At 51.5% G+C, this 71,541-nt stretch overlaps 1 protein-coding gene and 2 long non-coding RNA genes across 4 annotated transcripts; 2 read left to right on the top strand and 1 right to left on the bottom strand.

Annotated features, from left to right (window-relative positions):
- Positions 1–26,809: 26,809 nt before the first annotated feature.
- LOC103651469 (cytochrome P450 72A13) lies at positions 26,810–29,899 on the top strand. The gene is made up of 5 exons (XM_008677098.4): positions 26,810–27,388; positions 28,076–28,296; positions 28,382–28,632; positions 28,729–29,104; positions 29,217–29,899. The coding sequence occupies exons 1-5, from the start codon at positions 27,046–27,048 to the stop codon at positions 29,643–29,645; spliced, it is 1,620 nt and encodes a 539-aa protein (XP_008675320.1). The 5' UTR covers positions 26,810–27,045; the 3' UTR covers positions 29,646–29,899.
- Positions 29,900–32,596: 2,697 nt separating this feature from the next.
- On the top strand, positions 32,597–37,046 carry LOC100276925 (uncharacterized). Its single transcript, XR_564763.4, has 2 exons — positions 32,597–33,406; positions 36,614–37,046. It is a non-coding gene; the product is annotated as an uncharacterized lncRNA (long non-coding RNA).
- Positions 33,741–36,842, bottom strand: LOC103651468 (uncharacterized). 2 transcript variants are annotated; one of them, XR_004857388.1, is made up of 3 exons: positions 36,553–36,832; positions 35,843–36,220; positions 33,741–34,561 (listed from the first exon to the last, which is right to left on the bottom strand). It is a non-coding gene; the product is annotated as an uncharacterized lncRNA (long non-coding RNA). The 2 variants fall into 2 exon arrangements; XR_564762.2 differs by having other exon boundaries at positions 33,741–36,220; positions 36,553–36,842.
- Positions 37,047–71,541: the final 34,495 nt, after the last annotated feature.

Below are 71,541 nucleotides of genomic sequence, written 5' to 3'. Positions count from 1 at the left end.
GAAGGTTCTTCATCCCCACATGTGCTAAGCGGCGATGCCACAGCCAGCCCATGCTAGTCTTAGCTATTAAGCATGCATCTAGACCGGCCTCTTCTTTTGCAAAATCAACTAAATAAAGTTTGCCGTCTAATACACCCTTAAAAGCTAGTGAACCATCACTTCTTCTAAAGACAGACACATCTACATTTGTAAACAAACAGTTATATCCCATATTGCATAATTGACTAACAGATAGCAAATTATATCCAAGCGACTCTACTAAAAATACATTAGAAATAGAATGCTCATTGGAGATTGCAATTTTACCTAACCCCTTTACCTTGCCTTGATTCCCATCACCGAATATAATTGAATCTTGGGAATCCTTATTCTTGACGTAGGAGGTGAACATCTTCTTCTCCCCCGTCATATGGTTTGTGCATCCGCTGTCGATAATCCAGCTTGAACCTCCGGATGCATAAACCTGCAAGGCAAATTTAGGCTTGGGACTTAGGTACCCAACTCTTGTTGGGTCCTACAAGGTTAGTCACAATTTCCTTAGGGATCCAAATGCAAGTTTTATCACCCTTGCATTTTGCCCCTAACTTCCTAGCAATCACCTTTCTATCCTTTCTACAAATTGCAAAGGAAGCATTCAAAGCATGATATATTGTAGAAGGCTCATTAACTTTCCTAGGAACATTAACAACATTTTTCCTAGGCATATTATGAACAACATTTCTCCTACCAACATTTCTATCATGCACATAAGAAGAACTAGACGCAAACATGGCATGAGAGTCAAAATCATCATAAGCATTATAATTCCTATAAGCATTTCTAGTTTGTCTCCTATCATGATACATAAAAGCATGGTTCCTTTTAGTACTTCTAGCCATAGGAGCCTTCCCTTTCTCCTTGGCGGAGATAGGAGCCTTATGGCTTGTTAAGTTCTTGGCTTCCCTCTTGAAGCCAAGTCCATCCTTAATTGAGGGGTGTCTACCAATCGTGTAGGCATCCCTTGCAAATTTTAGCTTATCGAAATCATTCTTGCTAGTCTTAAGTTGAGCATTAAGACTAGCCAACTCATCATTAAGCTTGGAAATTGAAACTAGGTGTTCACTGCAAGCATCAATGTCAAAATCTTTACACCTAGTACAAATTACAACATGTTCTACACAAGAATTAGATTTATTTGCTACTTCTAATTTAGCATTTAAATCATTGTTGACACTTTTTAAAGTAGAAATGGTTTCATGACAAGTAGATAGTTCAAAAGAAAGCATTTCATTTCTCTTAATCTCTAATGCAAGTGATTTTTGTGCTTCTACAAATTTGTCATGTTCTTCATACAACAAATCCTCTTGCTTTTCTAAAAGCCTATTCTTATCATTCAAGGCATCAATCAATTCATTAATTTTATCTATCTTAGATCTATCTAAGCCCTTGAACAAGCATGAATAATCTATGTCATCATCATCACTAGACTCATTATCACTAGAAGAAGCATAAGTGGAGTCTCGAGTACTCACCTTCTTCTCCCTTGCCATAAGGCATGTGTGACGCTCGTTGGGGAAGAGGGATGACTTGTTGAAGGCGGTGGCGGCGAGTCCTTCATTGTCGGAGTCGGAAGAGGAGCAGTCCGAGTCCCACTCCTTGCCTACATGCGCCTCGCCCTTTGCCTTCTTATAGTTCTTCTTCTTCTCCCTCTTGTTCCCTTGATCCTGATCACTATCATTGTCGGGACAGTTAGCAATAAAATGACCAAGCTTACCACATTTGAAGCATGAGCGCTTCCCCTTGGCTTTGGTCTTGCTTGGCTGTCCCTTGCGACCTTTAAGCACCGTCTTGAATCTTTTGATGATGAGAGCCATCTCTTCATCATTAAGTCCGGCCGCCTCAAACTGTGCCACCTTGCTAGGTAGCGCCTCCTTGCTTCGTGTTGCTTTGAGAGCAAGGGGTTGTGGCTCGTTGATCGGACCATTCAAGGCGTCGTCCACGTACCTTGCCTCCTTGATCATCATTCGCCCACTAACGAATTTCCCAAGAACTTCTTCGGGTGACATCTTGGTGTACCTGGGATTTTCACGTATATTGTTCACCAAATGAGGATCAAGAACGGTAAATGACCTTAGCATTAGGCGGACGACGTCGTGGTCCGTCCATCGCGTGCTCCCGTAGCTCCTTATTTTGTTGATAAGGGTCTTGAGCCGGTTGTATGTTTGCGTTGGCTCCTCCCCCCTTATCATCGCGAACCGTCCAAGTTCGCCGTCCACCAACTCCATTTTGGTGAGCAAGGTGACGTCGTTTCCCTCATGAGAGATTTTGAGGGTGTCCCATATCTGCTTGGCGTTGTCCAAGCCGCTCACCTTATTGTACTCTTCCCTGCACAAAGATGCTAATAGAACAGTAGTAGCTTGTGCATTTCTATGGATTTGTTCATTTATAAGCATAGGGCTATCCGAGCTATCAAATTTCATTCCATTCTCTACAATCTCCCATATGCTTGGATGGAGAGAGAATAAGTGACTACGCATTTTGTGACTCCAAAATCCGTAGTCTTCCCCATCGAAGTGTGGAGGTTTGCCAAGAGGAATGGAAAGCAAATGCGAATTCGAACTATGTGGAATACGAGAATAATCAAATGAAAAGTTCGAATTGACCGTCTTCCTGTAGTCGTTGTCGTCGTCCTTTTGGGAAGAGGTAGACTCTATCGTCGTAGTAGACGATCTCCTTGATGCGCCTTGTCTTCTTCTTCTTCCCGTCTTTGCGCTTGTGGCCCGAGCCCGAGTCAGTAGGCTTGTCATCCTTCGGCTCGTTGACGAAGGACTCCTTCTCCTTGTCGTTGATCACGATTCCCTTCCCCTTAGGATCCATCTCTTCGGGCGATTAGTCCCTTCTTGAAGAGAACGGCTCTGATACCAATTGAGAGCACCTAGAGGGGGGGCGAATAGGTGATCCTGTGAAACTTAAACTTATAGCCACAAAAACTTGTTAAGTGTTAGCACAATAAATTGCCAAGTGGCTAGAGATGAGTCTCAACAAATCACAATACCACAAAAGATCAACACAGAGAAGACACAGTGGTTTATCCCGTGGTTCGGCCAAGTACAAAACTTGCCTACTCCACGTTGTGGCGTCCCAACGGACGAGAGTTGCACTCAACTCCTCTCAAGTGATCCAATGATCAACTTGAATACCACAGTGTTATGCTTTTCCTTTCAAATTCCGTTTGCGAGGAATCTCCACAACTTGGAGTCTCTCGCCCTTACACTTGAGATTCACAAAGAAATACGTAGTAAGGGAGGGAAGCAACACACACAAATCCACAGCAAAATGCGCACACACACGGCCAAGAATCGAGCTCAAAAGACTATCTCAAAGTTCTCACTAGAACGGAGCTCGAATCACTGAGAATGACAAACGAATGCGCAAAGACTGAGTGTGGATGATCAAGGATGCTCTAAGGTTGCTTGGTATACTCCTCCATGCGCCTAGGGGTCCCTTTTATAGCCCCAAGGCAGCTAGGAGCCGTTGAGAGCAATTCTGGAAGGCTGATCTTGCCTTCTGTCATCGGGCGCACCGGACAGTCCGGTGCACACCGGACACTGTCCGGTGCCCGATCTCCTTCCTAAAATGGCGCAGCCGACCGTTGCAGATCTAGGAGCCGTTGGCACACCGGACAGTCCGGTGCACACCGGACAGTCCGGTGCCCCCTTCCGACCGTTGGCTCGGCCACGTGTCGCGCACGGATTCCGCGGCCGACCGTTGGCCCGACCGACCGTTGGCTCACCGGACAGTCCGGTGCACACCGGACAGTCCGGTGAATTTTAGCCGTACGCCGTCGGCGAATTCCCGAGAGCGGCCACTTTGCTCGAGGCAGCCTGGCGCACCGGACACTGTCCGATGCACCACCGGACAGTCCGGTGCTCCAGACCGAATAGCCTTTTGGCTGTACATAGCCAACTTTTCTCTGACTTGATTTCTCCTGTTTCAAGCACTTAGACACAATACATTAGTCTTCAAAACAATGTACTAAGGCTTAGAAACATACCTTTACTCTTGATTTGCACTATGTCCATCCATGGGTATAGATTCACATTTAAGCACTTGTGTTGGCACTCAATCACCAAAATACTTAGAAATGGCCCAAGGGCACATTTCCCTTTCAGGTACCCAAGGTGCTTGTTTCTAATGTCAAAGGACCCAAGACCGTTTGGGTACCAAAGAACAAGGCCTAAAATTGTTTTGTAGGTTTATGCATCCGGGGGGCAAGTTGGAGATAGCGGGTGCACAAACCACATGACTGGGGAGAAAAGGATGTTCTCCTCATATGAGAAAAACCAAGATCCCCAGCGAGCTATCACATTCGGGGATGGAAATCAAGGTTTGGTCAAAGGATTGGGTAAACTTGCTATATCACCTGACCATTCTATTTCCAATGTTTTTCTTGTAGATTCATTAGATTACAATTTGCTCTCTGTTTCTCAATTATGCAAAATGGGCTGCAATTGTCTTTTTACGGATGTAGGTGTTACTGTCTTTAGAAGAAGTGATGATTCAGTAGCTTTTAAAGGAGTGTTAGAGGGTCAGTTATACTTAGTTGATTTCAAAAGAGCTGAACTCGACACTTGTTTAATTGCTAAGACTAACATGGGTTGGCTCCGGCATCGCCGACTAGCCCACGTTGGAATGAAGAATCTTCACAAGCTTCTAAAGGGAGAACACATTTTGGGACTAACCAATGTTCATTTTGAGAAAGACAGGGTTTGTAGCGCATGTCAAGCAGGGAAGCAAGTTGGTGTTCATCATCCACACAAGAACATCATGATGACCGACAGGCCGCTTGAGTTACTCCACATGGATCTATTCGGCCTGATCGCTTACATAAGCATCGGCGGGAGTAAGTATTGTCTTGTAATTGTGGATGATTATTCTCGCTTCACTTGGGTGTTCTTTTTGCAGGAAAAATCACAAACCCAAGAGACATTGAAGGGATTCTTGAGACGGGCTCAAAATGAGTTCGACTTAAGGATCAAAAAGATTAGAAGCGACAACGGGACGGAGTTCAAGAACTCACAAATAGAAGGCTTCCTTGAGGAGGAGGGCATCAAGCATGAGTTCTCTTCTCCCTACACGCCACAACAAAATGGTGTAGTGGAGAGGAAGAATAGAACTCTATTGGACATGGCGAGGACCATGCTTGATGAGTACTAGACTTCAGATCGGTTTTGGGCCGAGGCGGTCAACACCGCTTGCTACGCCATCAACCGGTTATATCTACACCGAATCCTCAAGAAAACATCATATGAACTCCTCACTGATAAAAAGCCCAATGTTTCATATTTTAGAGTCTTTGGTAGCAAATGCTTTATTCTTGTTAAAAGAGGTATAAAATCTAAATTTGCTCCTAAGGCTGTAGAAGGCTTTTTACTTGGTTATGATACAAACACAAGGGCATATAGAGTCTTTAACAAGTCCATTGGACTAGTTGAAGTTTCTTGTGACATTGTGTTTGATGAGACTAACGGCTCTCAAGTAGAGCAAGTTGATCTTGATGAGCTAGATGATGAAGAGGCTCCATGCGTCACGCTAAGGAACATGTCCATTGGGGATGTGTGTCCTAAGGAACCCGAAGATCCTCTACAAGCACAAGATCAACCATCTTCCTCAATGCAAGCATCTCCACCAACTCAAGATGAGGATCAAGCTCAAGATGATGATGATGAAGATCAAGAGGAGCCACCTCAAGAGGAGGACAATGATCAAGGGGGAGATGCTAATGATCAAGACAAGGAAGATGATGAGGGTCCAAGGCCGCCACACCCAAGAGTCCACCAAGCAATCCAACAAGATCACCCCGTGAACACCATCCTCGGCGACATTCATAAGAGGGTAACCACTCGATCTCGTGTTGCTCATTTTTGTGAACATTACTCTTTTGTTTCCTCTATTGAGCCACACAGGGTAGAGGAAGCACTTCAAGATTCGGATTGGGTGCTGGCAATGCAAGAGGAACTCAACAACTTCACGAGGAATGAGGTATGGCATTTAGTTCCACGTCCTAACCAAAATGTTGTAGGAACCAAGTGGGTCTTCCACAACAAGCAAGATGAGCATGGTGTGGTGACAAGGAACAAAGCCCGACTTGTGGCCAAGGGATATTCACAAGTCGAAGGTTTGGATTTCGGTGAAACCTATGCACCAGTAGCTAGGCTTGAGTCAATTCGCATTTTACATGCCTATGCTACTTACCATGGCTTCAAGCTTTATCAAATGGACGTGAAGAGTGCCTTCCTCAATGGACCAATCAAGGAGGAGGTCTATGTTGAGCAACCCCCCGGCTTTGAAGATAGTGAGTATCCTAACCATGTCTATAAACTCTCTAAGGCGCTTTATGGGTTCAAGCAAGCCCCAAGAGCATGATATAAATGCCTAAGAGATTTCCTTATCACTAATGGCTTCAAAGTCGGAAAAGTCGATCCTACTCTTTTCACTAAAACAATTGCAAATGATTTGTTTGTATGCCAAATTTATGTTGATGATATCATATTTGGGTCTACTAACAAATCTACTTGTGAAGAGTTTAGTAGGATTATGGTTCAAAAATTCGAGATGTCAATGATGGGGGAGTTGAAGTATTTCTTAGGATTCCAAGTCAAGCAACTCCAAGAAGGCACCTTCATTAGCCAAACGAAGTACATTCAAGACATTCTTGCAAAGTTTGGGATGAAGGATGCCAATCCCATCAAGACACACATGGGAACAAATAGGCATCTCGACCTCGACACGGGAGGTAAATCCGTAGATCAAAAGGTATACCGGTCGATTATAGGTTCTTTACTCTATTTATGTGCTTCACGACCGGATATAATGCTTTCCGTATGCATGTGTGCAAGATTCCAAGCCGATCCTAAGGAAGTTCACCTTAGGGTCGTGAAACGAATCTTGAGATATTTAGTTTATACTACTAAGTTTGGCCTTTGGTACCCCAGGGGATCCACTTTTCATTTAATTGGTTATTCTGATGCTGATTGGGCAGGGTGTAAGATTGATAGAAAGAGCACACCAGGGACTTGCCAGTTCTTGGGAAGATCCCTGGTGTCTTGGGCTTCAAAGAAGCAAAATTCTGTAGCTCTTTCTACCGCCGAAGCCGAGTACATTGCCGCAGGCCATTGTTGCGCGCAATTACTTTGGATGAGGCAAACCCTTAGGGACTATGGTTATAAATTAACCAAAGTTCCTCTCCTATGTGATAATGAGAGTGCAATCCGCATGGCGGATAATCCCGTTGAGCACAGCCGCACTAAGCACATAGCCATTCGGTATCACTTTTTGAGGGATCACCAACAAATGGGGGATATCGAGATTGCATATATCAATACCAAAGAACAATTGGCCGATATCTTTACCAAGCCACTAGATGAGAAAACATTTACCAAACTTAGGCATGAGCTAAATATTCTTGATTCTAGGAATTTTGATTGATATTTTGCACACATAGCCCATTTATATATCTTTGATCACATCTCTTTCATGTGCTATGACTAATGTGTTTTCAAGTGCATATTATGCTAAGTCATAGATTGAAAGGGAAATGGAGTCCTCAGCGAAGACAAAAGGCTTCCACTCCACTCCATCAAATTATTCATCCTTCGCCGTCGCTCCGCAACGCTCTCCAAATTGGTATACTCTTCACTCCTATATTATTTACCAAAGGTGGAGAAAGTAAAAGGTCTTATATTTCACTCACAAGTATTCGTTTTTGGCGATTCATGCCAAACGGGGAGAAAGTATTAGCCCAAAGCAAAAGGATCGCACCACCACCAATTTCAAAAATTATAGTCTTTCAAATTTGAGTTAAGAAAAGATTTTTTTAATTGGTATCTTATTTTTGATATAATTTCAAATTGGTATACCCTCTTCAAAATTAATATCTAAAACCCTCTTGAACACTAAGAGGAGGATTTCATTAAGGGGGAGTTTTGTTTAGTCAAAGAAAAAAGCATTTGAAACAGAGGGAGAAAATTTCGTATCTTGAAAATGCTTCTCAAAATCTTATTCATATACCTTTGACTATTTGCAAAAGACTTTGAAAAGAATTTCCAAAAAAAACATTTGCAAAACAAAACAAGTGGTGCAAGCGTGGTCCAAAATTTTAAATTAGAAGAAAGTCATCCATGCATATCTAGTAGAAATAATTATTGGTTTTATTCCAAGCAACCTTTGCACTTACATTATGCAAACTAGTTCAATTCTGCACTTATATATTTACTTTGGTTTGTGTTGGCATCAATCACCAAAAAGGGGGAGATTGAAAGGGAAATAGGCTTACACCTTTTCCTAATTGATTTTGGTGGTTGAATTGCCCAACACAAATAATTGGACTAACTAGTTTTCTCTAGATTATAAGTTTTACAGGTGCCAAAGGTTCACAACAAACCAATAAAAAGACTAAGAAAGGGTTCAAACAAAGAGAGCAAAAGACAACCGAAGTGTGCCCTGGTCTGGCGCACTGGACTGTCCGGTGTGCCACCGAACAGTGTCCGGTGTGCCACTGGACAGTGTCCGGTGCACCACGGAACCCGACTCAGAACTTGCCACCTTCGGGAAATCTGGGAGCCGCTTCGCTATAATTCACCGGACTGTCCGGTGTAGCACCGGACTGTCCGGTGTGCCAGCGGAGTAACGGCTACACAGCGCCAACGGTCGTCTGCAACGAACAATAAATGCGCTACAGTGCGTGCCTGCGCGCGCAGAAGTCAGAGCAGCGCCAGAAGGCGCATCGGACAGTGAATAGTAACTGTTCGGTGCACCACCGGACTGTCCGGTGGCCCAGAAGATAGAAGCTCCAACGGTCAGAACCTAACGGCTGGGTGACGTGGCTGGCGCACCGGACAGTGTCCGGTGGCGCAGCGGACTGTCCGGTGTGCCATGCGACACCAGCCTCCACCAACGGCTCCTTTGGTGGTTAGGGCTATAAATAACCCCAACCACCCACCATTCATTGCATCCAATTTTTCAGCCTTCACACCTCATACAAGAGCTATAGCATTCAATACAAGACACAAACAAAGAGATCAAATCCTCTCCCAAGTCCGGAATCACTCCAACCAAATTAGTGACTAGAGAGAGACATTTGTGTTCGTTTGAGCTCTGCGCTTGGATTGCTTTTCTTCTTCCTTCATTCTTTTGTTCAACTCACTTGTAATCAAAACAAGAGACACCAAGTTGTGGTGGTCCTTGTAGTGGACTAAGTGTCCCATTTGATTGAAGAGAAAGGCTCACTCGGTCTAGGTGACCGTTTGAGAGAGGGAAAGGGTTGAAAGAGACCCGGTCTTTGTAACCACCTCAACGGGGAGTAGGTTTCCAAGAACCGAACCTCGGTAAAACAAATCGCCGTGTCATCCACCTTATTTGCTTGTGATTTATTTTCGCCCTCTCTTTCGGACTCGAATTTAATTCTAACGCTAACCCCGACTTGTAGTTGTGATTAAAGTTTATAAATTTCAGATTCGCCCTATTCACCCCCCTCTAGGCGACTTTTAGAGGCCCAAACCACCAAACCTGCCGCGAGCACCGCACCACCTGCGTGTCCTCCATGACTAGACACGTGTCCCGCCAGTCCTCGTCCACGCCAACAACACAGTCCACTCCACCACGTCCTCGCGCGAGTGTGTGTCCCAAGTGTCAGCCACCGTGGCTGGTCACCCGGCTGCTCTGGTCCGTCAGTTAAGACCCAACACTCGCACTTCACCGCTCCCAGTCCATCAGCACGAGCTCGCATGACCTTCGCCTCAGCCATCGACCACCATCCTTGTGCTCCACACTTGCACATCACAAGCCGACCGATATGGTTGCACAAGCATAATCTCACACTCTGATTAGTCCACTGACTACCCTAGAGTGCTACCCGTTGACAATCATTCATCATTAATCCGAACCATAAGGGACAAGTCATCCTTGTGTGTGCAATCTATGTTCGCAGAGTATATTAAAGTCGACTACCATTTAGGGTGTGTTTGGTTGAGAAGTGGAGCAGAATGGAGTAGTTTCATTCCTTTTTTGGATGTTTGGTTTCTAACAAAAGAGGAGTAGAGCAGCTCCTGTAGTATCCATATAAAAACTTACCATAAATAGTTGGAACACTCCCGCTCCACAAAAACGACCGGATGCGAGCGCTCTCGCTCTCCCCCCTCTACACTCACATGAGTCTCCAACCAAACAAAGAACGGAACGACTCCACTCTATTCTATTCTTGAACCAAACAAAAAAAATGGAGCGACTCTGTGATATTTGCTAAACGCAGAATAGAACAGCTCGATTGTCAAAAACTGGAATAGAACTGTAGGACCGGTAAGGCGACCAGAGGAGGGTGAATGGGAGCCAATCGGATTTTTGTCTCCAAACACTGTTAATTAACACTTTACTTCAATTGAGATGAAGTAAGTGCACAAACCATAAACACATCAACGAACGACTGATCTCATGATTACAAAATGTTCCTAATACTCACATGAGACCAGCAAAACAAACGGATCATAAATCGGACACCAAAAAGTCCAAAACGGTCCAATACAGTATCGTCAACAAGTGTTGTTTTCAGCAGTATGAAAATTTGTTCTTGATTTCAAAACTGAACCAAACGAACTCCGATTGATATGAAATTTTACACACACCTGAGCAAATATCTTTGCAAGATCTCCCCAAATTTTGAGCTCAATCCGACTTGTGAATCACCCGCAGATTTAAAAATACAACAAAAATTGGGGTTTTGTTGGAGTTTTCTAGAAACGAGTTCAACCTGAGTTTTTCTCAAATCGTGACCAAAATCTGCAACAACTAGGTGTATACAGTGGTCCGAAGAGTGCAACTGACCACCAAACAATCCCCAAACTAAATCCTCTTAAAGGAATCAAAGTTTTTCACCAACAACACAAGATCGGGAAAAGGAGAAACCAAGACTATAAAACTTCAGAAATTTCAGCAAGGATACAAACTAAGATTTGAAGCCAAAGAGCCCTGTGGGCCGGACCGACGACCCTTCTTCTGATTAAACTTGAAAATCAAGAACACAGTCAAAGTACAAAATCACTGCGGAAACCTCGGCTCAACTGGTGTCTACCTAGAGAGAAAACTAGGAGCTCTAGAATGATTGCTCAAAACAAATGGCAGCCCAGGGATGCTGAACCAACCAGCCCTCCCCTCTATTTATAGAGGGTTATTCTCACTTCCTAAACTATCCCTATTTACATAGAGCCTATCCACTCCACCGGGGCGCGAAATGGACCAACTCCCAGGTTTTCGATCCAACGGCCACGTCCTTCACACGGAGTTGCATCGCCTTGATGCACCCTCCGCGATCATGCCGCGTGCCGCCACTGGTTCCCTCCGGAACCGCCACCGCCGAGTTTTGAGGCCCAAACTCAGCAAAACCTGCCATCCGTAGCGCTGGGTGGTTTTGAGACCCAAACCACCAAACCTGCCGTGAGCATCGCACCTCGTGCACGTCCTTCACGATCAGACGCGTGTCCCGCCAGTCCTCGACCATGCCGGCAACACCGTCCACTCCACCACGTCCTCGCACAAGTGTGTGTCCCATGTGTCAGCCACCACGATTGGTCTCCTGGCTGCTCTGATCCGTCAGTCAAGACCCAGCACTCGCCCTTCACCGCTCCCGGTCCATTAGCACGAGCCCGTATAACCTTCACCTCAGCCATCAACCATTGTTCCTGTGCTCCTCACCTGCACACCACAAGTTGACCGACATGGTTGCACAAGCATAATCTCACACTCTGGTCAGTCCACTGACTACCCCAGAGTGCTACACATTGACAATCACTCATTATCAACCCGAACCACAAGAGACAAGTCAACCTTGTGTTCGGAAGAACCGCTTCATTGTAGTTGACTCTTGTCGGGGACCATAATTAGGGGTACCCTCAAGACGCCTAATTCTCAGCTGGTAACCCCCATCAGCATAAAGCTGCAAAGGCTTGATGGGTACGATTAAGTCAGGGATCAGTCCACACGAGTGACTCGATCACGCTTCACCCGAGCCTAGCCTCGGCCAAGGGCAGCCGACCTCGAGAGACTCCCGTCTCGCCCGAGGCCCCCTTTTTATGGCGTACACATCACCGGCTCGCCCGAGGCCTTGGCTTCGCTCAGAAGCAACCTTGACTAAATCGCCGCACCAACTGACCAAATTGCAGGGGCATTTAACGCAAAGGTGGCCTGACACCTTTATCCTGACACACGCCCCCGGCAGAGCCGAAGTGACCGCCGTCACTCCACCGCTCCACTGGCCAGTCTGACAGAAGGACAGCGCCGCCTGCGCCACTCCGACTGCAGTGCCACTCGACAGAGTGAGTCTGACAGGCAGTCAGGCCTTGCCAAAGGCGCCACGGTGAACTCCGCCCCGCCCGACCCCAGGGCTCGGACTCGGGCTAAGACCCGGAAGACGGCGAACTCCGCTCCGCCCGACCCCAGGGCTCGGACTCGGGCTAAGACCCGGAAGACGGCGAACTCCGCTCCGCCCGACCCCAGGGCTCGGACTCGGGCTAAGACCCGAAAGACGGTGAACTCCGCTCCGCCCGACCCCAGGGCTCGGACTCGGGCTAAGACCCGGAAGACGGCGAACTCCGCTCCGCCCGACCCCAGGGCTCAGACTCGGGCTAAGACCCGGAAGACGGCGAACTCCGCTCCGCCCGACCCCAGGGCTCGGACTCGGGCTAAGACCCGGAAGACGGCGAACTCCGCTCCGCCCGACCCCAGGGCTCGGACTCGGGCTAAGACCCGGAAGACGGCGAACTCCGCTCCGCCCGACCCCAGGGCTCGGACTCGGGCTAAGACCCGGAAGACGGCGAACTCCGCTCCGCCCGACCTCAGGGCTCGGACTCGGGCTAAGACCCGGAAGACGACGAAACTCCGCCTCGCCCGACCCCAGGGCTCGGACTCCGCCCTGGCCTCGGCCGAACGACTTCCGCCTCGCCCGACCCCATGGCTCGGGCTCGGCCACGGCAACGGAAGGCAGACTCAACCTCGGCTTCGGAGGAACCCCCACGTCGCCCCGCCTAGAGCACAGACCGCCACGTCAACAGGAAGCGCCATCATCATCCTACCCCGAATCGACTCGGGTCACGGAGAACAAGACCGGCGTCCCATCCGGCCAGCTCCGCCGGAGGGGCAATGATGGCGCTCCACAAGCTCTATGACGACGGCGGCCCCCCAGCTCTCTTACGGAAGCAGGACGACGTCAGCAGGGACTCGACCGCTCCAACAGCTGTCCCTCCGCCAGGCTCCGCCGCACCTCCGACAGCCACGACATCACGCCAGCAGGGTGCCCAAATCTCTCCGGCTGCCACATTGGCATGTACCTAGGGCGCTAGCTCTCCCTCCGCTAGACACGTAGCACTCTGCTACACCCCCCATTGTACACCTGGATCCTCTCCTTACGACTATAAAAGGGAGGACCAGGGCCTTCTTAGAGAAGGTTGGCCGCGCGGGACCGAGGACGGGACAGGCGCTCTCTTGGGGCCGCTCGCTTCCCTCACCCGCGTGGACGCTTGTAACCCCCCTACTGCAAGCGCACCTGACCTGGGCGCGGGACGAACACGAAGGCCGCGGGACTTCCACCTCTCTCACGCTCGACTCTGGCCACCTCGCCTCTCCCCCCTTCGCGCTCGCCCACGCGCTCGACCCATCTGGGCTGGGGCACGCAGCACACTCACTCGTCGGCTTAGGGACCCCCCTGTCTCGAAACACCGACAGTTGGCGCGCCAGGTAGGGGCCTGCTGCGTGCTGACGAACAGCTCCCCGTCAAGCTCCAGATGGGCAGTCTCCAGCAACCTCTCCGGCCCGGGACGGTGCTTCGTTTCGGGGCTCTTGAGTTCATGTCCTTCGACGGCAGCTACAACATGATACTTCTTCCACCGCCGCGCGACTACGACAATGGCGGCCGACAACCCGCCCGCCGGCGGCGGAATCAACGACGTCTTCCCCGCGTGGTGGAAGGGCAACGTTCGGGCTCGCTCCGTTCTCTCCCCCGCCAACGGAGGAGGAGGCGGGGCCGTCAAGGCCAGGTGGGAGGCCGCGCTTCGTCGGCCGTCGAGCGAATCGACGCCCCCGATGCCCCGATGGAAGGCACGCCGGACGTTGACCTCGCGTTCAAGACGGAGGCAAGCGCCGTCCCCCCGCGGCACGCTGACCCCGAGCAAGAAGACGACGCCGGCGCGCTCGCGGAAGGCCTGCAGGACGTCGCCCTCGAACGAGAGTTGACGGTGCAACCAGTCCCCGATGTGACTACGTCGCTCCTCGTCGACAAAAAGGTACCGACTAACTCCCATCTTAGGTCATTTCGACTCGGCCTCAACCCGCCAAACGACCTCGTTTTGGCGGGCGCTCTCATTGAGGCGAGTGCAACCCCACTGAGGTTCCGTATGCGGTCGCCTTGGGACCGACTGACGGACGTCTCGACCTACAGGCCCTCTAGGTCCGAGGAAGATGACGATCCCAGCATCGCTTGGGATTTCTCCGGACTTGGCAACCCCAGTGCCGTGCGGGACTTCATGACCGCATGTGACTACTGCCTATCCGACTGTTCCGATGGAAGCCGCAGCCTTGGCGACGAGAGCTGCGGCCCAAGCCGCGAATGTTTCCACATCAAGCTAGGGAATCCCTCCGAAGGCAACCATCTTCGCATGCCGGAGGACGGTGATCTCCCTAGGCCGGTGCCTCGCGCCGACATCCCACGGGAGCTAGCTGTGGTCCCCGCTCCGGCGGGGGGTTACGACCCACAACTCGAGCAAGTCCGCGAGGTGCAGGCCAGGCTCAACGAGGGAACAGGAGCGCTTGAGCCGATCCGTCGGGACGTCGGACAGGCATGGGTGGGCCAACCCCTGGCCGGAGAAATACGTCACCTGCCCCAAGGTCTCCAGCACCGCGTCGCCAACGATGTCAGGATCAGGCCGCCGCCCGCATCCAGCGGGGTTGGTCAGAACCTGGCAACCGCAGCAATGCTCATTCGCGCGATGCCGGAGCCGTCAACCACCGAGGGTCGGCGAATCCAGGGAGAACTCAAGAATCTCCTGGAAGGCGCTGCGGCCCGGCGGGCCGAGAGCACTGCCTCCCGAAGGCAAGGTTATCCCTCGGAACCTCATGCCGCGACTTCCCGATTCATGCGGGAAGCCTCGGTCTACACCGGGCGCACGCGCAACACCGCGCCTGCGGCCCCGGGCCACCTCGGCAACGAGCACCATCGACGCGACCGTCGGGCTCACCTCGACGAAAGGGTGCGCCGAGGCTACCACCCCAGGCGTGGGGGGCGCTACAACAGCGGGGAGGATCGGAGTCCCTCGCCCGAACCACCCGGTCCGCAGGCCTTCAGTCGGGCCATCCGACGGGCGCCATTCCCGACCCGGTTCCGACCCCTGACTACTATCACGAAGTACTCGGGGGAAACGAGACCGGAACTGTGGCTCGTGGACTACCGCCTTGCCTGCCAACTGGGTGGAACGGACGACGACAACCTCATCATCCGTAACCTCCCCCTGTTCCTCTCCGACACTGCTCGCGCCTGGTTGGAGCACCTGCCTCCGGGGCAGATCTCCAACTGGGACGACTTGGTCCAAGCCTTCGCTGACAATTTCCAGGGCACATACGTGCGCCCCGGGAATTCTTGGGACCTTCGAAGCTGCCGGCAACAGCCGGGGGAGCCGCTTCGGGACTACATCCGGCGATTCTCGAAGCAGCGCACCGAGCTGCCCAACATCACCGACTCGGATGTCATCGGCGCGTTCCTCGCCGGCACCACTTGCCGCGACCTGGTGAGCAAGCTGGGTCGCAAAACCCCCACCAGGGCGAGCGAGCTGATGGACATCGCCACCAAGTTCGCCTCTGGCCAGGAGGCGGTCGAGGCTATCTTCCGAAAGGACAAGTAGCCCCAGGGCCACCCATCGGAAGAAGCTCCCGAGGCGTCTGCTCCGCGCGGCGCCAAGAAGAAAGGCAAGAAGAAGTCGCAATCGAAACGCGACGCCGCTGACGCGGACCTTGTCGCCGCCGCCGAGTATAAGAACCCTCGGAAGCCCCCCGGAGGTGCAAACCTCTTCGACAAGATGCTCAAGGAGCCGTGCCCCTACCATCAGGGGCCCGTCAAGCACACCCTCGAGGAGTGCGTTATGCTTCAGCGTCACTTCCACAGGGCCGGGCCACCCGCCGAGGGTGGCAGGGCCCGCGACGATGACAAGAACGAAGATCACCTAGCAGGAGAGTTCCCCGAGGTCCGCGACTGCTTCATGATCTATGGAGGGCATGCGGCGAATACCTCGGCTCGGCACCGCAAGCAAGAGCGCCGGGAGGTCTGCTCGGTGAAGGTGGCGGCGCCAGTCTACCTAGACTGGTCCGACAAGCCCATCACTTTCGACCAGGCCGACCACCCCGATCATGTGCCGAGCCCGAGGAAATACCCGCTCGTCGTCGACCCCGTTGTCGGCGATGTCAGGCTCACCAAGGTCCTAATGGATGGGGGCAGCTGCCTCAACATCATCTACGCCGAGACCCTCAAGCTCCTGCGCGTCGATCTGTCCTCCGTCCGAGCAGGCGCTGCGCCCTTCCACGGGATCATCCCTGGGAAGCGCGTCCAGCCCCTCGGGCGACTCGACCTCCCCGTCTGCTTCGGGACACCCTCCAACTTCCGAAGGGAGACCCTGACGTTCGAGGTGGTCGGGTTCCGAGGAACCTACCACGCCGTGCTAGGGAGGCCATGCTACGCGAAGTTCATGGCCATCCCCAATTACACCTACTTGAAGCTCAAGATGCCGGGCCCCAACGGGGTCATCACCGTCGGCCCCACGTACAAACACGCGTTCGAATGCGACGTGGAGTGCGTGGAGTACGCCGAGGCCCTCGCCGAGTCCGAGGCCCTCATCGCCGACCTGGAAAACCTCTCCAAGGAGGTGCCAGACGTGAAGCGCCACGCCGGCAACTTCGAGCCAGCGGAGACGGTCAAGGCCGTCCCTCTCGACCCCAGTGGCGACACCACCAAGCAGGTCCGGATCGGTTCCGGGCTCGACCCCAAATAGGAAGCAGTGCTCGTCGACTTTCTCCGCGCGAACGCCGACGTCTTTGCGTGGAGTCCCTCGGACATGCCCGGCATACCGAGGGATGTCGCCGAGCACTCGCTGGATATTCGGGCCGGAGCCCGACCCGTCAGGCAGCCTCTGCGCCGATTCGACGAGGAGAAGCGCAGAGTGATTGGCGAAGAGATCCACAAGCTAATGGCAGCAGGGTTCATCAAAGAGGTATTCCATCCCGAATGGCTTGCCAACCCTGTGCTTGTGAGGAAGAAAGGGGGGAAATGGCGGATGTGTGTAGACTACACTGGTCTCAACAAAGCATGTCCGAAGGTTCCCTACCCTCTGCCTCGCATCGACCAAATCGTGGATTCCACCGCTGGGTGCGAAACCCTGTCCTTCCTCGATGCCTACTCAGGGTATCACCAGATCCGGATGAAAGAGTCCGACCAGCTCGCGACTTCTTTCATCACGTCGTTCGGCATGTACTGCTATGTCACCATGCCGTTCGGTTTGAGGAATGCGGGCGCAATGTACCAGCGGTGCATGAACCATGTGTTCGGCGAACACATCGGTCGCACAGTCGAGGCCTATGTCGATGACATCGTAGTCAAGACAAGGAAGGCTTCCGACCTCCTCTCCGACCTTGAAGTGGCATTCCGGTGTCTCAAGGCGAAAGGAGTCAGGCTTAATCCTGAGAAGTGTGTCTTCGGGGTGCCCCGAGGCATGCTCCTAGGGTTCATCGTCTCCGAGCGAGGCATCGAAGCCAACCCGGAGAAGATCGGGGCCATCACCAGCATGGGACCCATCAAGGACTTAAAAGGGGTACAGACGGTCATGGGATGCCTCGCGGCCCTGAGCCGCTTCATCTCACGCCTCGGCGAAAGAGGTCTGCCTCTGTACCGCCTCTTAAAGAAGGCCGAGTGTTTCGCTTGGACCCCCGAGGCCGAGGAAGCCCTCGGCAACCTGAAGGCGCTCCTTACAAAGGCGCCTGTCTTGGTGCCCCCGGCGGACGGAGAAGCCCTCTTGGGCTACGTCGCCGCGACCACTCAGGTGGTTAGCGCCGCGATTGTGGTCGAAAGGCAAGAGGAAGGGCATGCGTTGCCCGTTCAGAGGCCGGTCTACTTCATCAGCGAAGTGCTGTCCGAGACTAAGATCCGCTACCCGCAAGTTCAAAAGCTGCTGTATGCTGTGATCCTGACAAGGCGGAAGCTGCGACACTACTTCGAGTCTCATCCGGTAACTGTGGTGTCATCCTTCCCCCTGGGGGAGATCATCCAGTGCCGAGAGGCCTCGGGCAGGATCGCAAAGTGGGCGGTGGAAATCATGGGCGAAACGATCTCGTTCGCCCCTCGGAAGGCCATCAAGTCCCAGGTGTTGGCGGATTTCGTGGCCGAATGGGTCGACACCCAGCTGCCAACGACTCCGATCCAACCGGAGCTCTGGACCATGTTTTTCGACGGGTCGCTGATGAAGACGGGGGCCGGCGCAGGCCTGCTCTTCATCTCGCCCCTCGGAAAGCACTTGCGCTACGTGCTGCGCCTCCATTTCCCGGCGTCCAACAATGTGGCCGAGTACGAAGCTCTGGTCAACGGATTGCGGATCGCCATCGAGCTAGGGGTCAGATGCCTCGACGCCCGCGGTGATTCGCAGCTCGTCATCGACCAAGTCATGAAGAACTCCCACTGCCGCGACCCAAAGATGGAGGCCTACTGCGACGAGGTTCGGCGCCTGGAAGACAAGTTCTTCGGGCTCGAGCTCAACCACATCGCTCGGCGCTACAACGAAACCGCAGACGAGCTGGCTAAGATAGCCTCGGGGCGAACGACAGTCCCCCCGGACGTCTTCTCCCGGGATCTGCATCAACCCTCCGTCAAGCTCGACGACGCGCCCGAGCCCGAGGTACCCTCGGCTCAGCCCGAGGTACCCTCGGCACAGCACGAGGTACCCTCGGCACAACCCAAGGTACCCTCGGCCTCCGAGGGTGAGGCACTGAACGTCGAGGAAGGGCAGAGCGGGGCCACGCCAGATCAAGATTGGCAGGCCCCGTACCTGCAATATCTCCGTCGAGGAGAGCTACCCCTCGACCAAGTCGAGGCTCGGCGGGTAGCGCGACGCGCCAAGTCATTCGTCTTGCTGGGCGACGAAGAGGAGCTCTACCATCGCAGCCCCTCGGGCATCCTCCAGCGATGCATCTCCATCGCCGAAGGTCGGGAACTGCTGCAAGAAATACACTCGGGGGCTTGCGGCCACCACGCTGCGCCCCGAGCCCTTGTCGGAAATGCTTTCCGGCAAGGCTTCTACTGGCCAACGGCGGTGGCTGACGCCACTAGAATTGTCCGCACCTGCGAAGGGTGCCAATTCTATGCGAAGCGGACGCACCTGCCCGCTCAGGCTCTGCAGACAATACCCGTCACTTGGCCCTTCGCTGTATGGGGTCTGGACCTCGTCGGTCCCTTGCAGAAGGCGCCCGGGGGCTACACGCACCTGCTGGTCGCCATCGACAAATTCTCCAAGTGGATCGAGGTCCGACCTCTGAACAGCATCAGGTCCGAGCAGGCGGTGGCGTTCTTCACCAACATCATCCATCGCTTCGGGGTCCCGAACTCCATCATCACCGACAACGGCACCCAGTTCACCGGCAAAAAATTCTTGGATTTTTGCGAGGATCACCATATCCGGGTGGACTGGGCCGCCGTGGCTCATCCCATGTCGAATGGGCAAGTAGAGCGTGCCAACGACATGATTCTACAAGGGCTCAAGCCTCGGATCTACAACGACCTCAACAAATTCGGCAAGCGATGGATGAAGGAACTCCCCTCGGTGGTCTGGAGCCTAAGGACGACGCCGAGTCGTGCCACGGGCTTCACGCCGTTTTTCCTGGTCTACGGGGCTGAAGCTATCTTGCCCACTGACCTGGAATACGGCTCCCCGAGGGCGAGGGCCTACACCGAACAAAGCAACCAAGCTAGCCGAGAGGAATCGCTGGACCAGCTGGAGGAAGCTCGGGACAGGGCCTTACTACACTCGGCGCGGTACCAACAGTCCCTGCGACGCTACCACGCCCGAGGGGTCCGGTCCCGAGAACTCCAGGTGGGCGATCTGGTGCTTCGGCTGCGGCAAGACGCCCGAGGGAGGCACAAGCTCACGCCCCCCTGGGAAGGGCCATTCGTCATCGCCAAAGTTCTGAAGCCCGGAACATACAAGCTGGCCAACCATCAAGGCGAGATCTACGGCAACGCTTGGAACATCAAACAGCTATGTCGCTTCTACCCTTAAGATGTTTTCAAGTTGTTCATATACCTCGCGCCTACGCAAAGTTTAGTCGTCAAGGAAGGGTCGGCCTAGCCTCGGCAAAGCCCGACCCTCCCTCGGGGGCTAAAAGGGGGGAGACCCCCTCTGCGTCGAATTTTTCCTCAAAAAAGGATCTCTTTTTAGCAAGATTTCTTTCGTGCTTCTTGACTACTTCGGAAAGCGGATCCTGGAAACGACGGAGTACACGTAAGCAGCCAAGGCTGACCGAGCCGAGGGACTCCTACGCCTCCGGGATACGGATACCTCACTCATCACCTTCTGCGATAAGTAACTTGCGCTCGGATAAAGCGACTCCGTGGACCGAACAAGTCTTCACGTTCGGAAGCTCTCCTGCCGAAGCAGTCCTTCAAGCTTTCTCGACTAAGTCGGGGACAGGGCCTCATGGACGGGTGAAAGTACGCGTAAGCGGCAAGGCCGACCGAGCCGAGGGATTCCCACGCCTCTGGGATACGGATACCTCACTCGTCCCTTCCGCGAAAAGCAACTCTCGCTCACACAAACATCCCTGTTACCGACAGAGTCCAGATGCTCGAAACAAGAGGAAAAAAGGCGCAGCTTCGCAAGCGTGGCGACGGTGTGTTTTTTCTGGCCTCGGCGGCCGCAGAAAGCACACGCTACAAGATGATCTGATCCTGCAGGCTCGAGTCTTCACGCTGAAGGGAGCCGTAGCACCCTCGGCATCGACGACGTCTTCAGCAAAGCCCGACCCAGCCTCGGGCGGCGACGCGGCCCAGGGACTCCTCCGGGAACCCGGCCCGAGCAGGCGGCTCGACCGGTTACCCCTGGGGCCTCGGTCAACCGGCTTCCAAGGGCGCCAGCCCGACCCGAGGTCTCGACTGATCGACTTCAGCGTCGGCTCCGCTGACGGACAACACGGCTAGGCTCCGGCCAACCAGGTTCCCATTCTCGAGCCAACTCCGCCTCTGTTCATACTGATATCGCTACCCCTGGCCTCGGTCCACCGAAGGGCAGCCGAGGGGTCTCTTTAACTAAGCTAGAGGAACCCCAGACAACAAGGCCGAACGGGCCGGGGGATTCCTACGCCTCCGGGATACGGATACCTCACCCGTCACCTTGACACGGGGCGACTCATGCTTGGTAAAGCGGTTCAGATAATCAACAGGCGAGACTTAGTGCTCGAAAATGAGGAAAAAACACGGCTCCGTGCCGAAATTACATACATGTTCAGGCCCCGACAGCCACAATGAACAAAAAACACTGGCATTCGAGATGCCACTACCAACGGAACTCCGGTTCCCACCTCCGCAGGTACGGACAACCCCCCTCCGAGGGGGAAGGCCTGCGGAGTAACTGAAGAACGATGAGCGGCTCGCTGCCGCCCGTTCCAACCGCGACGACAACCACCCCTGCCCTAGACAGCGAAGCGGCTTAGGCAGCAGCTTTGGGGCAGGTGTCACGGCAGGAGGACTCCCCCCCGCTGAGGACGAGAACCAGCCATTCAGGCAGGGAGACGGAGATCCAGGGCCACTAGCGCCCTACATATCCCGGCATGGCTGGAGGAAGTCTCCGTGGGGCTCAAGGACGCCCTTCACCCCCGGGCGCGGGGGGAAGAAAAGGGCAGTCGACCCACGCGGGGGCGGCCCCCCGACTCGCCTCATCTTCCATCTTGGCCTGGATGACGAAAATCCTTGAGGCCGAGGGAGGAGTAGAGGCCGCGGCCTGGCCCGCTTCCCCCACCGTCGAACTAGAGGTCACCATCTTGGGTGGCCACCGGTGGCGGAGCGTGGCCAGGCTGCGTGATGAAAATCCTTGAAGCCGAACGATGGCTGAGAGGTACCAACTCCCAGGGAGTTGCGTTCCTCCAACGAGGAGGCGGAAAGGCGGCGGATACCCCCCATCCGGGGGCTTGGAAGATGGGAAGACACGACGCTTAAGGGAGAAAGAAGACATGGTTGCCTTCCGAAAGGAGTCTCCCTCCTTTTAAAGGCAACTCTCCCTACGTGCGCCCCCAGGCGCCACGGGCTGAGTCTTCTCCAACACGCTCCAAGGCCCTCCCCTGCAACTCGGGGGCTGGGTCCCGCATGTCATGCAAGCCGGCTCAGGGCAGAAGAAGCCGAACCGCCGCGCGTGGTGCGCACGACCGTCCAGCGGTTACAAGCGACCCCCCATTTCCGCCCAGACCAACGGGCAGAAGGGGCGGGCAGCCATGCAGGTGGCATGCAACCGCGCCAGATGGACGCGCTTCTCCAACTTCCGACACGCCAGCTTGGGAACCCAGGCCCACGCGTCGAGCAACCGGCGCGCCAGTTGCTGCATGCAAGCAACCGCACCGCCACTTGTGCCACCATCGCGCCTCTTCGGTTGCGGAGCCAATGCCGCGACTCGAGGCGACCCAACAGCGCCAGCCTGGCGCGTCGGTCAAAGCGACCGAAAGAGGGCCGGCAGTAATAGCGGTGGCAGGCGGGCGGGCGCAGCAGTCACGTCGTCAGCCAGGCTCACGTCCCATCCTGGGACAGCAAGAGAGCCTCCTCTCACGGCGTGGAGACGGTGCACCCGTGACCCGTTCCTCGAACGGATCGCACGCGCGCAACAGCCGCCCCGCCAACCACTCGCCCCATCGCATTAACTCCGCGGCGGGACACGCGGCGCCTCTGACGGGAGGAGCGCGCGACGCTTCACCTTCGCCGTAATAACCGCGTCAGAAAAGGTACGCCACGTCGTCCGATTTCGTATCCTTTTCCGTTTTCCTCTTTCTCTATCTCTTGCAACAGGGACCGGGGAAGGGGGATACCCCGAAAGGGATCCTTCTCCGCGAAGGAACCGGGCTCCGAGCCCCCCACTACTGATCAGGGGTTCGAAGGCTGGCCCTCCGAAGGGTTCAACAGCCGCCTCAGATCGCGTGGGCCCGACACCCACTACTGGTCAGGGGTTCGAAGGCCAGCTCCCCGAAGGGTTCCATGGCCGCCTCAGGCTACTCGGGCTCCGCGCCCATTACTGATCAGGGGTTCGAAGGCTGGCCCCCGAAGGGTTCACAGTCGCCTCAGACACCGAGCGAGGGATGACCAGGGGTACGTTCGATACATAACCAAGGCTCGGGCTGCGCTCCCGAGGTACCCTAGGACATTTCCGAGACCAGCGGGAACGATCTTGTAACGGAATCCCATCGGAGGGAGGCATCGAGCCCTCGGACCCCGTCGCCAGGGGACCGGGTCCGGCAAATCACCCGCAGGTACTTTTGGGCGTGCCTCTGGGCCCCTAGCCGACCCCCAACGAACGGGGCACGGACGTCCACTCGGATTACCCGCTTGCAGCTCACCGGAGACACCATGTTCGGTGCCCATCGAGGGTAGCATGGCGCACTCCCCCCTCCTCCTTGCGGAAAGGCGACGTAGGGGCGTATGTAAAAAGTCGAGTCTGTCCCTGATCGCCCTCTCGCCCTGTGCAGAGGCTCGGGGGCTGCTCTCGCAAAAACCGGCTCCGGCCAAATCGTTGACAACGTCAACATACCAGCCCGAGAGCTTGGACCCCGACCGTGCACCCGGGCTACGGCCAGTTCGCATGAGGGAACGACCAGACAAGCCGAAGCATTGCGCGAGGTATTAAGACCTCGAAGGAGTGTAACCACTCCTCCGAGGCCTCGGGGGCTACACCCGGCGGGTGCGCTCGCGCGCACCCACCGGAACGAAATGCAACCGAGAAAGGCTGGTCCCCTTGCAAAAAAGTGCGACGAAAGCCTCCAAGCGAGTGCTAACACTCCCTTCGAGGCTCGGGGGCTACTGTCGGGGACCATAATTAGGGGTACCCTCAAGACGCCTAATTCTCAGCTGGTAACCCCCATCAGCATAAAGCTGCAAAGGCCTGATGGGTACGATTAAGTCAGGGATCAGTCCACACGAGTGACTCGATCACGCTTCACCCGAGCCTAGCCTCGGCCAAGGGCAGCCGACCTCGAGAGACTCCCGTCTCGCCCGAGGCCCCCTTTTTATGGCGGACACATCACCGGCTCGCCCGAGGCCTTGGCTTCGCTCAGAAGCAACCTTGACTAAATCGCCGCACCAACTGACCAAATTGCAGGGGCATTTAACGCAAAGGTGGTCTGACACCTTTATCCTGACACACGCCCCCGGCAGAGCCGAAGTGACCGCCGTCACTCCACCGCTCCACTGGCCAGTCTGACAGAAGGACAGCGCCGCCTGCGCCACTCCGACTGCAGTGCCACTCGACAGAGTGAGTCTGACAGGCAGTCAGGCCTTGCCAAAGCCGCCACGGCGAACTCCGCCCCGCCCGACCCCAGGGCTCGGACTCGGGCTAAGACCCGGAAGACGGCGAACTCCGCTCCGCCCGACCCCAGGGCTCGGACTCGGGCTAAGACCCGGAAGACGGCGAACTCCGCTCCGCCCGACCCCAGGGCTCGGACTCGGGCTAAGACCCGGAAGACGGCGAACTCCGCTCCGCCCGACCCCAGGGCTCGGACTCGGGCTAAGACCCGGAAGACGGCGAACTCCGCTCCGCCCGACCCCAGGGCTCGGACTCGGGCTAAGACCCGGAAGACGGCGAACTCCGCTCCGCCCGACCCTAGGGCTCGGACTCGGGCTAAGACCCGGAAGACGGCGAACTCCGCTCCGCCCGACCCCAGGGCTCGGACTCGGGCTAAGACCCGGAAGACGGCGAACTCCGCTCCGCCCGACCTCAGGGCTCGGACTCGGGCTAAGACCCGAAAGACGACGAAACTCCGCCTCGCCCGACCCCAGGGCTCGGACTCCGCCCTGGCCTCGGCCGAACGACTTCTGCCTCGCCCGACCCCATGGCTCGGGCTCGACCACGGCAACGGAAGGCAGACTCAACCTCGGCTTCGGAGGAACCCCCACGTCGCCCCGCCTAGAGCACAGACCGCCACGTCAACAGGAAGCGCCATCATCATCCTACCCCGAATCGACTCGGGTCACGGAGAACAAGACCGGCGTCCCATCCGGCCAGCTCCGCCGGAGGGGCAATGATGGCGCTCCACAAGCTCTATGACGACGGCGGCCCCCCAGCTCTCTTACGGAAGCAGGACGACGTCAGCAGGGACTCGACCGCTCCAACAGCTGTCCCTCCGCCAGGCTCCGCCGCACCTCCGACAGCCACGACATCACGCCAGCAGGGTGCCCAGATCTCTCCGGCTGCCACATTGGCATGTACCTAGGGCGCTAGCTCTCCCTCCGCTAGACACGTAGCACTCTGCTACACCCCCCATTGTACACCTGGATCCTCTCCTTACGACTATAAAAGGGAGGACCAGGGCCTTCTTAGAGAAGGTTGGCCGCGCGGGACCGAGGACGGGACAGGCGCTCTCTTGGGGCCGCTCGCTTCCCTCACCCGCGTGGACGCTTGTAACCCCCCTACTGCAAGCGCACCTGACCTGGGCGCGGGACGAACACGAAGGCCGCGGGACTTCCACCTCTCTCACGCTCGACTCCGGCCACCTCGCCTCTCCCCCCTTCGCGCTCGCCCACGCGCTCGACCCATCTGGGCTGGGGCACGCAGCACACTCACTCGTCGGCTTAGGGACCCCCTGTCTCGAAACGCCGACAACTCTCCAACCAAACGCTCCATTGGTTAGAGAACGAGTTAGAAGAAAACTTTTAGAAAAATAGACTTGTATATCTTCGAGAGGTCAAGTTACGGATGGTTTTACAAAGACGTTATCGTCATCTAGACTCCTGGAGAAGTCAAGAGAACAATATAAACCTAACACAGTTACGATTGATATGATGATCGAGGGAGAACGTTACATATGCGTGCGTGTAATTTCTTGTCACGTTGAGTAACAACTATAGATGGATAAGGGCATAAGGCCCGGCTCCAAAGGTCTATCGTATCGTAAATATAGGGTAATTCTAGCTAGTAGATGTCCCGTCGTTGGAAACAATGTATGACATATAACAAATCTTGCATTGGCCCATCCTTGTCTAGGCATGGCCTGCAGCATGCAGGCCGGATTCTTCTTCTGGCTAATCAATCAACACACGTACCAGCTACCGCGCTCTCGTATATTTTCACATATCTTCGTCGAACTGTCCTCCATCTAGATATGATTACGTACTTGCAAACGTAAGTGACTAGTGTCTTTCAGTGCAACCCGTTTATTTATTATAGTACAGTATTATATTCACTTTCCACAGTTTCTAGAGAAGCTATATATAGCAAACTATACATACTATAGGGACTTACCATATATATATATATATATATATATATATATATATATATATATATATATATATATATATATATATATATATATATATATATATATATATATATATATATATATATATATATATATATATATATATATATCGTCAAATTAATTAAAATGAAACCTTATCGGCTTTGCTGGCGAGTGTGCGCCACAGGACACTTTTGGCTGTCTTTCTTTTGCGTGGTTGCATCTTATTCCACAAGCCAAAGCGTACGTACGTGCCCGCCAAGAAAGCATAGACACCAACTGCAGATAGAAACGAAGTAGCCAAAACATGTGATGCCAACGGATCGCACCAATCAGTGGCCGTGCCGCTGTGCGGAGGCCTACCACCACCACTACTACAAATACCGTCGCTCTCGTCTCTCTCGGTAAAAGCGCACACACACACAAGACACAACAACGCTGTGGGCTTGTACGTGGCTGTCGATCGCAGCACACGTACGTAAACTCGAAAGCAGCTAGGCCGGAAGCAAAATGGACGACGACGTCGTCGTAGCAGCTGCAGCTGCAGCTGCAGCCGCGGCGGCTTCGTCTTCGCCATCGCCGCCGTGGAGCCTGCTCCAGGGGCTCCTTGCGCTGCTCGTCGCGTGGGGGGCCTACCGGGCGGCGCAGACGTTCTGGCTGCGGCCGCGGCGGCTCGGCCGGGCGCTCCGCGCGCAGGGGCTCACCGGCACGGCGTACCGCTTCCCGGCGGGCGACCTCAAGGAGAACGCCCGCCTCAACGACGAGGCGCGGTCCAGGCCCATGCAGCCGCCGTGTAGCCATGACGTCGTTCCCCGCGTCATGCCGCATCTCTTCAACACCGTCAAGGACCACGGTACGTCGTCGTCCAAACTCCCAAGTAGTCTCCCGTAATTAAGCTAGCTATATATGTAGCTTTGTCGTTTATCTCCACACGTGTCCATCAACAGCTTGCTTAGCACAGACTGTACTAGTATACTCGCCGCGCGCCTAAGATCTTCCGGACGACGGATGGTATGGTCCAACCGAGAATTCATTCGTTGGATGCTTCCTTCTTATATATATATGGTCCGACTCCGACGTGAACGCTGAGGTTGACGTTCGCTTGACTAGTGTGTTGTGGATTACTATTGGCCGCCCGACAGCCATGCATGTATGTTCACGTGGCAAGTTTGAATTCTTCCCAGAAGCTGTATCATATCCATTTGACACCGGCCAGTAGGCGGCCACTCCGGTCACCGGACCTATGATACACATCCATTGTGTTGTCCCATTTGCAAAAGAATTTTTCACGATAGTAATAGTTTCAGTTACCTATTTTTTTTCCTGGAAAAACCTATGATACTTTTTGTTTCATTTGCGAAAGCTCATTTCCCCACTTATACAAACTCGGTTATAATATCTGCCCATTCCTTTTACTAATTACTCCCTATGTTTCTTTTTATTTGTCGCTGAATAGTGCAATTTTACAAAAGTTCCCTAAATTTCAAAGATGGAGTTGGATTTGTCGTTTGGACTTAACGGCGCAGACGCTGAACTGCAGGCAACATCTGTATTACCTGGTTCGGACCGATTCCCAGGGTGGTGATCACGGAGGCAGAGTTAGTCAGAGACATCCTATCGAACAAGTTTGGCCACTTCGAGAAGTTCACGAACAAGAGTCTCGGGAAGATGATCGCCCTCGGGGTGGCGAGCTACGACGGCGAGAAATGGGCCAAACACAGGAGGATCCTGAACCCCGCGTTCCATCTCGAGAAGCTCAAGGTTGGTTGGTTTCGTTGTCCAACTTCCTTCAGTTCAAGGCGTATAGAGATGTGTGCGTGCTTACTACTAGAGTGGGTTTTTGCAGCGCATGCAGCCGGCGTTCTTGACGTGCTGCACCGAGCTCATTGATCGCTGGGACAAGGAGGTCGCTGGTGGTTCCGACGGGTCATTCGAGCTGGACGTCTGGCCGGAGTTCCAGAGCCTCACCGGCGACGTGATCTCCCGCACGGCGTTCGGCAGCAGCTTCATGGAAGGGCGGAGGATCTTCCAGCTCCAGGCCGAGCAAGCGGAGCGAGTGATCAAGGCTTTCCAGTACATATACATCCCAGGCTTCGTGTAAGCACTTTCTCATCTGATCTGTAACATATAGTACAGTGATTCCAGCGGGCAGCGGCATCATGCACACTCATATGCGCGTGCTCGATCGTGCAGGTTCTTCCCGACACCCAACAACCGGAGGATGAAGGAGATCAACAGGGAGATCGAAGGGACTCTGAGAGGCATGATCGAGAAGAGGGAGCGCGCGATCGAGAACGGCGAAGCGAGCGGCGACGACCTGCTCGGCCTGCTGCTGCAGTCCAACATGGAGAGCGGGAAAGGCGGCCTGAGGATGAGCACGGAGGACGTGGTCGAGGAGTGCAAGCTCTTCTACTTCGCCGGCATGGAGACCACGTCGGTGCTGCTCACCTGGACGCTCGTCATCCTAGGCATGCACCCCGAGTGGCAGGACCGCGCCAGGGAGGAGGTCTTCAGCGTCTTCGGCAGGGACAAGCGCCCCGATTTCGACGGCATCAGTCGGCTCAAAACGGCAAGTGTTGTTCTGCAATACTACTGCTTTAAAATATTAAGCCCGGCCATTCCTCGTCACTGACTGCTAACGTTGGCTGCTACATGCTGCCTGTGTTGCTGCTGCTATTCAGGTTACGATGATACTGTACGAGGTGCTCAGGCTGTACCCGCCGGCGGTGACGCTGAACCGAAGAACGTTCAAAGACATGCAGATCGGAGGCATCACGTACCCTGCGGGGGTGATCCTGGAGCTCCCCGTGATCGTCGTCCACCACGACCCCGACGTCTGGGGCAAGGACGCGCACGAGTTCAGGCCGGAGAGGTTCGCCGAGGGGATCTCCAAGGCGACCAAGGACCAGCAGCCGGCGTTCTTCCCGTTCGGCTGGGGGCCGAGGATCTGCATCGGCCAGAACTTCGCGCTGCTCGAGGCCAAGATGGCCCTCAGCATGATCCTCCAGCGCTTCCAGTTCCGGCTGTCCCCTTCCTACACGCATGCGCCGTACACCGTCCTTCTGCTGCATCCTCAGCATGGCGCTCCAATTATTTTCGACAGGATCTGACTGCCCTTGCATGACATCGTCGATCGTTGTCAGTATGTCACAGTGCAAATAAACTCGTATGAATAATATTGTGTTAGGGAGAGTCTAGTTCTGTGTATCCGATTTTGAAGGTGGAACCAAAACATAAGGGTGTAAGGCTATGTCCCGGAAAATGAGTCGCATGCGAGCTCGCAAACACCAACAGAGTCCACATGCGGATATACATATAGAACTGTGAAGAAGAATAATGTGCTTTGGAAGAAACTTTACATCAACATGATCTTGTTATTATCACTTAAAACCCTAATTGTTAGAACTAAATTAAAGTTGATCAACAAGAAATAAGAAGATCACTTAGAACCAATGTAAACCATAACTACCAAGCAACTTTTGTTAAGGTTTTATTTGTAAGTTGCTAGGAGAAAACATGAGAAAATGAGTAAAAATAAAGATTGGTATTAATGCCTAAGGTTGTCTACAGTAGTTCGTGTGAATTAGAGGATTTGCACCGTAGATTAGACTATTTAAAGAGTGGAATTTGAAATAGATGATGCGATAAAGGATGGGATAGGATAGCTGTTGGAGATATCTTTTTTAACGAAGGGGTTTTCCCCCTAGTTCATTATAAAATAGGCAAACGAGTTTTTTTACATTCAATGCACCATACTTAGGACCCATCAAGGCCCACAAGATAAATCTCACAGGAGCTATCCTATCTAGACCAAGTTTTTGAAAGGTAAAACGCTCCTAAGGCTAGCTCCAATAGGCCAGGCATTCGGCCAGCCAAAGCTAATTTAGCTTGCAACTGGTACTGTAGCGCATCCAATGGACCAGCTATCTAGCCCAGGCAAATTGCATGCGAGGAGAGAGAACAGGCAAATTGGCTTGTCTTTGGCACAGCAGCCATTTATTTTGGACCAATAGCATACTTTGTTTCTTTGGCGCAAAAACAGATTGTACCAATGGTCACAGCCAGTTTGCCTGTTCTGTTGCAAACAGGAGGTCCATCGTTGACCAGGTAAAATACAGGGAGCAGGTAAACCATGAAATAGCTGGGCAATATAGCTGTTTGTTGTTGGAGCCAGCCTAAGAAGACGAGATATCTAAGGGCCATAAAAGGACACAGACGATGTTTTAGCGAAACCACACCAACTACGCCTGAAGAAGGCTATTACAGCACAGGAAGACATCAAAAATACATCAACAACTAGATAACCACACACAAACGATCACTAGAAAGATGAACTTAAAATGTAATACGTCTATCCATCGGAGACTAGCCGAGATAGCGATTGAAAGTGTCGTTAACCACCTTTTTGATTGTTCTGCTTCCTGCAACCACCTTCCTTTTTACCACCTCTGTCTGCAAAACAGCCTAGGTGCATCAGCAGGGTTTTTACAAACATTATTATCAAAGCAGGCTGAGTTTCTATTTTTCCATAGAACCCATAACACTGCACCACATCCCATTAAGATCAGCTTTTTGTCTTTTTTGTCAAATCTACTGATCCAATCCCCAAACAAATCATTCACATTTTTTGGGAGTGCTACGAAGATGCAAAGCGAGAAGAATCATCCTCCAAATGAAAACCGCAAGATTTTTACAAACATTATTATCAATGCAGGCTGAGTTTCTATTTTTCATAGAGCCCATAACCCTGCACCACATCCCATTAAGATCAATTTTTTTGTCTTTTTCGTCAAACCTACTGATCCAGTCCCCAAACAAAACATTCACATTTTTTGGAGTGCTATGAAGATGCAAAGCGAGAAGAATCATCCTCTAAACGAAAACCACAACTGGACAGTCAAGTGTAAATAAAATAATATCTTGTTAAAGAATTTTAAAATGACTCAACATGAAAAAATATTTATAAGCCATGAACTTGAATTGTACATTAGTCTATCCAAATCCGTAAGATATATTATATTGTTTAATACTCCATCCATTTCAAATTATAAGTGGATTTTCTAGGTGTATAGTTTTTAAATGTATCTAGATAAAATGTATATCTAGGTGCATATTGAAAGCTATGAGTTGTGTACCCATATCGAGGGTAGCTCAAGATAGACCAAGAGCTCACTCTAAGATAAGAGCACAATGGACAAAACTCGATTTAGACCAAAGATGGCCTAATCAACTCTAACTAGGTGAGGCATGACCTGGTCATCCCGACCAAGTCGGCCCTGACCTAATCATCCCGACCAGGTTGACCCTGACCTATTCACTCCGACCAGGCGGCACTAACCTCGGTCGCTCCGAGTGGACATGGCTATAGTCACACCAACCAAGTTGGGACCAACCCAGATCATCTCGAATAGCCTCGAACTGGTCATCCCAACTAGGTCGCCCCTGATCCGGTCATCCCAATTGAATCAGCCCCAACCATAGCAATCATGACCTATAGTCACACCAACCAGGTCAACCCTAACCTTTGTTGTCCCAAGCAAACCTCGACCTGGTTATCCCAACAAAGTCGACTCCCAACCATAGATCAAAGAAAGCAAGAGCCAACCTAGTCACTTAGACTAGGCTTACTCGAACCCCAGTCGCTCTGAGCTAAAACAAACATAGGTCATACTAGCCATATAAGACTTTCTAGCACCACGATCTGAAATGCCCCTTGAACCTCTATGCAGGGCTAACACAATTATGGCACCCTAAGTGTCCGGCACACGTGCCTGGCTAGGAGTGCATCCATTAAGGTAGGTACAATCCAAAGGACGCTGAAGACATCTCTGTCCAACCATCCAACTCTTTAAAGAGCCGTAAGGACTAGTCACATCGATGGAAGGCCACGATAGGTCTCATCATAGGCATAAGGCGATCAAGTTGTAAACCTAAAAATCGTAGTATTGGGATTTAGATAAAAAATTCTAATAATCTAAAATGTAAAGTGTCCTTTAATATGGATTTTCTCACCTTTGAAATATTTTTTTCCTAATATATATATATATATGGCAATATTTAATTATGATTGCTCAATTTAGATTTAAAATTTTAAACTAGAATTTAAAACTTGAAACTCTAAATTTTAGAAACTCAAAAAGGGAATATTTTCAATTTATTGAACGGATGATTCCTTTCATAAACTGTATTTAGAAGCATTCGTCCAGATGAATTGAATAATAAATAAATGGAGAGATAAAATGAAATTTGAATCATGTTGAGATTTCTGGATTGTGCATTTAAAGTTGAATCTCAACTCTAAAGTGGATTTGAATTTGGAACTTGAAAATAAAACAAAAAAATCAGAAAACAGAAAAAAAAATAAGCGAACCACTCCTCACTCTTGGGGCATCTTTCCTGGGCTCGGCCCAGTTTGACCTCGTCGTCCCCGTTCGCCTGGCTTAGCTCCACGCCGCAGAGCACCGCACGTCAGACTCCACTACTGTCATGTGGGCCCTATGTACTAGATTCATCTCCTTCCTCCTCGGGCATGAAACGAACTCGTGACCCAGCTGGACGCGGAATCCTCAACCGAATCTTTGCCAACCAATCTCGTCCCATCTGGTTATCCAGCGAGTTCGTTGAGATCCCTAGCTAACCGAGCGCCTAGCAACCAGAGCAAATCGAAGGGAGAGAGGAGAGTAGCTGCCATGGTTGAATCCCGAGTTCAACGCAGGCGAGCCATCAGCGATTGACCAAGAGGATCTGAGAGGTCACATGGAGGAGTTCGGGGACTCACTAGGCACGTGTAGTGACCTAGGGAGACAGAATTGCTCCTCTACCGTGGAGTCACCTTGCAATGTGAGTGAAGCTGCATACTCTACCGATTCGGGTAAGGGTCCCATCGCTAGACTCAATGCTTTATCCGCTATGTTTATCTCTATTCGCATCGAGTTTGGTGCGGTACGCGACCAATTCGTTGCTTGTCGGTGTCGAAGACCGCCGCGGTGCCACGCGTGGACGTGGGCACGTGTCCCTGTGCCACCAACCTTGGTAATACTCCCTCCGTTTCGTTTTAGTTGTCGCTGGATAGTGCAAAATTGAACTATCCAACGACAACTAAAAAGAAACGGAGGGAGTAACTAGTAACTGGCGCGCGCAGACGACCTGCGCGCGTGGGCAAAAATTGTAATATAAGTGATAACATTTTGAGTAAGATATACATATAGTCATCTAAATAGAGTTAGGTAAATTATCGTGTTTCAACGTTTGAAATCAAGTTGTTATATTTATAAAAATTGTCTTGAAAAGGATGAAGAAGCATATATATATATATACACACATAATTGTAGAGAACATTCAAAAATAAACACCCTAGAACTTCAAAGGTTGTTGATGGTAGAAGGCAACATTCAGTTTTGGGAAGATTTCTTGGGAGTTTTTTCTCGGATACTCATGTGTCCTTCTTGAACCTGTTAGTGAATTATGGAAAAAATAGTGAGTTGGTAAATATATTTTCATTTATGGACTGATTTGTATTTGTATCTTTTTTTCACAAATGGAACTTTATGTAAAGATACAAGAACTTTAAGCAGAATCATAAGTGCAGGTTTTGACTCACCATTATCATAACAATTGTTTTATAGATTATTGTTAAGTCTTAACAAAGTAGAACATGACATGAATCATGATGCCTGTGAAGTTTGTTGTGTCCTAGAATTAGAGCATTAGACTGGAAATAGTATGGTATGCACATTGGACATGAAGTGTCTGTTCGGCATACAATATAGTGAGATTACTAATTAGAAATAGCAGCTAGGCAAGACGTAATGCTTTAAATCAAGTATTCTCTTTAGGCCCATTGAGAACGAAAGTCACTTTCTTCAAAGTAAAGCAGTAGAACTCTGTCTAAACTTGTGTTTCCTTAATTAAAAAAATTGTATGGTGACCAGAATCACTAAAAAATTTGAAAATTTATAGTAACCAAACACTCAGCTGAGTTTCCTTCAAGCGATCACCTGTACAACCACTTTTAGCAAGACGATCGCTGCAGCAAAATCAATCAAGTTAATGACTCTTTGGCCAGGTTGGTCTGTTTTCTTCAACCAAAAAAATGGGAGCTATACTTTCTCAGGATTAGTTATTTGGCATGCAAAATATTTGTTTAAAAAGGGATTGTCGCGAGTCTGAAAGAGAGCATAAGGAACACTATATTTTGGTAGATCTTGGTATGATAATAGTGAATGTTCCATTCTACCTCATTAGATTTGGATATCTTTAATGTAAATACAAAATGGCCTCTAGACGGCTGTTCATTCATATGAGTCTTACCCACAGGTCCATTTAAATGCAGATAACATTATCATATTCAATACAGATATGCAGTTATAGGGATATATGTTGAATTAGAAAGCCACTATCAACAGAGCATTTACACAATCAACTTTGTGTTTGTTGTATACATATAATAAATATTTAAGCTTTATTAGGACAGTAGGACCTAGGTCACCAACTGAATAGGCTTCACTTTTGAGAACTTGATTATGCGGGTATTTTGTACAGAATTTGACAGCTACTCTTCCTAAGTAAAGCAATGGTATGACCGTATGAGGTTGTGAAATGTTAAAGAGAGGTTCTATAAATACTTGGCATAATGGTATTCCTCGTAGGCAGTCTAATTCAAGGAACATAAAAGGCATATATTGTGATTACCTCCGTGACCATCAAAAACATCGAAGAACGTTGTCTCGCTACCAAGATCTAGCATTGCTGAATGATGTATGGATGTATAGATTGGTAAATATTATGTCGTGGAACAATTTTAAGAAATAGTCTGACCGATAAAAATGGTAGGCATCTTTAAAAAATAACCATGCTTGTAGTGTGATGTTGAACGTACTAAAATCAATGTATTAAACATATTAAATGAGATCAAAGGATGAAAGGAATATGGATTTAGTATCAAAAGAGAGCTAACGCCTGTAGTCTAAGACAAATCATTGGTTCACTCTTTACAGTGTGATATTGAACTTATTAAAATCATTGTGTTAAACAGATAAAATGAGATGAAAGGAATATGGTTTCAGTATTGTTACAATTTGGTGCAAAAATAATAATTGATTTTTTGGAAGATAATTAGTGGTTGTTAGATTCTTTCACTTATTTTAATGAGGGAGATTTTTTCTGTCATTTCTTATAAATAAATACAAAAAGATTTATTGGGTTGCATGTCATTTCTTTTCCTATACCTATTTTTTTGTATTTATATGTGCAAAGAACAATTTTAGTATGTCATTGATCTGGAAATACATGGTAACCAAACACTCACCTAAGTTCACCTGTGGAGCCACTTTTAGCAAGACGCTTACTCCCTGCTGCTAAATCAATCAAGGACTACTTGGATATGTTGTCATGTGTCGTGCAATAAAAACAGAATCCTTCTAGCCCCAGTGAACACCCTGTCCCTGAAGTAATTGCGGCTTGGATGGCTTTGACTGGGAGAGGGGGAATCACGGCCATGAAATCAATACCCTCCCTTTGAGATGATAATGATTGCTTTATCTGCTCAAAGATCTCAAATAATCCATGCATCATACCCACAAATTAACAATATCCTATGCCAAATATCAGCAAGCCTCTACAGACGAAGCCAAGAAGCACCCTCAGCGGGAGTGCCTGCCCATGTCCATTTATATATGACATGTACCTGAAAAGGCCAGACATGCACTTCTGAGACATAGTAACATACATTTGGGAAGTTTCAAATAAGAACATTTGTGTAAATAAAAAATGCATTCGAAGGAGCACTGTCGAAGCAGAGCAGCTACTAATCTTGAACGGAAACCAGCTGTCATATCTTTGCATGGTGTTGAGAAGATTACCAAGCTAGAAATTGTGTAAATAAAAAATGCATTCGGAGGAGCACCGTCGATGCAGAGCAGCTACTAATCTTGAACGGAAACCGGCTGTCATATCTTTGCATGATGTTGAGAAAGATTATCAAGCTAAAATAGGATTCAAAACAGAACTTCACTATACCTGCAACAGCTTCAATCCCTAGCTCCAGTTTTACGCTCCTATTGGTTGCCGACTATGGCAGGAACGCGCTGACGCGGGCCTCAGCGGAAGGGGCGAGGAGGCGGAGGGGGTGCAGGAGGCGGAGTTCGTCGCCACCACGGTCAAAGATGTTGCCAAGCTGGACGGCGAGGGTGGACCCGGCGGCCCATGAGGTGGAGGCGGCAGATGGGGAGTCGGGGCTACAGGGCATGAGGCCGACGAGGCGGAGCACGGAGAAAGCCGATCCACGACGCGATGCTTCTAGGAGCAATGGACAGCAGGCTGGTGGGTCCTTTTCCTCATCCCGTTCGTTCGCTGTCTGGAACCATCGAGGCTATTCCAGGATTTGATACACGGAGGGATTCTTGGCCGCTAAAATCTGATCGAACGGCTAAAAATTTTAAAGGTGACGTGGACGAACGGTGTCGTACTTTTACGTCGCGCTTTGTATAGTAGTAAAGTAATGTTTATACTGAGTTCTTTGTACCGAATATTTTACATTTTGGCCCTTTCTCAAACAAAAAAATCACGTTTAGACCCTAAAAAATTTGTCATTTTTGAACCCTTTGCTGAGGTAACACAGCTCGGCGTCATAGCCTATGGCGCCAAGGTATGTGGTGTGCTAGCACAACCCGGTCGTCGTAGCATCGACGTGGCACTGAGCTCGGCGCCATAGATCTTGGCGTCGAGCTCAGTTATAAAATCACAAAGCCTATCTAGCTTAGTTGGTAAAGCGCAAGGCTCTTGATCTTGAGGTTGTGGGTTTGAACTACACGGTGGGTGTTTAATATTTTTTTAATATTTTTTTGTCTTTGTCACTGATTTGTTTTTTTCTATCTAGATTTTTCGTTTATATCACTGATTTGTACGTCTAGATTTATTTCTCGTCCTGGTTTTTTTGTTTTTATGACTGATTTGTTTATTTAGACGAATAAATATCTGGACGAATAAACAAATCAGTCACCAAACAAAAAAACCGGATTATAAGGTATTATACTGTCTTAGGAACATGCTAAGTCATTCTGCGTGTAAGGTATTATACTGTACTTAAGAAATATCGGGCAGTTGTATGGACCAGTCTGTGTTAGCTTCAATTTGTTGACCTTTACCTTAACTGGCAACACCTTCCTTTTCTCTGTCTGCACTACGGCTCATCCTGCCCCTTCTTTATACCTCAACAAGTACGACATCTTTGATTTTTGTGGTTTCGACCAACTAGTGCTAAGAAAGATTTCATCTGGTTGCAGATTACATCTTGTGGCGATCCATTGAGAAGTCTACAGTATTTATATGTCATCATGACTTCTATACCTACAGGAATTTACAGTCTATTTGTTATAGAACAATCGTTTTGTTTTACTTCCCTTGTCGCTGTTGGTTATAGGTCATGTAGACAAGGCGCGAAAGCTGCCCCGCAGCGGAATCCGCGCATTGAGAGGGTCGAGACTTTGTGTAGATTTATTGGTTGGTCCTGGACTCCTGGTGTATGATGAAATGGTGAAATCCCAGATCCATGTCGTGCATGCTAAAGGGCAATGTGCTTGCGTGCCAACGCCGGCCCAGGAGGCAATAGTGACTGGGCAGAGTCGGTTCAAGTACATACGTTGGACAGAGGGAAGGATGTGCGAACCATAGGAGTCCACTACCCTATTTTAGACTACATTTTACAAACAGTGTGAAACAATACTTTATTTGGGCGAATAAATATCTGGACGAACAAACAAATCAGTCATAAAAACAGAAAAAAATCTAGATGAGAAATAAATTTGAACGAATAAATAAATCAGTCACAAAAACAAAAAAATCTAGATAACAAAAAATAAATCAGAGACAAAGACAAAAAATATTAAACACCCATCATGGGGCTTGAACCCACAACCACAAAGCTAAGAGACTTGCACTCCACCAACTGAGCTAGACAAGCATTGTGGTTATATGATCGAGCTCGGCGTCAAGATCTATGGCGCCGAGCACGACGTCCGGGTGTGCCAGCGCAGCACGTACCTCGGCGCCATAGTCTATGGCACCGAGCAAAGGGTCCAAAAATGACATTAAAATTTTCTAGGGTCCAAACGTGATTTTTTGTCCGAGAAAGGACCAAAATACAAAAAATTCGGGTTCTTTGTACCTATATTTTTCGTGTAGCACCTCTCGGGGATGGTGAATGGAGTACCGGGGACTAGGGCTGGGCATTGAGTCTATTAGGGCTACTTTGGAAATCTCAAATCACTTTTAGGATTGAAGGGGATTGAGGTGGAAATAAACTAATTTCCTCTCCAATCCCCTTCAATCCTGAAGGGGATTTGAGTATCCAAACTAGCCATTAGGGTAATTCGGTTCGGTCTATTCGGGTTTTTAAAATTTCGGGTTATGAAAAATGAACCGAAATTTCCAAAAAAATTTAGGAATCAAACCTGAATAGACCCACAATTTCGGTTCAGTCTATTCGGTCCACCGAATAGACTCGAATAGTAGAGAGACTATTATCTTTTGTTAAAATATATATAATTAATAATTAATTGGAAGTACTATTATTACAATAAGTGACTATAAAAATAGTATATAATATATATTGTTGGGGACCTTCGGCATCCGAAGGTCCTCAAAAACAGGATTTAACAGTATTTCTGGAGTATAATGTGTGAACAGGTATCTTCGGACTCAGGTCGGCATCACAGCAGACCAGAATAATACGAAGGTCGGTACAGCGCCGAAGGTGTAAGCAGGAAAGCTTCGGCGTGACAGCAGAAAGCGGAACCGACTTAAAGATGAAAAGGCTATTTAGACCTCAACAGATTACTATAGAATTATTATCAAATGTAAAGGGCATGAATGTAATTTTGTATGGGTTGTGTCCCGCGCCTATAAATAGGTGAACAGTACTCTCGTACTGTTCACGCTGACTTGACATTCGCTTTTTGCGTCACGCTTGTATTGTCATCTCATTCCGATTGAAGGTACACTTGTAACTCAGCGGTATTTCTGTTTATACCTAATAATAATATATAATTGTTCATGTTGTCTTTTATATCCCTTGAATTCCATCCTTCGTCATTGTTTAATGAATTTATGAATGTACGTCCTTCATAACCTTCGTCCGTAAACCATTATATCCTAAGGGAAATAATGCTTCGGAGGACGAAGGACCTTAACGATTAACATTTTTTCTATGTTGCCTTGTTCTTAACTCATAGCACTTGAGAACAAGTCCCCAACATTGGCGCCCACCTCCGGTGAACTCACTTCCACTCTGAGTTTTTTGAACACCTTCGGCGATCATAAACCTTCGTTATGGCGCCGAAGAAGGCTTCAACGACTGGGGCTGCAGCTCTGCAACCTCTGGACCACAATCAGGAGACAGTCTCCTTGCGGGAGGCCCGAAGCCAGAAAAGGAAGGTTGTCAGTCCAACACCACCAGAGGACGAGATAGATCAAGAAATCAGAGATATGGAGATGCTTCATCAACAAGTACAGAGGAAGAAGGAAAAGATGGCCAGGCTAGCTGAACTGCAGAGGCAGATAGACGAAGCCTCTGAAGAAGTTCGTCATCTTGTCCAGGATGAGCAGCACCGAAGGCCTCAACATCAAGATCTTCATCAGGAGGGTTTCCCTAACGAAGATGACTGGTATGACAATTTCCATCATGGGAATTTTGTTTTTGATGACGCTTCTCCTCTGTCCGCTGAGCTGCAGGCTACACCGTGGCCTCCGTCTTACAAGCCGCCCCAGCTTCCTATATTCGATGGTCACTCAGACCCGAAGCAGTTTTTGATGAGCTACGAAGCAACAGTATCTTCGTATGGTGGCAATGCTTCAGTCATGGCCAAATCTTTCGTTATGGCTATCAGGAGTGTGGCTCAAACCTGGTATTCCTCCCTTCGACCAGGAACGATCACTTCATGGCAGAAGCTGAAGGACTTGTTGTTAACTAGCTTCCAAGGATTTCAAACGAAGCCGGTCACTGCTCAGGCTCTGTTCCAGTGCACCCAAGATCACGAAGAATACCTTCAGGCATATGTCCGAAGGTTCTTGCGTTTGAGGGCACAGGCACCAACGGTGCCCAATGAAATTGTCATTGAGGCCATGATCAAGGGGCTTCGGCCAGGACCGTCAGCTCAGTACTTCGCTCGGAAGCCTCCTCAAACTTTGGAGAAGCTGCTCCAGAAGATGGATGAGTACATTCGGGCCGATAATGATTTTCGCCAAAGAAGGGAGGAGGCTTTCAGGTTTTCTGAAATGACCAGGGGCTTCGGAGGGAGGTTCTACCCGAGACACGTCAGGTCAATTCATAACTCTACACAAAATGATGACAGAGGAAGCCAACAGCAAAGGCCACAATGTTCCTCACAGGCTTCGGGGCAACAGCAAAGCTCCTTCCGACCACCAGCTCCAAGAGGCAGAGGCGCCAGGGGCTTTGGAGGAAGATTTGGCGATCAACCAAGAAGAATCTTTTGCTTATTCTGCGGTGAGAACAAAGGCCATACTACCAGGATGTGCCATGTTACTATTCAGAAGCAAAAGGAAATAGCTGAAGCAGCAGTGCAACAAGCTCAGCCGAAGCAGGTCATGCATACAGCTTCGTATCATTCGCCCTACATCCCAGAATATGTGGGCAATCATCCTGCAGTTTCTGTCGCTTCGGCAAGTCAGCCTCAAGCTTCCTGGCAACAGCCTCCGCCTCCACCTCCGTTGCAACAAGGCCAGCAGCCAGAAGGGAGCCAGTATGCTCCACACCAGAGGGACTTCAGAGAGCAGTCCGAAGCTCGTACAGTCAATAGCACTGTGCCAGAGTCAAAGCACATCTATTGACGAATATCCTACCTTAATAGCAATCTTTTTCATTCAGTTTTATTTTCTGTAATAAAGGACATTGTTTAGGTTTCATGTAATTAGTTTCGTTGATTCCTACAAGGAAAATATACTTTCTTCACAGGCATATATTGATTAAAATTCAAAGACGTGATGACAAAGACGACCTTCAAACTATCGAAAATTCTTCGAAGCAACAAAAAGTCGTTCTAAGGAACGCAGAGTAAGTTTACCGAAGTCACAAAAAGTCGTTCCAAAGGGAGCGCAGTGTAAGTTTTCTGCTCCAAAGTCGTTCCAAAGGGAATGCAGAGCATACAGCGAAAAGTCAACGCTGATACCGCCTAAGTAAAAGGCGAAGCGCGAAAAGTCAACGCGAATACCGCTGAAAGTAAAAGGCGAAGAAGCTCCTAAGGGAGGCTTACAGCGAAAAATAAACGCTGATTCCGCTGAAGTAAAAGGCGAAGAAGCTCCTAAGGGAGGCTTATAAAAGATTGTGTTTTATTGCAGGGATGTGTATATATCTTCGGAGTAAACATCATCTCACATAACATAACATCATCGCATCATTTCGCATAGCATAAGCATCATACATCATTTTGCACATGGCACAAGAGGTGGACACATTATCAATCTACGGAAGAACGTTTTGAAAAAAAAAGAGAGAGAAATCAGTCACAAAAAGATACATCATTGATCTTCGGAAGGGTAGCTTCGGAAAATATTTTTACGAAGCCTGGATATTATTCATCAGAACATTGGATATTGTTGTGACAATGAAAAATTCTTCTTCACGAAGCATGAAAAGAAGGGAAGGTGTTTTTTCGTCAAAGACTCAAAAGCGGTACGTGTAAAGTTTCATGCATCGTAAAGAATTGACTAACAAAAATAGGCATATTACATTTGTGGTTAACAAATGTTACAGTATATTACATTTCCGAAGTTTTTGTTTTACAAAAATACTTAATCTTCTCTCAAAACGACTTCGGCAGCCTCGTTCAGGAGCCGATTGACGACTTCGTCCATAATATCTTCAGCCATCTTTTTAATTTCGTCGTCTCCTTTCGGCTGAGGGCCCGAAGACGCTTTAGCAGGATCTGAAGTAACAGAGGATACGGATACAATGCTATTACAAATCGCAAACAAATCTTAAAGCCTAAGAGTACAACACAATAAAACTATCAGTTAATACCTAATTGACCTTCGGCCTCTGCGCTCCTTTCAGCAGCTTCAGCTACTTCTCTAGCATCATGAATTCCCTTTTCACTTCTTCTAATAATTTCCCCGGCCATTTCCCGGCCACCATTATCCCAAATATCAGTAAAAAATTTTCCACCAATTATACTAGCTTCGGCCGAAGGATCTCTTGCATCTTCAAAAGACAAAGCAGCTTCGGATTGAGCTAAAATTTTTACATGTTCGCAGCCTTTCTTCTCTAAGATGGTGGCAAGTCCTCTGGCGCCAGAGAAGGCACATATATCTCCACGGCTATTTAAAATCTCTTCGAAGGCTTCAGCTTCGTGGTCGATCCACTCGATGGGACCTTCGGGATTGCCTCTCGTAAAGTTTTCCTCACTTGAAAATGCGCCGACCTTGGCGAAGCTATCCTTCAGCTTTTTAACACATTCTATAGATTTGTTATAACATCGCTTTTTGGACGAACGAAGCTCTTCAACAGTTATTTCTAGGTGATCGGCCCATTGGTCGCTGAGTTCTCGTTTTGTTTCTTCAAGTATGCGTTCTTCCTTGGCTCTGGCCAGTTGTTTCCGAAGATCTTCAATTTCCCGCTTCTGAGCTTCAGCTTGACCTTTAAAAGCAGCTTCGTCTTCTTTTATTTTATTTATCAATGAGTGTAATATTTTATCTTTTTCAAGACCTTCGTTCCTCAGTTCAATAACTTCGGAACGAAGGTTGCTCAGGGCTATAGAACACCCTTCGTCTTCAACATCCTTCTGTGCCCTAAGGGCATTGCTAAGTATCAAGCCCTGCAAAGAGAAATATGTGTGCGTCAATAGGTTTAAACAAACGAAAAATTTTGGACTCAACAAAAGATACAAGGATTTCATTTGTCGCACCTTTAAGCTATTGTAAGCTAGGCTGTCGGCCAGATCGTTCTTCGACAGCACCGAGAGCCCGTCTTCTAAAGTTGGGAATCCGAAACTCCTGCTCATCTCCCGGCAGACAGAAATTTCCTTGCTGTCGGGGAGACAATACAAGAAGTCTTCTTCTCCACTGCCATTGAATATTAACGCCCCTTTTGGATATTTCAGTTTTTGGGCGTAGTGCTGGGCCTCTTGCTCTTCTTTTTCTGATAGTTTTTTCCCCGAAGCATGACGAACAATATAATCACGAACTTTGGGGGATGCTTTGGGGGCAATGACACTGGTTTCTTCAACTAAAGTTGGCTTTGTTATTTTTTCTGCCTCACTTTCCAAGGATTTTATCTTTACAGGCTCTGGGGGCCCAGCTTCGGCTTCAGTCTCTTGCCCTGGAACTTTAGAACCAGAAATTTCAGTTGTTTCAGGACTGACAGCAGCCCTTTGCGGAGGTGTGCTTGAAGATTTGATCGTTTCCAGTACATCTAGCACATTAGCCATTCTCTTTCTTTTTGGAGTCACTGCTGGCACTTTTGGATTTTTTGCTGTCTCAATGTTTGCCGCAGGACTCAAAATTTCTGATGTTTTGGATCCCTCAGTTGCTACTTTTACCTCTTCCATTTTTTCTGAGAACGGCGCTTCGGCCTTCTCCTTCGTTTCTGATAACAAAATTTTTGATTGCTCTAATTCTATCTTTGTTGGCACTTCGGCCGTTTCTGCGACTTCTGGCAGCAAGGTTGGCTCGATTGGTTTTTTAGCTTCGGTGGCCGAAGAAGTTTCTCCGGTAAACTCAGGCACCGAAGCTGGTTCAATATACCGCGGCCGATGTGTAAGGACCTTTAACTTCTTTCTTTTCGGTTCTGGCTCGCTAGGAGCAGTTGCAGCTTCTTCTTTTGCAGAGGTTGTGTTTTTCCTCTTCTGCCTTCGAATGGGATAGCAATAGTCAGGGTAGACAAACCCGATTGCATCAAATACCCGATTCAGCCTCTTCTTTTTTCGGCCTCCGAAGGCTACTGACATTGCAGTGTCTTCGGCCTTCGAATAAGCCCCAAGCAGTTCATCACTTAAATTTTCAATACTTTTTAACCAGTCGTCATCTGGCTCAACAAACTTATCTCCAAATTTAAAAGTATACTTTAACCTGATAAGCCCACCTTCGTTGGCCTCTTTTACGGTTTCTTGTGGCATTTCCCATTTCTCCGCGAGCGGCCATACCCTGAAGGCAATATGCTCTTGTACTAAGTCTCTCGTTCCAATGAAAGAGCAGACTGCGCCGAAGGCCCTCTGGCATTCTTCGGCAGCTTCATTCATTTCAACCTTCGGCCTCCGAAGGCCGAAGCTTTGCCAAATAGGGCGCATGATTATACCTTTGATATCTTCTCGTACTGTCAGATCATTTTTCACATAAAACCATTCTGTCATCCAATCTCCGGGCCATCTCTTCCGAAAGGTTGGCACTGGACAGCTTGACCCGGACCGGGAAACGAAGCTGTAGCAGCCAAAATTATTGTGATACTGTTCCTTACCCCAAGGTTTTGTTTCGTATGATAATTCGTGTATATTGCAGAAGCTTTTTGCATCAGGCTGCAAGCCTTGGCTTCTCACGGCCCACACAAAGATATTCAGCTTTATGATTGCTTCGGGGGTAAGTTGGTGAAGATAGACTTCGAAGATTTTCAGCACCTCCACGACGAAGCTGCTCAAAGGAAATCGCAGTCCAGCTTTCAAAAAGCTTCCGTACACTACGACTTCATTTTCTTCAGGGTGTGGGCACGTTTTTCCCCTTCGTCGGCCCTCACAATGGATAAATCCCGGAAATACCTTCCTCTCATGTTGGCAAGATGATTCTCTTTGATAGTTGATTTACCATAAACTGAATGGCTTGGTCGCCAGGGACGATCTTCGGAGTCCTCACCACCACTGTCCACATCATAGCTGTCACTATCACCAGTATCTTCAGACAAACCTTCCAGAATCTCCTTGGTGATTTTTTCTATATTGGTCTTTGACATCGCTATAAGAAATCCCAAGTTTTTCTCTTCGTCCAGGCTCAGCTTCATCTCAGCAGCAGTCTTCTTATCCTCAGACATCTTCGGAGACACTAAAAACTATTTTCAAAGCCGAAGCTTCAAAACTAAGGGCTTAACAAATCTTAGGGCACAAGAGCTAAAAATTGAGTGAGCAGGAGCAATTGGCCAGAGAGCGTGTCAAATGAGTTTGCGGTATGACTGTATTTATACGCCAAGAGCGTTGAAAATTGAAAGACCCCGCTTGTCAGTGTATGTTGCTATTCTAGCAAAGGGAAGGTGTTTTTTCGGACCTTCGGCGTAAAGCCTTCGTCCACGTCGCAATCTAAATTTTTTATTTCAAACAAATTAATATTGCGAGGGGCTACTGTTGGGGACCTTCGGCATCCGAAGGTCCTCAAAAACAGGATTTAACAGTATTTCTGGAGTATAATGTGTGAACAGGTATCTTCGGACTCAGGTCGGCATCACAGCAGACCAGAATAATACGAAGGTCGGTACAGCGTCGAAGGTGTAAGCAGGAAAGCTTCGGCGTGACAGCAGAAAGCCGAACCGACTTAAAGATGAAAAGGCTATTTAGACCTCAACAGATTACTATAGAATTATTAGCAAATGTAAAGGGCATGAATGTAATTTTGTATGGGTTGTGTCCCGCGCCTATAAATAGGTGAACAGTACTCTCGTACTGTTCACGCTGACTTGGCATTCGCTTTTTGCGTCACGCTTGTATTGTCATCTCATTCCGATTGAAGGTACACTTGTAACTCAGCGGTATTTCTGTTTATACCTAATAATAATATATAATTGTTCATGTTGTCTTTTATATCCCTTGAATTCCATCCTTCGTCATTGTTTAATGAATTTATGAAGGTACGTCCTTCATAACCTTCGTCCGTAAACCATTATATCCTAAGGGAAATAATGCTTCGGAGGACGAAGGACCTTAACGATTAACATTTTTTCTATGTTGCCTTGTTCTTAACTCATATCACTTGAGAACAAGTCCCCAACATATATATATATATAATACTATCGTTAAGATGATATCGTTAAGATGATATCTTAATTTTTAGCTAATAAACTCATAAATCATATAATAATATCATCATATATTAAGAGCTTTTTTCTATTTCGGGTTATTCGGTCTATTCGGGTTTTAAAGGTTAGGAACCGAATTTAAACCTATAACCGAAAATATAGCACATATAAGAACCGAACCTGAACCCGAAAACCCGAATAAACCAATAATTCGTTATATTCGGGTTTAGTTCGGGTTCGGGTTTCGGTTTCGGTTTTAAAATGCCCATCCCTGCTGGGGACCAGAATAAGTTGTTCGCTGGTGCGGCTCTACCGTGGGAGCAGGCACTATCGGGAATCCTGCCGGAGTGGAGAGGGTGAGCTGCTAGGAATTGGATCCATGGAGAATGATCGCAATTAGATCACTACGTAAGGCTTCACGATATTGAATCACGACCATTGATCGGGAATCAATGGGCTCTATGCGCGGGGGCATCAGTCGATCGGTGCAGGTTTGCTAAAGACACCCTGGGTAACCAATAATTCAACCCTCATTCCACTCTTTGCAAAAGAACATTACAACTGAATCATTTTCTTCACAGTTTAAACCCTGTTCTTTTTCAGAATAGAACCTACCATCCGCACTACGTCTGTTTACACCGAGACCCTCGAGTTAACATTTGAAATCACAGATAGGTCCCTAATAGTTGTAAATAGGTCTGATTTTTAATATGAAATCAATATTAAAACACACCAAAACTTGTAAAATTCATATCTTTTTTGTTTTAACTTTGATTTTAGAAGTTCTCGAACCTACAAATTCGTGTCGACACGTAGAATATTATTACTCGTTTGTTTTTATGTTTGATGTAATGTTTTTTCTATCTATATGTATTATTGCAACAGAAAAGCGAGGTTACGAGTAACATGAACCTAACATGGAGAAATACCTAGAGTTGTACCAAAAAGGCAAGTTGTGTCCTTGATGACATTCTTTGACCTAACAACATTTATGATTCTATTCTCACCATTGTACAGTTTGGTTAAATTGTTGGGCAACCTAATATGTTACTTAGTCTTGTTCACCCTACACCTTGCACATAAATGAATTATTGGGTAGTCTTACTATTGCTCTACCTGGTTTTAGGATTAATGCTACATATGAATTATGATCATGCCTTGCTATTATGGTTGGATTTATTATTATGCATGATAAGATCATTTTGTTAATTGAAACATGGAGCAACCACCCGAGAGAACAATGCTACCACAAGGGTGGAATGGGTGGTCCTTGGCCAATTAATTAGGAATGTTAGTGTGTGAGAATCCTTACCTGAAAGGGGCAAGCGGGGAGTGAGTTGTGCAAGCATAGTATTGGTTGTAATTACTGCGATGGGTTATAGACCATAGAAAAGGCCTATCCTTCCTTCTGCCTGGATCCGTAGCGGGTTTTCTCATGCTAGTGGAACTTTGGAAAAGCCTCGTAGTGACACCTTGTCTCGCCTCCTCGAAAGAGGTGTATGAAATTCATGACCCCATGGCATATGGGTATCATGACTTGTGGGTAAAGATGTGCCACCTCTTCAGAGTCTAAAACTGATATATCAGTCGTGCTCACGGTCACGAGCGGTTCAGACCCTCGCATGAGTAAATTATGAAATTAAATTTAACTTGTCATGCATTGCATTGTGGGATTCTCATTTTTGAACAGTTATTTAATTTGGTTGGTATTTACTTATACTTAGTAATTGATAATAAAATTTTGACCAACTTAATTAAAAGCAATATTGAGCCTCATCCATATCATTGGTGAGCCTTACACTACACTTTTCCCCACACTTGCTGAGCGATGACCGTATGGGAGCTCATCTTTGCTATAATCACACCACGTTAAGAACATGTACCGTAGGAGAAGGACTACTATAATGAGTTTGGAGAGGTCTAGACCGACGTCTCCCAATTAACTATGGTTGTGGTTGTGGAGGATCATCGTCGCCATATGGTGTATTTCATCTAGTTATTTTGTACATAAACTCTATTATGTAATAAAGATTGTGTCATTGATTATGTACACTTAGTCATCATATGTGTGAAACTTGATCCTGACACACATATGAGATGCATCTGGATTTGTTCTTAAATCCAGGTGTGACACAAGCGCTGTCGGGGACCATAATTAGGGGTACCCTCAAGACCCCTAAATCTCAGCTGGTAACCCCCATCAGCATAAAGCTGCAAAGGCCTGATGGGTGCGATTAAGTCAAGGATCGGTCCATTCAAGGGACATGATCGTGCCTCGCCTGAGCCTAGCCTCGGGCAAGGGAAGCCGACCCCGGAGAACCTACGTCTCGCCCGAGGACCCCCCTCCAGCAACGGGCACACTATCGGCTCGCCCGAGGCCCAGTCTTCACCGAGAAGCAACCTTGGCCGCATCGCCATGCCGACCGACCAAATCGCAGGGGCATTTAATGCAAAGGTGGCCTGACACCTTTATCCCGACGCACACCCTCCAGTCGACAGAGCCGAAGTGACCGCAGTCACTTCGCCGCTCTACTGACCGGTCTGACAAGAGGACAGCGCCGCCTGCGCCGCTCCGACTGCTGAGTCACCCGACAGAGTGAAGCTGACAGCAGCCAAGGCCGGCCTCGGGCGTCATAGGAAACTCCGCCTCGCCCGACCCCAGGGCTCGGACTCGGGCTCAGCCCCGGAAGACGGCGAACTCCGCTCCACCCGACCCAGGGCTCGGACTCGGGCTCAGCCCCGGAAGACGGCAAACTCCGCTCCGCCCGACCCAGGGCTCGGACTCGGGCTCAGCCCCGGAAGACGGCGAACTCCGCTCCGCCCGACCCAGGGCTCGGACATGGGCTCAACCCCGGAAGACGACGAACTCCGCCTCGTCCGACCCCAGGGCTCGGACATGGGCTCAGCTCCAGGAGACGACGGACTCCGCTTCGCCCGACCCCAGGGCTCGGACTCAGCCCTGGCCTCAGCCGACGGTCTCCGCCTCGCCCGACCCAGGGGCTCGGACTCGACCACGGCCACGGAAGACAGACTCGACCTCGACCTCGGAGGAGCCTCCACATCGCCCAACCTAGGGCGCGGACCGACCACGTCGACAGGAGGCGCCATCATTACCCTACCCCGAGCTGACTCAGGCTACGGGGAACAAGACCGGCATCTCATCTGGCTCGCTCCGCCAGATAGGAAATGATGGCGCCCCGCATGTTCTGTGACGACGGCGGCTCTCGGCCCCCTTACGGAAGCAAGAGGACGTCAGCAAGGACTCGACAGCCCCAACAGTTGTCCTCTCGCCAGGCTCCAGCACTCCTCCGACGGCCACGACACCACACGAACCGGGTGCCAAAACCTCTCCGGCTGCCACGACGGCATGTACTTAGGGCGCTAGCTCTCCTCCGCTAGACACGTAGCACTCTGCTACACCCCCCATTGTACACCTGGATCCTCTCCTTACGCCTATAAAAGGAAGGACCAGGGCCCTCTTACAGAGGGTTGGCCCGCGTGGAGAAGGACGGGACGGCGCTCGCGCAAGGCCGCTCGCTCCCACTCCCGCGTGGACGCTTGTATCCCCCTACTGCAAGCGCACCCGACTCAGGTGCGGGGCTAACACGAAGGCCTCCCTCCGGCTGCCTCCCTCCGGCTGCTTCCTTTCCCCCCTTCGCGTTCTGCCTTGCGTCGACCCATCTGGGCTGGGGCACGCAGCGACAATTCACTTGTCGGTCCAGGGACCCCCCGGGTTTCGAAACACCGACAGTTGGCACGCCAGGTAGGGGCCTGCTGCGTGTTGACGAACAGCTTCCCGTCAAGCTCCAGATGGGCAGTCTCCAGCAACCTTTCCAGCCCGGGACGGTGCTCTGTTTCGGGAATCTTGAGTTCATGTCCCTCGACGGCAGCTACGACATGATACTCCTTCCCCCGCCGTGCGACAGCGACAATGGCGGTCGACAACCCGCTCGCCGGCGGGGAAATCGACGACCCCTTCCCCACGTGGTGGAAGGAAGACATTCGGGCTTGTCCCGTCCCCTCCCCCGCCGACGGAGGAGGAGGCGGGGCAACCAAGGCCAAGTGGGAAGCGGCACCTCGTTGGCTGTCGAGCGAGTCGACGGCGCCGGTGCCCCAACGGAGGGCGCGTCGGGCATCGATCTCGCGTCTGAGACGAAGACGAGTGCCGCCTCCCCGCAACACGCCAATCTCAAGCAAACACACGACGCCAGCACGCTCGCGAAGGACTTGCTGGGCGTCACCCTCGTACCTGAGACAACAGTGCAGTCAGTCCCAGACGCGACCTCGTCACCGACCGTCGACCGAAAGGTACCGACCGATTCCCATCTCGTGTCTTTTGGATTCGGCCTCGACCCACCAAGCGACTACGCTTCGGTGAGCACTTTCATAGAGGCGAGTCCAAACCCTCTGGGGTATCGTGTGCGGTCACCCTGGGACCGACTGACGGCCGACTCGACCTACGAGCCCTCGGGGTCCGAGGAAGATGGCGAGCCTGACCTCTGTTGGGATTTCTCCGGACTTGGTAACCCCAGTGCCGTGCGGGACTTCATGACCGCATGTGACTACTGCCTTTCCGACTGTTCCGACGGTAGCCGTGGCCTTGACAACGAGGACCGCAGCCCAAGTCGTGAATGTTTCCACGTCGATCTAGGGGGTCCCGGCGAAGGCAACCATCTTGGTATGCCGGAAAACGGTGATCCCCCTAGGCCCACGCCTCGCCTTGACATCCTTCGGGAGCTAGCTGTGGTCCCCGTCCCGGCGGGGGGGTCCTGACCCACAGCTCGAGCAAATCCATGAGAGGCAGGCCAGGCTCGACGAGGGAGCAGGAACGCTTGTGCCGATCCGCCGGGACATCGGGCAGGAATGGGCGGTCCAACCCCCGGCCGGAGAAGCGCGTCATCTCCCCCAGGACATCCAGCACCGCATCGCCGACGACGTCAGGGTGAGGCCGCCGCCGGATTCCAGCGGAGTCGGCCAGAACCTGGGTGCAGCGGCAATACTCCTCCGCGCGATGCCGGAGCCATCAACCACCGAGGGGCGGCGTATCCAGGGAGAGCTCAAGAATCTCCTGGAGGACGTCGCGGTCCGACGGGCCGAAAGCTCTACCTCCCGAAGGCAGGGGTTCCCCTCGGAACATCGCGGCGCGACTTCCCGATTCATGCGGGAAGCCTCGGTCCACTTCGGGCGCACGCGCAACACAGCGCCTGCAGTCCCGGGCCGCCTCGGCAACGAGCGTCATCATCACAGCCGTCGGGCCCACCTCGACGACAGGGCGCGCCGAGGCTACCACCCCAGGCGTGGGAGACGCTACGATAGCGGGGAGGATCGGAGTCCTTCGCCCGAACCACCCGGTCCGCAGGCTTTCAGCCGTGCCATACGACGGGCACCGTTCCCGACCCGGTTCCGAACCCCGACTACTATCACAAAGTACTCGGGGGAGACGAGACCGGAACTGTGGCTCGCGGACTATCGGCTGGCCTGCCAACTGGGTGGAACGGACGATGACAACCTCATCATCCGTAACCTCCCCCTGTTCCTCTCCGACACCGCTCGAGCCTGGCTGGAGCACCTGCCCCCGAGGCAGATCTCCAACTGGGATGACCTAGTCCAAGCCTTCGCCGGCAATTTCCAGGGCACGTACGTGCGCCCTGGGAATTCCTGGGATCTCCGAAGCTGCCGCCAGCAGCCGGGAGAGCCTCTCCGGGATTACATTTGGCGATTCTCGAAGCAGCGCACAGAGCTGCCCAACGTCACCGATTCAGATGTCATCGGCGCGTTCCTCGCCGGCACCACCTGCCGCGACCTGGTGAGCAAGCTGGGTCGCAAGACCCCCACCAGGGCGAGCGAGCTGATGGACATCGCCACCAAGTTCGCCTCTGACCAGGAGGCGGTTGAGGCCATTTTTCGGACGGACAAGCAGCCCCAGGGCCGCCCACCGGAAGATGCTCCTGAGGCGTCAACTCAGCGCGACGCCAAGAAGAAGGGCAAGAAGAAGTCGCAAGCGAAACGCGACGCCGCCGACGCGGACCTTGTCGCCGCCGCCGAGCACAAGAACCCTCGGAAACCTCCCGGAGGTGCCAACCTCTTCGACAAGATGCTCAAGGAGCCATGCCCCTATCATCAGGGGCCCGTCAAGCACACCCTTGAGGAGTGTGCCATGCTTCGACGACACTTCTACAAGGCCGGGCCACCCACGGAGGGTGGCAAGGCCCTCGACGACGCAAAGGAGGAAGATCACAAGGCAGGAGGGTTCCCCGAGGTCCGCGACTGCTTCATCATCTACGGCGGGCAAGTGGTGAACGCCTCGGCTCGGCACCGCAAGCAAGAGTGTCGGGAGGTCTGCTCGGTAAAGGTGGCGGCGCCAGTCTATCTAGACTGGTCCGACAAGCCCATCACCTTCGACCAGTCTGACCATCGAGACTACGTGCCGAGCCCGGGGAGATACCCACTCGTTGTCGACCCCATCATCGGCAATGCCAGGCTCACCAAGGTCCTCATGGACGGAGGCAGCGGCCTCAACATCATCTACGCCGAGACCCTCGGGCTCCTGCGGATCGATCTGTCCTCGGTCCGGACGGGCGCTGCGCCTTTCCACGGGATCGTCCCCGGGAAGCGCGTTCAACCCCTCGGACAACTCGACCTACCCGTCTGCTTCGGGACGCCCTCCAACTTTTGAAAGGAGACCCTCACGTTCGAAGTGGTCGGGTTTCGAGGAACCTACCACGCAGTGCTGGGGAGGCCATGCTACGCCAAGTTCATGGCCGTCCCCAACTACGCCTACCTCAAGCTCAAGATGCCGGGCCCCAACGGGGTCATCACCGTCGGGCCCATGTACCGACACACATACGAATGCGATGTGGAGTGCGTGGAGTACGCCGAGGCCCTCGCCGAATCCGAGGCCCTCATCGTTGACCTGGAGAGCCTCTCTAGGGAGGCGCCCGACGTGAAGCGCCACGCCGGCAACTTCGAACCAGCGGAGACGGTCAAGTCCGTCCCTCTCGACCCCTGCAACGACGCCTCCAAGCAGATCCGGATCGGTTCCGAGCTCGACCCCAAATAGGAAGCAGTGCTCGTCGACTTTCTCCGCGCAAACGCGATGTTTTCGTGTGGAGTCCCTCGGACATGCCCAGCATACAGAGGGAAGTCGCCGAGCACTCTCTGGATATCTGAGCTGGGGCCCGACCCGTGAAGCAACCTCTGCGCCGATTCGACGAAGAAAAGCGCAGAGCCATAGGCGAGGAGATCCACAAGCTACTGGCGGCAGGGTTCATCAAAGAAGTATTCCATCCCGAATGGCTTGCCAACCCTGTGCTTGTGAGAAAGAAAGGGGGAAATGGCGGATGTGTGTAGGCTACACTGGTCTAAACAAAGCATGTCCGAAGGTTCCCTACCCTCTGCCTCGCATCGATCAGATCGTGGATTCCACTGCTGGGTGCGAAACCCTGTCTTTCCTCGATGCCTACTCAGGGTATCATCAGATCAGGATGAAAGAGTCCAACCAGCTCGCGACTTCATTCATCACACCCTTCGGCATGTACTGCTATGTTACAATGCCGTTTGGTTTGAGGAATGCGGGGGCAACGTACCAGCGATGCATGAACCATGTGTTTGGCGAACACATCGGCCGAACGGTCGAGGCCTACGTCGATGACATCGTAGTCAAGACAAGGAAGGCCTCCGACCTCCTTTCCGACCTTGAAGCGACGTTCCGATGTCTCAAGGCGAAAGGCGTGAAGCTTAATCCCGAAAAGTGTGTCTTCGGGGTCCCCCGAGGCATGCTCTTGGGGTTCATCGTCTCCGAGCGGGGCATCGAAGCCAACCCGGAGAAGATTGCAGCCATCACCAGCATGGGGCCAATCAAGGACTTGAAAGGCGTACAGAGGGTCATGGGATGTCTCGCGGCTCTGAGCCGCTTCATCTCCCGCCTCGGCGAAAGAGGTCTGCCTCTGTACCGCCTCTTAAGGAAAGCTGAGTGCTTCGCTTGGACTCCCAAGGCCGAGGAAGCCCTCGGGAACCTAAAGGCGCTCCTCACGAACGCGCCCATCTTGGTGCCCCCCGCTGCCGGAGAAGCCCTCTTGATCTACGTCGCCGCAACCACCCAGGTGGTTAGCGCCGCGATCGTGGTTGAGAGACGAGAAGAAGGGCATGCATTGCCCGTCCAGAGGCCAGTCTACTTCATCAATGAGGTACTGTCCGAGACCAAGATCCGCTACCCACAAATCTAGAAGCTGCTGTACACGGTGATCCTGACACGGCGGAAGTTGCAACACTACTTCGAGTCTCATCCGGTGACTGTGGTGTCATCCTTCCCCCTGGGAGAGATCATCCGGTCCCGAGAGGCCTCGGGTAGAATTGCGAAGTGGGCGGTGGAGATCATGGGCGAGACGATCTCGTTCGCCCCTCGGAAGGCCATCAAGTCCTAGGTCTTGGCGGACTTCGTGGCTGAATGGGCCGACACCCAGCTCCCGACGGCTCCGATCCAACCGGAGCTCTGGACCATGTTTTTCGATGGTGAGAGCACCTAGAGGGGGGGGGGTGAATAGGTGATCTTGTGAAACTTGAAAACTTAAGCCACAAAACTTGGTTAATCGTTAGCACAATAATTGCCAAGTGGCTAGAGAGGAGTCAAAACACAATAACCACAAGAAATCAGTCACAGAGATGACACGGTGGTTATCCCGTGGTTCGGCCAAGACCAACGCTTGCCTACTCCATGTTGTGGCGTCCCAACGAACGAGGGTTGCAATCAACCCCTCTCAAGCGGTCCAAAGACCCACTTGAATACCACGGTGTTTTGCTTGCTTTTCTCAATCCCGTTTGCGAGGAATCTCCACAACTTGGAGCCTCTCGCCCTTACACTTTAAGATCACAAAGAAACACGGAGCAAGGGAGGGATTAGCAACGCACTCAAGAAATCACAGCAACACCACGCACACAAGTCACAACGAGAGCTCACAATACAACTCAATGAGTTCACCACTCAACTAGAGCTCTAATTGCTATCACAAAGAATCAAAGGCGCGGAATCAATGTCTTGGTGCTTAGGAATGTTGTAAGAATGCTTGGTGTACTCCTCCATGCGCCTAGGGGTCCCTTTTATAGCCCCAAGGCAGCTAGGAGCCGTTGAGAGCAATCTAGGAAGGCTGATCTTGCCTTCTGTCGACTGGCGCACCGGACAGTCCGGTGCACACCGGACACTGTCCGGTGCCCGATTCCCTTCCAAAAATGGCGCAGTCGACCGTTGGCAACCTGAGAGCCGTTGGCGCACCGGACATGTCCGGTGCACACCGGACATGTCCGGTGCACACCGGACAATCCGGTGCCCCCTTCTAGCCGTTGGCTCGGCCACGTGTCCCGCGCAGATCGCGCGGCCGACCGTTGGCTCACCGGACAGTCCGGTGCACACCGGACAGTCCGGTGAATTATAGTCGTACGTCGCCGGTGAATTCCCGAGAGCTGCCACTTCGCTCGAGCCAGCCTGGCGCACCGGACACTGTCCGGTGCACCACCGGACAGTCCGGTGCTCCCAGACTCAGCAAACTCTTGGCTGCTCGAGCCAAGACATTTACAGTTGGATTTTTCCTGTTTCCAGCACTTAGACACAATACATTAGTCCATAAAACAATGTACTAAGTCTGAGAAACATACCTTTATCCTTGATTTGTACTTTGTCCACCTTTTTACACTTAGGCACTTGTGTTGGACACTAAATCACCAAAATACTTAGAAATGGCCCAAGGCACATTTCCCTTTCAATCTCCCCCTTTTTGGTGATTTATGCCAACACAATATAAAGCAAGTAGAACAACTACAAAATCAATTCAAATAAGAACTCAAATTGTTTTGATTCAAATTTGACATATATGGATCACTCTTTGCCACCACTTGGTTTGTTTTTGCAAATCAAACTCAAATTTCTATCTCTAAGTCAAACACACATGTTAAGACATAAAGAGAGTCATTCCAAGAGAAATTGATTCAAGATTTCAAAAACTCCCCTTTTCCCCATAATCAATACTTCTCCCCCACAAGAAGCCAACGTTTGACAAGAGAGACAATAAAAGAGTCTTGACAAACCAAAAGCTCTATTCTACTAATTTCAAAATCTCTCAAGTGGTAGCTAATCCATTTATCGCTTTGGCCTTTATTTTCTCCCCCTTTGGCATCAAGCACCAAAACGGGATGAATCTTGGCCCTTTAACCCCATTGCCTCACCAAAATCTTTAAATAAGAGTACAAAGGCAATAAGAGTATAAAGATGAACTTGGAAAAGTTACTCTTTTCATCGGAGTGCAGTGGAAGTCTTGCATGGTCCAAGTCCACCTTTTCCCTTTCAATCCTCCTTTGAGACTAAAACAACCAAACTCAAGAACATGGTTAGTCTCAAAGGGTCAAGTTGTAGCACAGCTCCCCCTAAATATGTGCATCACTTGCAAAAAGGACCTGTGAGGTCCAGGGAGTGTTTGTACAACCTGAACACCACAATAAGCAACAAAATGCAGAATGAACATGATCAAAGGCATAAACACATGTATGCTACATTTCAATCCAAGTTCCGCGAATCTAAGATATTGAGCTCACTACGCAGCCTGCAAAAGGTCTTCTCATCTAGAGGCTTGGTAAAGATATCGGCTAGCTGGTTCTCGGTGCTAACATGAAACACTTCGATATCTCCCTTTTGCTGGTGGTCTCTCAAAAAGTGATGCCAGATGTCAATGTGCTTTGTGCGGCTGTGCTCAACAGGATTTTCCGCTATTCGGATAGCACTCTCATTATCACATAGGAGTGGTACTTTGCTCAGATTGTAGCCAAAGTCCCTGAGGGTTTGCCTCATCCAAAGTAGTTGTGCGCAACACTGTCCCGCGGCAACATACTCGGCCTCAGCGGTGGATAGGGCAACAGAAGTTTGTTTCTTAGAATTCCATGACACCAGGGACCTTCCTAAGAATTGGCACGTCCCCGATGTACTCTTCCTATCGACCTCACATCCAGCATAGTCGGAATCTGAGTACCCAATCAAGTCAAAGTTAGACCCCTTTGGATACCAGATCCCGAAGCAAGGCGTAGCGACTAAATATCTAAGAATTCGCTTCACAGCCACTAAGTGACACTCCTTAGGATCGGATTGAAATCTAGCACACATGCATACGCTAAGCATAATATCCGGTCTACTAGCACATAAATAAAGCAAAGAACCTATCATGGACCGATATGCTTTTTGATCAACGGACTTACCTCCTTTGTTGAGGTCGGTGTGTCCGTCAGTTCCCATCGGCGTCTTTGCGGGCTTGGCGTCCTTCATCCCAAACTGCTTTAGCAAGTCTTGCGTGTACTTCGTTTGGGAGATGAAAGTGCCGTCCTTGAGTTGCTTCACTTGGAACCCAAGGAAGTAGTTCAACTCGCCCATCATCGACATCTCGAATTTCTGCGTCATAACCCTGCTAAACTCTTCACAAGACTTTTGATTAGTAGAACCAAATATTATGTCATCGACATAAATTTGGCACACAAAGAGATCACCATCGCAAGTCTTGGTAAAAAGAGTTGGATCGGCTTTCCCAACCTTGAAAGCATTAGCAATTAAAAAGTCTCTAAGGCATTCATACCATGCTCTTGGGGCTTGCTTAAGTCCATAGAGCGCCTTAGAGAGCTTACACACGTGGTCGGGGTACCGTTCATCCTTGAAGCCAGGGGGTTGCTCCACGTACACCTCCTCCTTGATCGGCCCGTTGAGGAAAGCGCTCTTCACATCCATTTGGTACAACCTGAAAGAATGGTGAGCGGCATATGCTAGCAAGATACGAATTGATTCTAGCCTAGCCACAGGAGCAAAAGTCTCCTCAAAGTCCAAACCTGCGACTTGGGCATAACCTTTTGCCACAAGTCGAGCCTTGTTCCTCGTCACCACCCCGTGCTCGTCCTGTTTGTTGCGGAACACCCACTTGGTTCCCACAACATTTTGCTTGGGACGAGGCACCAGTGTCCAAACTTCATTGCGCTTGAAATTGTTGAGTTCCTCCTGCATGGCCAACACCCAGTCTGGATCTAGCAAGGCCTCTTCTACCCTGAAAGGCTCAATAGAAGAGACAAAGGAGTAATGCTCACAGAAATTAACTAATCTTGAACGAGTAGTTACTCCCTTGCTAATATCACCCAATATTTGGTCGATGGGATGATCCCTTTGGATCGTCGCTCGAACTTGGGTTGGAGGTGCCTGAGGTGCTTCTTCTTCTTCAACTTGATCATCCTGTGCTCCCCCTTGATCATGCGCCTCCACTTGAGGTACCTGTTCGTCATCTTGGGATGGGGGATGCACCATAGTTGAGGAAGACGGTTGATCTTGCTCCAATTGTTCCTGAGGCCGCACATCTCCAATCGCCATGGTGCGTATCGCGACCGTTGGAACATCTTCTTCATCTACATCATCAAGATCAACAACTTGCTCTCTTGGAGAGCCATTAGTCTCATCAAATACAACGTCGCTAGAGACTTCAACCAAACCCGATGATTTGTTGAAGACCCTATACGCCTTTGTATTTGAATCATAACCTAATAAAAACCCTTCTACAGCTTTGGGAGCAAATTTAGAGGTTCTACCTTTCTTCACAAGAATATAACACTTGCTCCCAAAAACACGAAAATAAGATACATTGGGTTTGTTACCAGTTAGCAGCTCGTATGAAGTCTTCTTGAGGAGGCGGTGAAGGTAGACCCTGTTGATGGCGTGGCAAGCCGTGTTCACGGCTTCCGACCAAAAACGCTCGGGGGTCTTGAACTCTCCAAGCATAGTCCTCGCCATATCAATGAGCGTCATGTTCTTCCTCTCTACCACACCATTTTGTTGAGGTGTGTAGGGAGGGGAGAACTCGTGCTTGATCCCCTCCTCCTCAAGGAACTCCTCCACTTGAAGGTTCTTGAACTCGGACCCATTGTCGCTTCTTATCTTCTTCACCTTGAGCTCAAACTCATTTTGAGCTCTCCTTAGGAAGCGCTTGAGGGTCCCTTGGGTTTCAGACTTATCCTGCAAAAAGAACACCCAAGTGAAGCGGGAAAAGTCATCAACAATAACTAGACCATACTTACTTCCTCCTATGCTCAGATAGGCGACGGGTCCGAAGAGGTCCATATGCAGCAGCTCCAGAGGTCTTGACGTGGTCATCACATTCTTGCTGTGATGTGCTCCTCCTACTTGTTTACCTGCTTGACAAGCTGCACGAGGTCTATCTTTTTCGAAATGAACATTGGTTAGACCTAACACGTGTTCTCCCTTTAGAAGCTTGTGGAGGTTCTTCATCCCCACATGTGCTAAGCGGCGATGCCACAACCAGCCCATGCAAGTCTTAGCTATTAAGCATGCATCTAGACCGGCCTCTTCTTTTGCAAAATCAACTAAGTAAAGTTTGCCGTCTAGTACACCCTTAAAAGCTAGTGAACCATCACATCTTCTAAAGACAGACACATCTACATTTGTAAATAAACAATTATATCCCATATTACATAATTGACTAACAGATAGTAAATTATATCCAAGACTCTCAACTAAAAATACATTAGAGATAGAGTGCTCATTAGATATTGCAATCTTGCCTAAACCTTTCACCTTGCCTTGGTTCCCATCACCGAATATGATTGAATCTTGGGAATCCTTATTCTTGACGTAGGAGGTGAACATCTTCTTCTCCCCCGTCATATGGTTTGTGCATCCGCTGTCGATAATCCAGCTTGAACCCCCGGATGCATAAACCTGCAAGGCAAATTTAGGCTTGGGTCTTAGGTACCCAACTCTTGTTGGGTCCTACAAGGTTAGTCACAATTTCCTTAGGGACCCAAATGCAAGTTTTATCACCCTTGCATTTTGGCCCTAATTTCCTAGCAACTATCTTCCTATCCTTTCTACAAATAGCAAAGGAAGCATTTAAAGCATGATAAATTGTAGATGGTTCATTAACTTTCCTCGGAACATTAGCAACATTTCTCCTAGGCATATTATGAACAACATTTTTCCTACCAACATTTCTATCATGCACATAGGAAGAACTAGAAGCAAACATGGCATGAGAATCAAAAGCATCATATGCATTATAACTCCTATAAGCATTTCTATATTGTCTCTTGTCATTATACATAAAAGCATGGTTCTTTTTAGCACTAATAGCCATAGGGGCCTTCCCTTTCTCCTTGGTGGAGATGGGAGCCTTATGGCTTGTTAAGTCCTTGGCTTCCCTCTTGAAGCCAAGTCCATCCTTAATTGAGGGGTGTCTACCAATCGTGTAGGCATCCCTTGCAAATTTTAGCTTATCGAAATCACTTTTGCTAGTCTTAAGTTGGTCATTAAGACTAGCTACTTCATCATTTAATCTAGAAATTGAAACTAGGTGTTCACTACAAGCATCAATATCAAAATCCTTACACCTAGTGCAAATCATAACATGTTCTACACAAGAATTAGATTTATTTGCTACTTCTAATTTAGCATTTAAATCATTGTTAACACTTTGTAAAGTAGAAATGGTTTCATGACACGTAGATAGTTCATAAGAAAGCATTTCATTTCTTTTAACTTCTAAAGCATAGGATTTTTGTGCCTCTACAAATTTGTCATGTTCATCATACAACAAATCCTCTTGCTTTTCTAAAAGCCTATCCTTTTCATTCAAGGCATCAATCAATTCATTGATTTTATCAATTTTATTTCTATCCAATCCCTTGAACAAGCTAGAGTAATCTATTTCCTCATCACTAGATTCGTCTTCACTTGAAGAAGCATAAGTAGAGTCTCGAGTACATACATTCTTCTCCCTTGCCATGAGGCATGTGTGACGCTCGTTGGGGAAGAGGGATGACTTGTTGAAGGCGGTGGCGGCGAGTCCTTCATTGTCGGAGTCGGACGAGGAGCAGTCCGAATCCCACTCCTTGCCAGGATGAGCCTCGCCCTTTGCCTTCTTATAATTCTACTTCTTCTCCCTCTTGTTCCCATTTTCCTGGTCACTATCATTATCGGGACAGTTAGCAATAAAATGACCAAGCTTACCACATTTGAAGCATGAGCGCTTCCCCTTTGTCTTGGTCTTGCTTGGCTGTCCCTTGCGACCCTTAAGCGCCGTCTTGAAGCGCTTGATGATGAGGGCCATTTCTTCATCATTTAGCCCTGCGGCCTCAACTTGCGCTACCTTGCTAGGTAACGCCTCCTTGCTCCTTATTGCCTTGAGAGCAATGGGTTGAGGCTCATGGATTGGACCGTTCAACGCGTCGTCCATGTACCTCGCCTCCTTGATTATCATTCGCCCGCTTACGAATTTTCCAAGCACTTCTTCGGGCGACATTTTGGTGTACCTGGGATTCTCACGAATGTTATTCACCAAATGAGGATCAAGAACGGTAAAGGACCTTAGCATCAATCGGACGACGTCGTGGTCCGTCCATCGCGTGCTTCCGTAGCTCCTTATTTTGTTGATAAGGGTCTTGAGTCGGTTGTATGTTTGTGTCGGCTCCTTGCCCCTTATCATCGTGAATCATCCAAGCTCGCCCTCCACCAACTCCATCTTGGTGAGCAAGGTGACGTCGTTCCCCTCATGTGAAATCTTGAGGGTGTCCCAGATCTGCTTGGCGTTATCCAAGCCGCTCACTTTGTGGTATTCATCCCTGCACAATGAAGCTAGAAGAACAGTAGTAGCTTGTGCATTCTTATGAATTTGCTCATTAATGAACATGGGACTATCCGAACTATCAAAGTGCATTCCACTCTCTACAATCTCCCATATACTAGGATGGAGAGAGAACAAGTGACTACGCATTTTGTGACTCCAAAATCCGTAGTCCTCTCCATCAAAATGAGGAGGTTTACCAAGTGGAATAGATAATAAATGAGCATTTGCACTTTGAGGAATACACGAATAATCGAAAGAAAATTTCGAGTTAACCGTCTTTCGTTTGTCGTAGTCGTTGTCGTCGTTGTCCTTGTGGGAAGAAGTGGACTCATCACTGTCGTCGTAGTAGACGATCTCCTTAATGCGCCTTGTCTTCTTCTTCTTCCCATCCTTTCGTCTATGACCCGAGCCCGAGTCGGTAGGCTTGTCATCCTTTGGCTCGTTGACGAAAGACTCCTTCTCTTTATCGTTGATCACGATACCCTTCCCCTTAGGATCCATCTCTTCGGGCGGTTAGTCCCTTTGTGAAGAGAACAGCTCTGATACCAATTGAGAGCACCTAGAGGGGGGGTGAATAGGTGATCCTGTGAAACTTGAAAACTTAAGCCACAAAACTTGGTTAATCGTTAGCACAATAATTGCCAAGTGGTTAGAGAGGAGTCAAAACACAATAACCACAAGAAATTAGTCACAGAGATGACACGGTGGTTATCCCGTGGTTCGGCCAAGACCAACGCTTGCCTACTCCACGTTGTGGCGTCCCAACGGACGAGGGTTGCAATCAACCCCTCTCAAGCGGTCCAAAGACCCACTTGAATACCACGGTGTTTTGCTTGCTTTTCTCAATCCCGTTTGCGAGGAATCTCCACAACTTGGAGCCTCTCGCCCTTACACTTTAAGATCACAAAGAAACACGGAGCAAGGGAGGGATTAGCAACGCACTCAAGAAATCACAGCAACACCACGCACACAAGTCACAACGAGAGCTCACAATACAACTCTGTCGGCGTTTCGAGACAGGGGGGTCCATAAGCCGACGAGTGAGTGTGCTGCGTGCCCCAGCCCAGATGGGTCGAGCGCGTGGGCGAGCGCGAAGGGGGGAGAGGCGAGGTGGCCGGAGTCGAGCGTGAGAGAGGTGGAAGTCCCGCGGCCTTCGTGTTCGTCCCGCGCCCAGGTCGGGTGTGCTTGCAGTAGGGGGGTTACAAGCGTCCACGCGGGTGAGGGAAGCGAGCGGCCCCAAGAGAGCGCCTGTCCCGTCCTCGGTCCCGCGCGGCCAACCTTCTCTGAGAAGGCCCTGGTCCTTCCTTTTATAGTCGTAAGGAGAGGATCCAGGTGTACAATGGGGGGTGTAGCAGAGCGCTACGTGTCTAGCGGAGGGAGAGCTAGCGCCCTAGGTACATGCCAATGTGGCAGCCGGAGAGATCTGGGCACCCTGCTGGTGTGATGTCGTGGCTGTCGGAGGTGCGGCGGAGCCTGGCGGAGGGACAGCTGTTGGAGCGGTCGAGTCCCTGCTGACGTCGTTCTGCTTCCGTAAGAGAGCTGGGGGCCGCCGTCGTCATAGAGCTTGTGGAGCGCCATCATTGCCCCTCTGGCGGAGCTGGCCGGATGGGACGCCGGTCTTGTTCTCCGTGACCCGAGTCGATTCGGGGTAGGATGATGATGGCGCTTCCTGTTGACGTGGCGGTCTGTGCCCTAGGCAGGGCGACGTGGGGGTTCCTCCGAAGCCGAGGTCGAGTCCGTCTTCTGTTGCCGTGGCCGAGCCCGAGCCATGGGGTCGGGCGAGGTGGAAGTCGTTCGGCCGAGGCGAAGTCCGAGCCCTGGGGTCGGGCGAGGCGGAGTTTCGTCGTCTTCCGGGTCTTAGCCCGAGTCCGAGCCCTGGGGTCGGGCGGAGCGGAGTTCGCCGTCTTCCGGGTCTTAGCCCTAGTCCGAGCCCTGGGGTCGGGCGGAGCGGAGTTCGCCGTCTTCCGGGTCTTAGCCCGAGTCCGAGCCCTGGGGTCGGGCGGAGCGGAGTTCGCCGTCTTCCGGGTCTTAGCCCGAGTCCGAGCCCTGGGTCGGGCGGAGCGGAGTTCGCCGTCTTCCGGGTCTTAGCCCGAGTCCGAGCCCTGGGGTCGGGCGGAGCGGAGTTCGCCGTCTTCCGGGTCTTAGCCCGAGTCCGAGCCCTGGGGTCGGGCGGAGCGGAGTTCGCCGTGGCGCCTTTGTCAAGACCTGACTGCCGGTCAGACTCACTCTGTCGAGTGGTGCTGCAGTCGGAGTGGCGCAGGCGGCGCTGTCCCTCTGTCAGACTGGTTAGTGGAGCGGTGGAGTGACGGCGGTCACTTCGGCTCTGCCGGGGGCGCGTGTCAGGATAAAGGTGTCAAGCCACCTTTGCGTTAAATGCCCCTGCAATTTGGTCAGTCGGTGTGGCGATTTAGTCAAGGTTGCTTCTGAGCGAAGCCAAGGCCTCGGGCGAGCCGGTGATGTGTCTGCCATAAAAAGGGGGCCTCGGGCGAGACGGAAGTCTCTCGAGGTCGGCTGCCCTTGGCCGAGGCTAGGCTCGGGTGAAGCATGATCGAGTCACTCGTGTGGACTGATCCCTGACTTAATCGTACCCATCAGGCCTTTGCAGCTTTATGCTGATGGGGGTTACCAGCTGAGAATTAGGCGTCTTGAGGGTACCCCTAATTATGGTCCCCGACAGTAGCCCCCGAGCCTCGAAGGGAGTGTTAGCACTCGCTTGGAGGCTTTTGTCGCACTTTTTTGCAAGGGGACCAGCCTTTCTCGGTTGCCTTTCGTTCCGGCGGGTGCGCGCGAGCGCACCCGCCGGGTGTAGCCCCCGAGGCCTCGGAGGAGTGGTTACACTCCTTCGAGGTCTTAATACCTCGCGTAACGCTTCGGCTGGCCTGGTCGTTCCCTCATGCGAACTGGCCGTAGCCCGGGTGCACGGTCGGGGCCCAAGCTCTCGGGCTGGTATGTTGACGCTGTCAACGATTTGGCCGGAGCCGGTTTTTGCGAGAGCAGCCCCCGAGCCTCCGCACAGGGCGAGAGGACGATCAGGGACAGACTCGACTTTTTACATACGCCCCTACGTCGCCTTTCCGCAAGGAGGAGGGGGGGAGTGCGCCATGTTACCCTCGATGGGCACCGAACATGGTGTCTCCGGTGAGCTGCAAGCGGGTAATCCGAGTGGACGTCCGTGCCCCGTTCGTTGGGGTCGGCTAGGGGCCCAGAGGCACGCCCAAAAGTACCTGCGGGTGATTTGCCGGACCCGGTCCCCTGGCGACGGGGTCCGAGGGCTCGATGCCTCCCTCCGATGGGATTCCGTTACAAGATCGTTCCCGCTGGTCTCGGAAATGTCCTAGGGTACCTCGGGAGCGCAGCCCGAGCCTCGGTTATGTATCGAACGTACCCCTGGTCATCCCTCGCTCGGTGTCTGAGGCGACTGTGAACCCTTCGGGGGCCAGCCTTCGAACCCCTGATCAGTAATGGGCGCGAAGCCCGAGTAGCCTGAGGCGGCCATGGAACCCTTCGGGGGGCTGGCCTTCGAACCCCTGACCAGTAGTGGGTGTCGGGCCCACGCGATCTGAGGCGGCTGTTGAACCCTTCGGAGGGCCAGCCTTCGAACCCCTGATCAGTAGTGGGGGGCTCGGAGCCCGGTTCCTTCGCGGAGAAGGATCCCTTTCAGGGCATCCCCCTTTCCCGGTCCCTGTTGCAAGAGATAGAGAAAGAGGAAAACGGAAAAGCATACGAAATCGGACGACGTGGCGTACCTTTTCTGACGCGGTTATTATGGCGAAGGTGAAGCGTCGCGCGCTCCTCCCATCAGAGACGCCGCCTGTCCCGCCGCGGAGTAAATGCGACGGGGCGAGTGGTTGGCGGGGCGACCGTTGCGCGTGTGCGATCCGTTCGAGGAACGGGTCACGGGTGCACCGTTTCCACGCCGTGAGAGGAGGCTCTCTTGCTGTCCCGGGATGGGACGTGAGCCTGGCTGACGACGTGACCGCTGCGCCCGCCCGCCTGCCACCGCTATTACTGCCGGCCCACTTTCGGTCGCTTTGACCGACGCGCCAGGCTGGCGCTGTTGGGTTGCCTCGAGTCGCGGCATTGGCTCCGCAACCGAAGAGGCGCGATGGTGGCACAAGTGGCGGTGCGGTTGCTTGCATGCAGCAACTGGCGCGCCGGTTGCTCGACGCGTGGGCCTGGGTTCCCAAGCTGACGTGTCAGAAGTTGGAGAAGCGCGTCCACCTGGCGCGGTTGCATGCCGCCTGCATGGCTGCCCGCCCCTTCTGCCCGTTGGTCTGGGCGAAAATGGGGGTCGCTTGTAACCGCTGGACGGTCGTGCGCACCACGCGCGGCGGTTTGGCTTCTTCTGCCCTGAGCTGGCTTGCATGACATGCGGGACCCAGCCCCCGAGTCGCAGGGGAGGGCCTTGGAGCGTGTTGGAGAAGACTCAGCCTGTGGCGCCTGGGGGCGCACGTAGGGAGAGTTGCCTTTAAAAGGAGGGAGACTCCTTTCGGAAGGCAACCATGTCTTCTTCCTCCCTTAAGCGTCGTGTCTTCCCATCTTCCAAGCCCCCGGATGGGGGGTATCCGTCGCCTTTCCGCCTCCTCGTTGGAGGAACGCAACTCCATGGGAGTTGGTACCTCTCAGCCATCGTTCGGCTTCAAGGATTTTCATCACGCAGCCCGGTCGCACCCCTTCACCGGCGGTCACCCGAGAGGGCGACCTCCAGCTTGATGGTGGGGGAAAGCGAGCCGGGCTGCGGCCTCTGCCCCTCCCTCAGCCTCAAGGATTTTCATCACCAAGGCTGGGGAGGGGAGAGTGCCGAGTTGGGGTCGGCCCCTGCGTGGGCGGCGGCCCGCTCCTTCACTCAGTGATGGGGGGAGAAGCGGGCATTGCCCGTGGCGTCCGGCAGCTGCAGCGTGCCCGGTCTTCAGCCGCGAGTGGCTTCGGGGCCGCTCGCGGCGCCGACGTCCGCCACGGCAGCTGGAAGAGGTTCTTCCGCCGGCGCGGCGGCCGGGACCGGCCACGGGCTGACCTCCAACTTCTCGGCCTTCTGCCCGTCCTTGCCTCACGAGTTTTGGCATGGGCGGGGGCCTCCTGGCAGCGGCATCGACCCTGAGGTCAGTGCTGCCGCTGTTCGGCCCCCCGGAGCAGAAGTCGTCGTTGCCGCCGCTGCCGGAGCAGGTGACGGCGCGCCGTCCGTCGGCCTTCCGTTGCTCCGCAGGCCTTCCCCCTCGGAGTGGGGTCGTTCGTGCCTGCGGAGGGGGAACCGGAGTTCCGTTCGTAATGGCACTTCGAATGCCAGTGTTTTTTGTTCATTGTGGCTGTCGGGGCCTGAACATGTATGTAATTTTGGCACGGAGCCGTGTTTTTTCCTCATTTTCGAGCACTAAGTCTCGCCGGTTGATTATCTGAACCGCTTTACCAAGCATGAGTCGCCCCGTGTTAAGGTGACGGGTGAGGTATCCGTATCCCGGAGGCGTAGGAATCCCTCGGCCCGTTTGGCCTTGTTGTCTGGGGCTCCTCTAGCTTAGTTAAAGAGACCCCTCGGCCGCCCTTCGGTGGACCGAGGCCAGGGGTAGCGATATCAGTATGAACAGAGGCGGAGTTGGCTCGAGAATGGGAACCTGGTTGGCCGGAGCCTAGTCGTGTTGTCCGTCAGCGGAGCCGACGCCAAAGTCGATCAGTTGAGGCCTCGGGTCGGGCTGGCGCCCTTGGAAGCCGGTTGACCGAGGCCCCGGGGGTAACCGGTTGAGCCGCCTGCTCGGGCCGGATTCCCGGAGGAGTCCCTGGATCGCGTCGCCGCCCGAGGCTGGGTCGGACTTTGCTGAAGACGTCGTCGATGCCGAGGGTGCTATGGCTCCCTTCAGCGTGAAGACCCGAGCCTGCAGGATCAGATCATCTTGTAGCGTGTGCTTTCTGCGGCCGCCGAGGCCAGAAAAAACACACCCTCGCCGCGCTTGCGAAGCTGCGCCTTTTTTCCTCTTGTTTCGAGCATTTGGACTCTGTCGGTAACAGGGATGTTTGTGTGAGCGAGAGTTGTTTTTCGCGGAAGGGACGAGTGAGGTATCCGTATCCCAGAGGCGTGGGAATCCCTCGGCTCGGTCGGCCTTGCCGCTTACGCGTATTTTCACCCGTCCATGAGGCCCTGTCCCCGACTCAGTCGAGAAAGCTTGAAGGACTGCTTCGGCAGGAGAACTTCCGAACGTGAAGACTTGTTCGGTCCACGGGGTCGCTTTATCCGAGCGCAAGTTACTTATCGCAGAAGGTGATGAGTGAGGTATCCGTATCCCGGAGGCGTAGGAGTCCCTCGGCTCGGTCAGCCTTGGCTGCTTACGTGTACTCCGTCGTTTCCAGGATCCGCTTTTCGAAGTAGTCAAGAAGCACGAAAGAAATCCTGCTAAAAAGAGATCCTTTTTCGAGGAAAAATTCGACGCAGAGGGGGTCTCCCCCCTTTTAGCCCCCGAGGGAGGGTCGGGCTTTGCCGAGGCTAGGCCGACCCTTCCTTGACGACTAAACTTTGCGTAGGTGCGAGGTATATGAACAACTTGAAAACATCTTAAGGGTAGAAGCGACGTAGCTGTTTGATGTTCCAAGCGTTGCCGTAGATTTCGCCTTGATTGTTGGCCAGCTTGTATGTTCCGGGCTTCAGAACTTTGGCGATGACGAATGGCCCTTCCCAGGGGGGCGTGAGCTTGTGCCTCCCTCGGGCGTCTTGCCGCAGCCGGAGCACCAGATCGCCCACCTGGAGTTCTCGGGACCGGACCCCTCGGGCGTGGTAGCGTCGCAGGGACTGTTGGTACCGCGCCGAGTGTAGTAAGGCCCTGTCCCGAGCTTCCTCCAGCTGGTCCAGCGATTCCTCTCGGCTAGCTTGGTTGCTTTGTTCGGTGTAGGCCCTCGCCCTCGGGGAGCCGTATTCCAGGTCAGTGGGCAAGATAGCTTCAGCCCCGTAGACCAGGAAAAACGGCGTGAAGCCCGTGGCATGACTCGGCGTCGTCCTTAGGCTCCAGACCACCGAGGGGAGTTCCTTCATCCATCGCTTGCCGGACTTGTTGAGGTCGTTGTAGATTCGAGGCTTGAGCCCTTGTAGAATCATGCCGTTGGCACGCTCTACTTGCCCATTCGACATGGGATGAGCCACGACGGCCCAGTCCACCCGGATATGGTGATCCTCGCAAAAATCCAAGAATTTTTTGCCGGTGAACTGGGTGCCGTTGTCGGTGATGATGGAGTTCGGGACCCCGAAGCGATGGATGATGTCGGTGAAGAATGCCACCGCCTGCTCGGACCTGATGCTGTTCAGAGGTCGGACCTCGATCCACTTGGAGAATTTGTTGATGGCGACCAGCAGGTGCGTGTAGCCCCCGGGCGCCTTCTGCAAGGGACCGACGAGGTCCAGACCCCATACAGCGAAGGGCCAGGTGATGGGTATTGTCTGCAGAGCCTGAGCGGGCAGGTGTGCCCGCTTCGCGTAGAATTGGCACCCTTCGTAGGTGCGGACAATTCTAGTGGCGTCAGCCACCGCCGTTGGCCAGTAGAAGCCTTGCCGGAAAGCATTTCCGACAAGGGCTCGGGGCGCTGCGTGGTGGCCGCAAGCCCCCGAGTGTATTTCTTGCAGCAGTTCCCGACCTTCGGCGATGGAGATGCATCGCTGGAGGATGCCCGAGGGGCTGCGATGGTAGAGCTCCTCTTCGTCGCCCAGCAAGACGAATGACTTGGCGCGTCGCGCTACCCGCCGAGCCTCGGCTTGGTCGAGGGGTAGCTCTCCTCGGTGGAGATATTGCAGGTACGGGGCCTGCCAATCTTGATCTGGCGTGGCCCCGCTCTGCCCTTCCTCGATGTTCAGTGCCCCGCCCTCGGGGGCCGAGGGTACCTCGGGCTGTGCCGAGGGTACCTCGGGCTGAGCCGAGGGTACCTCGGGCTCGGGCGCGTCGTCGAGCTTGACGGAGGGTCGATGCAGATCCCGGGAGAAGACGTCCGGGGGGACTGTCGTTCGCCCCGAGGCTATCTTAGCCAGCTCGTCTGCGGTTTCGTTGTAGCGCCGAGCGATGTGGTTGAGCTCGAGCCCGAAGAACTTGTCTTCCAGGCGCCGAACCTCGTCGCAGTAGGCCTCCATCTTCGGGTCGCGGCAGTGGGAGTTCTTCATGACTTGGTCGATGACGAGCTGCGAATCACCGCGGGCGTCGAGGCGTCTGACCCCTAGCTCGATGGCGATCCGCAATCCGTTGACCAGAGCTTCGTACTCGGCCACATTGTTGGACGCCGGGAAATGGAGGCGCAGCACGTAGCGCAAGTGCTTTCCGAGGGGCGAGATGAAGAGCAGGCCCGCGCCGGCCCCCGTCTTCATCAGCGACCCGTCGAAAAACATGGTTCAGAGCTCCGGTTGGATCGGAGTCGTTGGCAGCTGGGTGTCGACCCATTCGGCCACGAAATCCGCCAACACCTGGGACTTGATGGCCTTCCGAGGGGCGAACGAGATCGTTTCGCCCATGATTTCCACCGCCCACTTTGCGATCCTGCCCGAGGCCTCTCGGGACTGGATGATCTCCCCCAGGGGGAAGGATGACACCACAGTTACCGGATGAGACTCGAAGTAGTGTCGCAGCTTCCGCCTCGTCAGGATCACAGCATACATCAGCTTTTGAACTTGTGGGTAGCGGATCTTAGTCTCGGACAGCACTTCACTGATGAAGTAGACCGGCCTCTAAACGGGCAATGCATGCCCTTCCTCTTGCCTTTCGACCACAATCGCGGCGCTAACCACCTGAGTGGTCGCGGCGACGTAGACCAAGAGGGCTTCTCCGTCCGCCGGGGGCACCAAGACAGGCGCCTTTGTAAGGAGCGCCTTCAGGTTGCCGAGGGCTTCCTCGGCCTCAGGGGTCCAAGCGAAACACTCGGCCTTCCTTAAGAGGCGGTACAGAGGTAGACCTCTTTCGCCGAGGCGTGAGATGAAGCGGCTCAAGGCCGCGAGGCATCCCATGACCCTCTGTACCCCTTTTAAGTCCTTGATGGGTCCCATGCTGGTGATGGCCGCGATCTTCTCCGGGTTGGCTTCGATGCCTCGCTCGGAGACGATGAACCCTAGGAGCATGCCTCGGGGGACCCCGAAGACACACTTCTCAGGATTAAGCTTGACTCCTTTCGCCTTGAGACACCGGAATGTCACTTCAAGGTCGGAGAGGAGGTCGGAAGCCTTCCTTGTCTTGACTACGATGTCATCGACGTAGGCCTCGACTGTGCGACCGATGTGTTCGCCGAACACATGGTTCATGCACCGCTGGTACGTCGCGCCCGCATTCCTCAATCCGAACGGCATGGTGACATAGCAGTACATGCCGAACGGCGTGATGAAAGAAGTCGCGAGCTGGTCGGACTCTT

The sequence above is a fragment of the Zea mays genome, chromosome 3 (assembly GCF_902167145.1).
Source record: "Zea mays cultivar B73 chromosome 3, Zm-B73-REFERENCE-NAM-5.0, whole genome shotgun sequence".
NCBI classification, from domain to species: domain Eukaryota; kingdom Viridiplantae; phylum Streptophyta; class Magnoliopsida; order Poales; family Poaceae; genus Zea; species Zea mays.
Note: the sequence above shows the minus strand (reverse complement) of the source record. Positions and strands in the feature narration are given on the sequence as shown.

Bases quoted from the DNA above. Each gene is read 5' to 3' on its own strand.
- LOC103651469 (XM_008677098.4), top strand. From the start codon at position 27,046: ATGGACGACGACGTCGTCGTAGCAGCTGCAGCTGCAGCTGCAGCCGCG. The intron at 28,297-28,381 runs GTTGGTTGGTTT...GGGTTTTTGCAG, and splicing joins TCCATCTCGAGAAGCTCAAG to CGCATGCAGCCGGCGTTCTT. The intron at 29,105-29,216 runs GCAAGTGTTGTT...GCTGCTATTCAG, and splicing joins GCATCAGTCGGCTCAAAACG to GTTACGATGATACTGTACGA.